We start from the raw sequence: 72,089 nt of genomic DNA, 5'->3' as shown, positions 1-72,089 counted from the left end.
TAAGATCCGAATGAATCACATCAGTACGGACATAACAGGATGCATTAATCACAAGGTCTTACTTTGAAAGCTCTATTGTAGTTTTTGCGTTGGCGAATTTAAACTTAACCGTTTGAGTGCGGGAGAATTTTCTTATGCATATGCTAAAAGTCCGGGATGAAATGCGTAGTATTTTTATTTTTTGGGGGAACCAATGAAAGTGGTTTTAATTAACACTAATTTTTATGTAACAAGTAATTTTGATAAAAAAATATTTTTTTTCACTTATTACAAAAATGATTTGCTACACAAATTCCATGAATTCCTTTTTTACATATAGCGCAAATTAAGTTGGATCGTTTAATTCCATTATCATTTTTATTACTGCATACATCACACGCTCGCAAATTTCGCCCTGGCAATTTTTCTAAAGAAAACGTTTTACTTATTGGTAGTGCTCCTGTGACATTTTTGCTTGCTAACCATTCCTCCTCTATAGTGTCATAAATGTTCGAAGTAAATTGCAGTCTAGTTAATTTCTTGTACGACAATTTTCCGAATATATTATATAAGCGTTTAGCACTATTCTGGCAAAAATGTTAAAAACAACTTTCTTCCAGTATTTGAGAGTTCGCCTTTCATAGAGATATGGATATAACATTTTGTCGGATTCATCAGCTTCGTTCATAAATTTGTTATAATTGTGAATAATAATTGGTTTTTCCTTTACATACTGAATATTTCCTTTCTTCTTTGTAACGGTTATATTTCCCGTTGTGCAATTGGTGGAGATCAATATGACGGGATTTTTTTTAGATTTTTTATCTCGGTAAGAGCACATAAGTACTTTGTTGCTTTTGAAGTACTTGGGATGACCAGATGGTGCAAATGTTGCTTCATTTGGAATTTATTTTCTATTTCTCCGAATGGTGCCACTTAGATAGGTTTTTTTCTGTGACACTGCTTCGGCAAGGTAAATGCTTGTGAAAAAATTATCTATGTATATATGGTATCCTTTATTCATGTAATCTCCTAGTGTTAACAATTTCTCAACCACTACATAACCGAACCGAGACTATTCTTTTTTATTTCATCTTTATCATCGTTTGACTTTGCATCTTGATAACAAAAAAATCCCAAAAAATAATATGGAATAGAATCACACATCATCCAAAACTTCATTCGGTACTTTTCCGTTTTACCGGCGCAAGCGATAAAGTCGCTAATAATGGTGCAACCGATGCCAAACGGAATATTCTCGCTGGTAACCTTTTACGCCTCATTTTCAAAACAAGTCGCAGCTTTTTCTTATCAGATTGATTGTTTCTTTCAATACTGACATATTATTACATAGAATTTTTATCAGATAGTTCAGTTTTATGTCCAAGGCCATTTTCGGTAATTAAGTCAATTAGGATGCAAACACAGCGCTTACCCGAAGCTGAAAATATAGAAAAGGTAAAGTCAAGAGTTAAATTCATCAATTCTAATGAGAACGCATTAGCGAAGTAAAGTACTGCAGTTTTACATAATTTCTGAGTAAGCTATTCGTACGAATTGAAATATTTCTTGCATTTAAACTTGTGTTCCAAATTAAGATTTAGCTTGAAATTAATGTAGATAATTACTGAGAGCATTAGATTTTTGTAGAGAGTAGTTTACTTGAGATGAGATCGCTTGGGGTCACGTGATATGAACCGGCGAATCAGGATGCTGAACCATGAAAGCGTAGTAAATTCTTAAATTAATGTCTTTTTACAAATTTATTGTCTTTATTTATCGGTTTTTATAAAATTTTAAGCGATATTAAAATGTTTATGCCTTTAAAAAAAGAATTCTTAAAACTAACAAATTTTTAAATATTTTTTATGTGTATACTGTATGTTGACGCCAATAAAGTCTGCTTGGCGAGATTTGCGCCGGCGAAACGGAAAAGTACCCTTGATTCCCCATTTGTGATATTTTTTGTTGGGAAGATACTGCTTTATAATAGAGTGACAATGAGTACCAACTAAAGATTCGTCTGTACTCAACTGACAGTGTGGCGTATATTGTTCTCGGAAAATTTTATTTGCGTAGTCCACTAAGCAGTTGAATTTACTACAAGGATTGTAATTTGGATGTTCTTATGGTGCTGAGCTGTTATTGTCGACCAGGTGGAAAAACTTCAATCCCTAGCAAATATTTTGCCAAACCACGGGACGTTTCGCGAACCTGCACTCCAATAGGACTTTATTGATGGTCGTTTTGTAAAGCCCGTTTCTAACAGAACCGCAACAAATGCTTTCATTTCTGTAGTAGTTACTGGCACCCAGGATTTCACGTGTGAATGTCGCTCTAATGTTCTTCTGGAATTCAAAAACTGCTCGGCATAGCGATTCGTCTCTGTCGCCATTGCAGTGAAGAGAGAAATTGAAAAAAGATTATTGAAATATTCAATTGGCTTCGCATCAGGAGGAGGGGTATGCTTTGGTCCAGGTACTTCAGAAAAAGTATTCGATTCGTTCGAAAAAATTGTATCCACGGGTAAAATCTCATCAAAAATATCGTCATCGGAGGTACTTGCAGTTATTTCATCATCATCACTGCTATCACTAATAACTCGTAATCTCTTAAAACGAATAATGATGTCACTTCCACTATCACTTTCAAGGTCATTACTGTACTCTTCATTATCACTTCTCATAACATAGTCACTTTCAAATGAATCAGAACTTGACACAGGTTATTTCGTAATTATCAGTATAACACTCGGTAAAAAAAATGAAAACAATTTGCAATTCCTATAAAACAACTGCTACTGATATCACTACAACTGCTTTCAATAATTGCGTAAAGTATACTAACGGACAGCAGCGTCTTCGCATTCTCGATACAAAACATGAGAAGCGCTATCGCGCTGCGCCGTATTTTTGGCATATGACAAATTCGCCGGACTCAAACGGTTAATAAAGGATTGTTTTTACTTCCGAACTCGTATCTATTGAAGCATTCAAACTTTTTCTAAGCGTCGGTACTAACCAGCTTTGGGACTTCGAGTACCATACCATGTAGGCGGGGCATTTACAAACATACAATATACAAAAATGATCTCAAAAATCTGACAAATATAACATTTTGTCAGATTCATCAGCGTCGTTCATAAATTTGTTATAATTGTGAGTAATAATTGGTTTTTCCTTTACATACTGAATATTTCCTTTCTTCTTTGTAACTGTTATATTTCCCGTTGTGCAAATGGTGGAGATCAATATGACGGGATTTTTTTTAGATTTTTTGTCTCGGTAAGAGCACATCAAATTCTAATATTCAATATTATCATCAAATTCTAATACTTTTCCTAAAATCACCGCTTTACCAGTAAAAGGCAATGCAGTTTTATTTACAAGAGGACCGTAACTATGACAAGAAATTGTTTTTTTTATAGGCCTACCATATATTTATACCACAAGAAGAGAATAAAATACTAATGGTTAATAATTTTATTCCCATTAAGTATTAGATTGGATTATTTTGATATTAAAATCCATTACTTCTTTGAATCAAAGCTTGTATCAATAGGTTCGATTTTCCGCTGAAATTATCCAAACTGGAACCACACATATTGACTTAAAACACAAAGAATAAGTTTGCCCAGTTTTGCATTTACCACGCAGTGTAAGTTTGCTTCTCTTTCGCTAAATATTAATAATTAAAATATATATCTTACATCCTTTATATATATATAAAAGCTAAAATTTAAAATGAAAAGGGAAAAAGAATATAAAATCCTAGGAAAATTTTTTTAAAGATTTTAAATATAAAACATATGTGACTATTAAATTTTAGAAGAAATTAAAATATAAATCGAAATGTTAATAAAATATGTTGACATTTCTTACAAATAATTTAAACTAAATAAAATGTGAATAAATTTAAGCTGATAAAAACTAAATAATCAGTATATGAAAATGCAAAATCATTATTCATTTTAATACTAAAATCGACTCGTAAAGGGCGAATGAATAAAAACATTAAAATTCGAACTAGAATGCTGCTTCATGTTTCATTCCCCTTAGCATCAACAAATTTTGAAATAAAAATAATAATATTAATAATAAGTTATAAAAATATATACATATAGAGTGATAGATATGTGGACGACAATGCAGGCGTTAACTTGGAATACATGACAGCGTAGTTACAAATGAAAATATCATGCACATGAGAAGCACTATAAATTTTAGGAATTAAAAGTCCGAATATCAAGCATGAAACTAAAAGGCTAACTACCTCAAACATCAGAAAAATTTTAGAATTTTAAAACCTCTCCTCCCTTATTGACAAGTAAGCAAAGAAAAGACTTGGCATGTTCCCCAGGTAACACAAGGCGTAGCAAAGACGTCGCAAAGTAATCCGACGTTTTGCGATGAGGTAGTTGTAACTCTTATGACGTTTATTTTTTCTGTAATAATAACTTCGCTCCTAAATTAAACAAGAAATGGTTCTTTTAATCTACCAGAAAGGTTACTTTTCGGATACCCGCTATATGCAGGCCCATGAATAGGCTGGCATTCGTCCAGTAAAACAATGTGTAGACATACCAGTTATTTTTGGATTCTGAGAAACGAGTGCTTCAAATGAAACCTAGAAAAAGCGCGTTTTATGGAGGACGTAAATATTGGATTTTATATTTTTTTCGATTGGATTCTGTAGTTACGAAACAGTTTTAGGCAGCGTTTCTTGTGGTGACATCAAATAACTTTAAATAGATATTACCGGTTTTCATAACACTTGTCTGATTCTGCTTTCTGCAGAATGGAGGATTACCTGAATCTAGATTTTTTTTAATCAGTTGGAGCGAAAAGGTAAAAAAAAAAAAAAAAAAAAAAAAAAAGCGTAATTTAGCGGTGTATGGAAAAAAAATTTGATTGCAAGATCGTATAAATGTCAAAATTGTGAAATTGGTATGAAACTAATTAGGCGAAACAACTGTATAGATGATTTTGAGTGGGTGTGTAGAGTTATTGGAGGCGAATGTCGAATTACAAGGTCTGTTTGAAAGCACTCGTCGTTTGCGAAGAGTAAATTGAGCATGTGCCGTGTTTTGTGAGTTAGCTATTTGCGGCTGCGTAAGTGCGGGAATTATTTCATACAATTAAGTATTGCTAAAAATACGGTGACAGATTGGAAAAGTTTTTGTAGGGAAGTGCACATGGAGATGAAGGAAAATGCGATGTTGGGTGGGACAGCCGTGAGTGTAGAAATTAACGAAAGTAAATTTAGTAAAAAATATCATAGAGCGAAAGGATTCGGAGGGAAATGGGTGTTTGGTTTGCTTGAAAAAGGGACGTATAAATGCGTGTTGAAAGCAGAGGTCCCGAGCCATTGTTGGAAATTATTAAACAGAATGTTCTACTATTATCAATTGTTATTCTGATTGCTGGAAAGCTTACAACTATCTGATTCACTTTTAGGTGCGCAACTGAAAGGATATGCGCACCTAAAAGTGAATCATAGCTTGTGTTTGTAAAGATCCGATGACAGGTGTGCATACCAACAGTAATGGGGGAGCTTGGGTAGCAACTGAAAGAAGTCTCCGTGGTTCTCGAAAGACAACAGAACAATTGGATTCCTGTCTGGCTGAGTATATGTGGAGATTGAAACAGAAGAAATCCAACACGTTCAAGTTAACGGATATATTTCTCAGTGAGATGTCAGCAATATACTCTGCAAAAGGAGAGGACTGAAGGTAAGTTTCATTTATTATTATTGACTTAAGCGAAATATCGGGTGTTTGTCAAATATGGCAATTTCGTTGTTAAGTAATTACTTTATTCTGATAGATTTATTTCCGTTCTGTGTCGTTTTACGGCAAACATTTTCATTACAACTCGAATCAACGGAGTTGGTTATGCGCGAGGTGATGCTAATACGAGCCAGATGTTCTCAGAAATTCCTCCAGAATAACTCTTCTTAGCTTTGTCTTAGAATAATCTAAGTCAACCTCGAGTATAAGCTCACCAGCGGACGAGCTGGTAGTTCGGTCCGAGGTTAGAGTCCAGGCGAACGGGCCTGCTGCATAGGCGTTTCCGTTGTTTCCTCCGTGTGTAACGTGGATACGAGACAGTTTCTCTCTAAGAGACCTCCACGGGACATCCCTCCCTTTCCGTGTAGTTCCTAAGAGCGGAGCACGTAAAAAGGAAAAAAAAACCTCGAGTATTAAGCATAACGCAAAAATATGCGCAAAATTATTGGTCTTTAAACTTTAAAACTGAAATGCGCAAAAATATTTGGTCTTTAAACTCGGAACTTCTTTTAACATGAAAACTTAACGCAATATCAAATTTGTGACCGCATCTATCACGATACATCTATGATGATTTTGAGTAAGCAAAATTTTATCTGAAATGAGAACTGATAAGAAACCAAATTTTACCCTTAAAACAATAATTATTGATATATATTTCTACATTTCCTTTGATAGGTAATTGCGAGATTATCTTAAAATAGGAATGAAATGACCTTGAAATTAAAGATAATAGGAAAGATACTTCACTATATTTTGCTTTTAATGGATCTTAGTTGCTAAAGAGTAGGAATAATTATTACAGTTTTTATTATATTATTGAAATAATTTTGGTGCTAATTATTAAGAATAATTATTATGTGAAAATCATTTTCAAAACCGGTTTTCTTCTTTTAAACTCTAATTCTAGTTTGATCCACTTGCACTCTTGTTATCTAGAGTACTTTGAACTTTGAGGTTAAGCTTTGAACTATTTTCCAAGTGGCTCTATTATGCCATAAAAGCGGCTTGTCTTGCTTAAGGCATAATAAACATGTCCTTAAAAGTTAGCTATTTATATAGGATTATACCCAGATATTTTGTAGAATTTACAACTGGGAACGTTTGGTTTTCAGTTCGCATATTTAGATTAATTAGGTGGTTTATCCTGTACCTCCTAAATAGAATTATATTGTATTTACTTGTATTTAATTTGAATTTCCATAAATGGCATCAGAGAGAGATCCTGTTTAAGCTAATTTGTTAATTTTCTATTGAATGATTTGGATTAAGTGATTTGGTCGTAACAATTGTGTCGTCGGCATCCATTGTAATCTTGCTGCTCATAGGTTCCGGCAAATTATCGATGTGGGTGTTAAAAAGAATAGACCCTTGAAGAACTCAAGCACATATAATTTTTCTACTAAACAGTGCGTCTTTCTCACAATCTTGGAATGTTCGACAACGCAAATATGATTAAAAAAATTTTATCATGATAGGAGGTTGAAGATGGAGAGTTCACATAAGACACCTTTATGAAATATTCGGTCAAAGACTTTCTCAACGTCAAGAACGCAAGCTGCTATATATTGTTTTTAGTGAAAGCCTGCGCAATAGTCCCCACAACGCTGAGAATTTGTAACGTTGTACAGTGACCATGCCTTAAGCAGAATTGATCGGTTTTAATAATACTGTGAGGTACTAGAAATTCATTCAGTCTTTTAAGAAAAATAACCTTTCGATTATTTTCCCAGTGCACGGGAACAAATTGGCAGGCGATAACTGGCCTGGCAGCCTAGAAACTTTCCCAGGTTTTGTATAGGTAACATTCACAACATGCTTCCATTGAGCTGGAAAGTAAGCCAAATGCAGATAAGAATTTATGATGTGGTAATAAGTACTGTTAAATTTCTTGGTGCCTCTTTGATAGCTGTGTTGGTAATCCCACAAAAACTTTAGATTTTTTAATATCTAATTTTTTATTATACAATTTCTTGAGGAGTTGTATTTGAGGTTACTGTAGTAGAACCTGTTTGTAAATATAACATAAGCTTATTATGAATTATATAATTGGGATAATTTTTGTTTAAAACTTAACGATAAAAGTGTTCCACACAGGAAATTGTATCTAGTAAAGATATTGATTCTACATTTTTCACCTAATTTGTACTTAAGATTAGCGTACGAAGAATTTTGCATGGAGCTAGGAATTCACATTTTAAAATTCAATGTCTTATTTTCTAGAATGAGATCAAGACATCATGTGACCAGTTCTTGCAATCACAATATTCAGAACATATAAAGTCTCTAACTACCAATGACAGCAGTCTTTGGCGTAATTCTGCCGGACTATGCACACATAAAGCACTGATTGCGTTCTTTGCTCTCGATGCAGTGCTAGCTCACACAAACACGGAGGAAGTTGAGCTTATTGCTAACAGTATCGAAACCCGATTTAGTAACTTAAAGTTTTGAGGTTAGCAATTATATTGCTTAATATAAGCCTAAAAATGCACGTTGACTGCCCACTTCCTCCAGTCGTATCATCAAAAACGTTCCCTGCAAATTTGTTCTTTTGCATATTAAAGATAATTACTATTTAACTATATGTACACATTAGTAATTAGTATTATTATTTCCATAAAAAGTTTAATTGCTCATTAAATACAATTCTATTTTCAAGAAAGCCAGAAACGTAAATTAATTAAGCCTATTCCAAACCTGGCCAGTGTCATTCGAACGCTCAAAATTACCGACCTAGCAGCTTTCTCTCCTCGTTATCAAAGGTACATTAATTTATATTGCTTGAACACTTGAATGTTTTCCCCCGGAACCAAAATATCAATACTGGTGAAATGTTTGGATTCCGAATTAAAAAGTACTGTACAACTAACTAGCTTCTACGAACTGTGGAGTATATTCATGGAGGCTTCCGTATATATACATAAGATGTAAGGAACATAATTTATTTATTAATATATAACGAAAGAGAAGCCTGCTTATATTATTTGGTGAATGGAAAACTTGGCAAAAGTATTTTTTAAGTCAGGTTTTGCGGTTTAACTTTAGACGAAAAATGTGAAACGGAATTTTTCGACATAAGTTTTGATTCAATGGAGAAAAAATTTTGTAATCAAATATAATGCAAGAAATTGCTGACCACCAGTTTTTTCGTAACTTGTGGTATAAAAAATTGAAAATTATTGTCGTTGGAATATTGTCGAAAAGATTTCATAGTTGCTTTTAATCAAACTGCTTTGTCTTTTTGAAGCAAAGCGGTAGTTATGGAATGTAGACTAGCTCGATATTTGTTTTCTAACTTAGACTTTAGACTGTTTTTAGCTTCGAAATGTATCCGCGTTATATTTCGATTTTTTGATTTTGAACATGAGTGACGATAGTTTCATTAATTTAAAATTGACGCAAGTTATAACAAAAACCTATAACCTAGACACTTCTCCTAACAAGTATTCTTAAAGCAGGACGATTTTTCAATTGACAAACAATAAGCAATTTTAGAGTTTGGAAGCTTTAACAAAAAATAAAGTTAGGACAAATATCGAGTTATGCTTTAATATGGAATTTATATAATGCTAAACGGAATACGAGTTAAATAACAGTAAAGATTATTATTTATTTTCCGCAAATATAAATTGGAATTTCTAATTGAATTTGCTAGGGTGTCGGTGCGGCATGGCGGCACTCTAAATATGTGGTGAGCCGAAAGTCCTCTCGCGTGGTTGGTGGAAGAAGGGTGGGAGACCCTGAATCCCCTACACGGAGTTCTCTCCCTCAAAATTTGAGGGGGATAGAAGTCTAACCTCTCTTCGGAGTAGGCTGTGGCAACCATTGTTCCATGTAATATGGACAAGACAACATCAGCAACAATAGAATTTACTGATATTTAATTGTGACAAATTTCCACATTTCAGTAAGCTAATACCAATTATTATTGAAATGATGATTAATAACGCCAAGAATCGTCGACAAGTTTCAAACTCTCTAGACCAGCATTGAAAATATAGCTAGAAACGTTCATAAGTAATTATACAATATTTACTTGTAAATATTACTTTTAATACCAGTATTTTCGAAACCTTTGTCGATTGAAGGTAATGTATCATATGGCAAAAAATAATAACTTCTCTTTCTGAAACATTTTATTCGCTGAAGAAAGAAAAAGCTGTATTATTGGTGCATTTTATTAAAACGTACGAATTCTTTAAAACATTTGTATGTCTTGAGTATTAGCAGTATTTGGTACATATTACTACTACTTACACTCATCCATTATTGGTTCTAAATTCGGGAAGGATCACTTCGTGAAGAACTTTTGATACTGTGTGGTTCGTATTCATGTTGTACATGAAATAAAAATAAAACACAAAATTAACACCACACAAACATGTATGTATGTATGTTTCTCGCATTATGACAAAACAACGATACTTTGACCCTGGGAATTGCCTTTATTTTATATTTCACATTTTGTAAACTCTAACGAATTTTTGATTAATAAACTCAACGATTTCAAAACGAACAATGACAACACTGTTCGGTTAAAAAAAAAAAAAAAAAAAAAAAAAAAAAAAAAATTTACTCCAGAGCCCGAGACTGCCTATCGGAAATTCTATACATATGCTGTTTTTAAATATGTTTAGCCCAAAGGGGTGTTACCCAAATGCTCTCGGGCGTGACATAGAATCGAAAAGGTTTCAGATTTTTTTATTTATTAATACATCGAGGATGGCTAATTTTTAGTTTAAGGCGAACGATAACTTCTCTTCGAAAAGATATCTATACACAATATTTCTATAACCGCTGGTCCTTGAATAGAATTTCAAATTTTCGGAGTTTTCGTTTCAGTGAGAAATTTGTCGTTGTACGAGGTCGGCGACCGTCGACGTGTAACGCACGATTTTCCGCTCTGCTGAACTTTATCTGTTATAAATGCTATTTTTGCTTTATTCCTTCTCGGAAGTTAGCAAAGGACAATAAAAGATTTGCAGCGACAATAAAAAGGATGGCTGTGACTATTCATTCGACTACCTTGGTTTCAAGAAGGAAACTCCAGGACTTCATCAAACATCGCGATTCTGATAATCGTTTCAAGAAACCACAAAAGATAAACCATGATGCAAATTCTCCTAAACCTCCATCCCAACGTACTAATAAACTCGAAAAAAAAAAAAAAAACCTACTAAACGTTCAAGACTATATTTCCAAATCTTATAGCGGGACAAACACAAAATAATCATAATTTTAACCCAAACTCAGACTTGCCCTTGGACTTTCGAGTTAAAGAAGCAAAATTATGATTAACGGTAACAGACCTACAGTGCCTATAGATGTCAGGAATACCCAATTCTCAGAAGTCATACTTCAAACAAGAAAGGTACTGTAAATGTGGGCTTAATCCCCTGAGCGGCTTGGCTTTTTCAGGAAACGCGATTAAAAATAATCACGTGTTGCTGGTCTTTCGCAAAACCTATTTTGTGTCAAACTATTTGAGCAGCGGGCGACCCCACATGTAAATATAATTAAGGTAACTCTTCCCCTCCGTCGAATTTAGCGAGTGAAATTAGTTTTTCTCCCTATGGATATCATCTCCAAAGAATTGGTTGCTAAGAATGATATTTCTAATCTCGTATTTGGCTACTTATAGTTTGCATACTAACACCTATGTTATATATTATATTACTCGTAGCTTAATCAAGCTATGTGCCGAATACAGAAAGTTAATCAATATGCACCAGTAATTGAAACTGCATAAAATGTTTCAAATTTCCAGTTTTTTTAGGGAATTAAATAGGTTAATCTTATGTTTCTTTGCAGACAGTTTCTAAAATTACTTTTGAATACAAATATTCAAAAGGAATCTGTGAGAATGTTTTCCTTCGTATTCCAATTTTTCGAAAGTAAAGTACTCGCCACTTATTTTAATATTATGTTTATATTTAATTTTCAAATATTATAATTTATTCCGATTTAAACTATTAGATTTAAATAATTCTTTACAGTGTTTCGTAAATTCATTAGTTCTCAGTTATTTGACACTTTAGGATTCAGAAGGGAGGGAGAAAATACCCCATATATTCCCCTTTTAAAGGGCGACTGGGAAATAAGAGACCCAGTAGCCAAGTGTTGGTGGTGAAGAATAATCATCCACCTCATTTTTTCAATTCGGGTGCCAATGTACGGACTTTAGGTTACTTGTGCTGGCGATACATGAAAAATAAGCCGTGCTCTCGCCGGGTCTCGAATTTTGGACGTCTCGATTACGCACCGAGTGTAAAAACCGGGTTCCTTGAATTGGAGAAAATACCTTATACGTTTTAGGAGGAAAATATTGTTTTAGAATGAATATCGCACAATACGTTTCTCCTTAAATGGATTTTTCTGAAAAATATTTTTGTAACATTCATTCTAAAGCAATATTTCTACCATTAAATTTGATATATCAATCACAAGAAAGTTGATTTTAGAAGAATGATATTGAAATTAAACATTATAGAAAACACTGATTTAAACATGATAGAAAATAATGTTATTGTTAAACTGAAACAGAATTTTACCCATGGTTTAATTGGAGTAGGATTTGCGGCGCATATTATCCATAAAACTATAAGAACATCGTTGATGAATTGATATGAAAATGATCATTTTTTAGATTTACTTTAAATCTTATAGTGTTAGAGTAGAAACCTTGAAAAATTTCTGCAACTTCATAGAAACCGATTTTTCATTGACGCCAATATATTCGGAAAGAAGACGGTTAGCATTACTTACCGCCATTGAAGATGTACTTCAAATGTTTTTACTACTGGAGGCTTAATTTCAATCTCAAGCAAAGAATCCAATGATTGTTTTAAAATTCACTGAAAATCCAGTGGCAGAAGCTTGGCTAGCCTATATTTTATTAACATTCAGAGTTCAATATTTCATAAAGTTATTACAACAACTGCAAATCAAACTGCGTCTGTATTGGATGTAATTGTTTCAACGGATGCCCTGAAAGCTTCACTATTGAGCAAGATAAAGGATAACTTTATTCTAATAAATGTTAAAAAAAACTATAGAAAAACTTGAAGAGAATGGAGACAAGTCAGAATACGAAGTTATTGTTTCATTTTATAAGACGCTCTCATATACTTGGAGGAAGAGACAAAAAAAGTGTTTCAGCAGATGGAAATCTACAGCTGGATCCTATTAAATGAAATGCCTTTTGGAGTCAAATTTTTGTTTATTAATAAAATGCTACCATATCATAAATTGTTGGAAATTGATATATATGAGGAATATGTTAACTTTAAGCAATTTATCACGGAATATCAAGGATAAAAAGATATTGGAATGGTCAGTAAATATGATATGCTCTGTTCAGGGTAACTAAATTCATACATTAATGAGAACAGGATTCCTGGTTCAAATGTTTTAAATTTGTCAGTTTTTCTTTTGTCTTCCTGGCACTAATTCTGCAACTGAGCGAGTATTTAGAATTATGAACATTTTAGGGACTAGTAATAAGACACAGCTTAAAGTGGTCACTTTAAAGGCTATGCAAATCATCCAAAAAAATTTCGATGAAATTTGCATGGTCTTTTATAAGAATATCAAGAAAGAGAAATATGTTCTAACAAATATGCATGCTTCAGTAAAATATAACACGACTTCATCAAAATAATTTAGGAGGGTTACAAATTTAATATTTAAATATTGTGCGTTTTGATTTATCCTTTAATAGCCGCTACGCAGCCAGCCTTTGTCTGCCTTTTAAATGTACCAAAAATTTCCTAAAGGGAGCACCAAATATTAAATTTAAAAACTGCACAGAATTTCACTCTGCAGAACAGTTTGTCAAAAAAAGCAAACAACAATAAACAAAGGCAGAAAACCACAAATTTTAATAAAAATGTATTGCATATAAAAAATTTACAATGAAATAAGGAATATCCCTTAAAACAAATATTAATTATCCTATTAAATAAATTAACCAACGTCCCGTTGCCTTCTCTCAACAAACGCCCAGTATCAAAAAAAAATATTAAATTTTAAAATAGCACAGAATTTTCTCCATTATTTTTCTGAGTGGCAACAGTGTTGATATCGGCAAAAGTGTACGCAAAAGTGCTACATCAGAAAATATGGCTGCGTGCCATTGTTGCTGATATAGGGAGAGAGAATTATAGATTTGAAGCGATTTCATCAAAAAACATAAAATTAAAAAAAAAAAATCTTATTAGAATTTTACAAAATTGTTTCGAGATGCATTAGCGTTTGTTTAGAGGCACCCTATGTACCCAATTTCGTAGCCCTGGTATAATAGCTTGCGCGCAGCACAAGCAAAAGACACACACACAGAGAGACAGACAGAGTCTTCATTTTATACAAATATACTTATTAAAAAATTAGACATCACTATTAAAAATTAAAGTAAAAATTAGTTATTTTGAGTTATATACACATATAGACAGTGATCTACACACTACCTCTACCACAATAACAATATTAATAAAATAATTTTATTTGTAAAACAAATTATACATATATACACTCTTTTGCAAAAAAATCGAAGCACCATGAAGGAAGTGGTTGTTTTTGATGAAATTGAATATGCGTATAGCTCACACACAGATAATAAAATGATGTTAGTTGGTCGAATCGCCCCCAGCGGCAATGCATGCTTGAATTTGTCGAGGCAAGACGTGGTAGAGGTTCCTAATGTTATCCTGCGACACATTCTGCCAATCATTCTTCAGGTGTCCCTCCAGATTTGCGATAAGTTATGGTGTCCGATTCTGGCGGCCTACCGTGTCTCAAAAATGCTTAATTGGTGAAAGGTCTAGTGACCTTGCTGGCCAAAAAAGAATATCAACCGCACGGAGACAGTCCGGAGATATGAGAGCTGTATGTGGCCTGGCATTATCTTGTTGGAAAATGACCCCAGGATGACGTGCCATGAAGGGTAATGCAACCGGCCGCAAGATGGTATCAACATATCGTTTATCTGTTAAAGATGTACGGATGATGAGTAAAGATGACCTTCTATCATAAGAAGTAGCGCCGGACACCATCCCACCAAGGGTTATGGCTGTATGCTTTTGTAAAACAAAGCCTGATTTGGACAGCTGGCCCCGTCCTTTCCAGACACGAACACGGTGGTCATCTGCTTCAAGAGTGCAGCCGGGTTCATCGCTGAACACTATACGATGCCAGTCTGATGGCAGCCATATGACCGGCTGCGACATCACTCCAGAAGACTCCGCCGATGTTTTGGGCTCAAAGGCAAACGTCTTGAAGGCCTCAGTGAACGTAACCCCGCCTCAGACAAGCGCCGTGAGATGGTGGGTGGTACCACGGAAGGTCTAGACATGGCTGTAAAGTGCGTTGAATAGTCGACAATGATACCATTAGGATGGTTCGGGCCTGGCGAACAATCATCCTATCTTGCCTCGCATTTCTGCTTCCTTGGCTCCATTTCGTCAGCAATTTCCTTGTAGCAAACATTGCTGTCAACATTTTTGCACAACAGTGCCTGTATGCTGCAAGTGTCAGCTTATTGCTCGGTATGACCATTCAGCTTCACGCAACCGTACAGTGCGACCACGTTTGAACTCATTTAGTTGTCTGTAAGGTGTTCGATATCGTCGTAGTGGCATCTTTAGTTGTTTCTTTACGGAATTACAACGGCAGCAACAAAAAATTTAAATTTTTCGCCTCTGTTACTGGTTTTATACTTTGCGAATTGCGCACTATGATTAGAAATGCGCGCTATGATCGCAGTTCCTGTTTATTTGCCTTTAAACGTTTATCCGTGCAATAATAAAGGGAGCAGTGCTGATTTGGTGCATCACTTTAACGAACAGTGTCACTTGGACTATAATCTGAATTTACAAAAATTTTGATCGTATAATGTTACGCTGATAAAAACTGTTTGTCACCGTGATATAACGCTAATTACTTGTCTATATTGAACAAGAGCCAAAACTTCTATTTCAAATATTGAAGTCTTATGTGCTCCAAATGAAAGACCGATTTTAATTATGCACCTGCCCATATCACAAGCATTTATAAAAGACATATTGTGTCCTAAACGCAGATATTAAATCGTAATTACATATTTAAATACTTGAAGAAAACTGTTATTGTATTGCTCTTAATAGTATATAGTAGGTAAAAAATAACTAACTGTTCAAAACCTGAAGAAATTCATATAACATTAGAGCTCCAACATTATACTATATTAAATATTACATGTTCATATAACATTAAGGATCAAAATTAGAATTTAGGTGTAGTAAATTTGTGTTACTTCGGTCATTTGTTTATTTATATTTCGGCATCCGGAAAATATAGAAGCTTTCTTTCCAATGATTCTGTGTGTTTTAGTCATGCTTATTTTTAACTCATTTTGTAAAAATGTTACATTATCAATATCAGTTAGCCACTGGAAAATAAACTCAATTACATTGGTTAACTCATTTTTATACACACCCGTTTTTAGTAGAATTGCTTAAATTTTCTAACTGTCATTTTGATTTCATAAAGTTGAGTCTTTCTTCAGCAAAGGAGAAATTTTCGGTAAGGGGGGTTATTTTTATTTACCATATGAGACATTACCTCCATTGGATAAAGATTTGGAGAACATATAACATTGAAAGTTCTGTCGAGAGCTAAATTTTGTGTAAATTTTATGCCTGAGTCTGGCTTTAATGATAATTTTAGTGTAGAGCAGCGAGTCTAGACAATCTAGTCTAGAGAATTATTTTGAATCGTATTGAAGATTCTTGGCATAATCAATCATTATTTCAGTTATAATTGACAGTTGGTAAGTAAAATACCAAAATATACCGGCAAAGTAAATATGGAAATTTTAATCAGAAATCTTAATTTATATTTTGGAGAAATGAATGATAATATCTACTGGTATTTAATTGGGCTGTTTGTTAAATCATTCCACTTAGCATTTAACTCTAAATAAATTCCTGAATGAATCGTAACTCAATTTTTTTTTCATTTTTTGAAAAGAAAAATGTCTAGATTAGGACTTTTGAATTTTATTACAATTTCAAATTAACTGAATTATGTTCACTGACGTTACAGATCAAAGTTCCGAAACATATCGCGGACGCATTTAGCAGCCAACATCATTCTAAAGACAAGCTAGCTTCAAAGAATACAATAAAATCTAGTATTTTTCTAAACCACCGCTTTGCCTCAAAGAAGCAACGCAGTTTTATTTAAAAATCACAGCAAGGAACTTGAGACGCTTTGTTTCTGCAGTTGTTTCCCAATATTTATATAACAGGAAGGAATGAAAAAACTGGTGGTCAGCAATTTGGCAATCCTATATGTTATTTATCCCTTTGCGACACGCATATTTAAAATATATTTTAATCTTTAAAGAAATGCCTTAGAATAAGTCAGATGGACTTACTTAAGTGCCTTTAAGGCTTGAAAAAAATTCTGCGCTTTTATTTTTTACGGTGGAAGGTGGGATACCGTTTGTCCCACCATGCAACTAGCACAAGTCTTATAGCATATTGGTGTATAGCAGGAGAAACAAATCATATGTGGAATGAATAAACAAAATAAAGCGTGCATTTTAAAATATTCATAATAAACACACTAAAATGCATTTTGTACTTATTGCATATATGCATGACTTGAAAAATTTTGCAAAATGCACATTTTGCATATATATTTTTAATATTTTTAAATTTTAGGAACAAAAGAAAATATTTTCTTGAATATTATTTTGAGATTTAAATTTGATACTCGTACATATGATATTAAATAAAATATTAAAATTGACACTTCATTCAAAAACATTTATATATGATAAAAATTGAAAAAAAAGTCATTTTTCATGAAACTTTGAAAAACATGTTGTTTCATTCTTTTGTAAGCATAGAGGCACTTCACATGTTTCACACATCCAAAATGTTCGTCGTTCTTCTTTCCATGTGCTGCAATACGCACATCTTCTCCTGCTCGTTCTCTTTGGCGTGTGACTTAAATTTTTTAGTCTCTTTTCTGGTTGTACGAACGGATTTTTAGTTTTTATTTGAACTGGGGATTTCAGTTTTCTTTTCAGCTCTTTCTTGCCTGCAAGTGCCATTAGACCTTCTATAACTGAGAGAAGAAAATCTTTCATTGTTTTTACATCCTGATCGGGTTCGCGAACAAACTTGAATAAATGCGTTTACTATACTCGCATCTAAAAAGTAAAAAAGAAAAATCATGTGCCACCATTTCTTGCTTTTGCGGTCTATTTCATATAGTCCTTTCAGTTGATCAATCAGTCGACATATCCCATATTCTTATTGTATGAAATAATGCTGTTTGGACACTTTTTTTTTGTCTTTCCATCTCGTTCTTTTCTATTAATTTCTTTCATTTCAGTTGCCTTTTCCAAGCAAGACAGGATAGAAACGGATCTTTTATCCTTCCATTTTATGCAATAAATTGAATCATCACTAACTGAAAAGTCTATATATTCTCTTGACATAAATTTGTCTTTTAAATTTTTGGGTAGATACTTCCAATTCATATTTACAGTGCCCACATGCATAGATGGGTCTGTGTCTTTAAAAAGTGAAACAAATTATAACTACTGCCCTTTCTTCTTCAGCAATAACTTCAACCTCAGTTACCTATCTTGGATTTCAATCATCTATCTTGGATTCATCTATCTTGGAATCATCTATCTTGGAATCAACTATCTTGGATTTCAATTTCATCTGAATCAGAACTGACATATGAAGCATTTGAGTCGCAATCGGATGGCAATTCAGCAAAAAGATCCAAAGCTTCCTGAGTTGTTAACTTTTTTCTAGACATTTTAGCACATCAGAGCGTACAACGGATGTAAAAGCACGCGCAATCGCGAAAAAAGTAGATGCAAAAAAGAAAAGAAAAATAATCGTGAGTGCTGCCATCTATTGAGCGGAAATTCAAGTGTGTGGTGAGACAAATTTTAACCCACTTATTTCAACTGCAAAATTACTGTTATAAAATATTGGATACAATTAAGATTTTTGAAAATAAAATACCTTTGAATATTAAAAAGAATCATACATATCATAAATTGTATACCAAAAGTTTTAAAATATTGAAAAATGCGAGGTACATGGATATCACTCTTGTGATCCTATTTTGAATATTTTTTGCTTATAAACTTAAGCCCTGGTATAGTAGTAACATCTACTGAAAAAAAGTGATAACTAAAATAGATTACTTTTAAAAGATTAGAAAATTTCTAACGGAAATTGCTAAGTGAGAAAATAAATATTAATTAGGTGGGACATATATTGACCCACCATGCTGCAAAGGGTTATTAGACTGTGTTCTATTTCATTTTAAATTCCGTTTTCTCTTCGCGATTCAAGCTTGTGTTCAAAAATACGATTTTAGAATTTTTTTCCAATGTGAAAATGCATATCTTGATTAAAACTCAAAGAATAAATTTTTCCAGTTTTCCATTCACCAAATCGTGTAAGCTTGCTTCTCTTTTATTAAATATTAGTAGTTTAAATACATGTCCTGCTATTTATGTACCTATATATAATTTAATGTTAGAGGAAAAGTAGAAAAAGAATATAGTATCCTAAAAAATTAAATGGATTTTAAAAGTAAAACATGACAAAATATTAAATTTTAGGACAAGTAAAATGTAAGTTTAAATGTTAGAATACATCGACATTTTTTATAAATATTTTAAAATAAAATGAGAAATAATTATTTACATTTTAATGCAAATAATTATTTGTATTGTTTTAAACTGACTCATTAAAGCCTAATAATTTAAAACATTAAAATTTGTACAAATATGTTCTTCGGACAGCACGTTCGTTCCACTTGAATTTTTGAGCGCCAAAAAATTCAAAAATAAATATAAAAATAAAATATAATACTTAAATAATAATAACTATATAATAATAATAATAATAATAATAATAATAATAATATAACAATAATATACACACATAGAGAGAACAGAAATAGAGAAATGAATAAATAAACTGATAGATTCACAAAAGAAAATGCAGGCGTTTATCTAAAACAAATGTAAAAGTAAGTGAAGTACAACTACCATGCACATGGACGCAGAATATTTAAAGTTTAAGATTAAAAGTTCGAATATACTCAGCTAAAATGCTAATAGCCTCAAGCAACCGGAAAATTTTAGAATTTAAAATCTCTTCTGTTTTTGGAAAACTAAACAAGTAAGCGACAAAAGCCTTTGAAAAGTCTGTATCCCAGGTAAAACTAAGCGTAGTAAAAACGTCGCAAAACTGGTCGCACACTTTGAATGAGGTAGTCGTGACATCCCCCATTTTCTGTAATGATAATTTCGTTCCTGAACTAAACAATAAATCCTTTCTAATCTACAAAAATAGGTACTTTTTCTGGAACACGAAATACAAGATTCTGTAAATAAATAAAAATTAATTTAATTCACGGTTTTTCGCATTTCACGTTTTCACATGCTTATTTTTCGGATAACTCCTCTATGTGAGGCCGTGGCCGTCATTTGCCCAGTAAAAAGTATACCAGCAATTTTGAGGATCTGAGAAATTCAAATAAACCTTAGAAAAATAGCTTTTTGTGGGGAGGGGGTGTAAATATTAGATTTGTTAAGTTTTTCGATTGGATGCAATAGTTACGGAATAAAAGTCTCAAAGAGTAGGATCGCCTCTCTTGCGGTGACATCAAATAACATTAAATAGGTACTATAGAGCTTTCATAATGATTCATACGGTAGTAACACATGTCCGGAAGAAAATACACCACTTAACACAACAATGGTTTGCAACTAATTCATTAAAAGGAAACTATTTTTAACGTTAGGTACATACATTTTCAAATATTTCTAATGTTAGGTTTATGCATTTAGGTGTCACACGCTTTGAAATGCAAGGAATAACGGTGTACTGCATTCTGAGCACATACTTGATAAATCGACGCAACCACTAATTTGTGATAGCGTTTCTCGTGATGAAAGTACAAGAATTAGTCAAAACAGGTTTCTCTTTCTATCTTCCGCTGATCGCCGGTATTATCGTCCGTTTTGCAAGAATTTTTCCGGTTGTCAAATGTAGTCGACTCTAAGAGGACTTAAAGTAGTTTAACAGAACGTAAGCCCAGGTAGACAATACAGAAGACTACAAAGTTTTTCTGGAAGAACAACCAAAAATGTTCCGCGTTCTCTACACCACTATTTCTAGACGAGCCAAAAAATTGGCTTTTCTGGAATACTACAAAGACCAAAAATACAGTCTAAATTTAACTGAGATGAAAAGTGATAAGTATACTAATTTTATTCCTACAGCGGTGAATGTTCTTATATATTATATGTATACTTATTTTGAAAGACGTAATAGAAAGTAGAGATTGTTTCTCAGTTATAATCATAGAAAAAGAAAAGAGCTATTTCACTACAATATGGTTTTATTCACTCTTAGTTGCTTAGACAAGAAGAGTCATTATGCGATATTCTCTTTCAAAATAAATCTGCTTGATTTGAACTCTAAAATAACTTAAAACTTCCATATAACCACCATTCGCAATCATTTACCTTTTTGTATTGGATTAGCCATCAATTACCTACCAGTTGAAAACGCAGTGACTCTTGTAGCGAGCAATTCTGAAATCGGCAAGCAAAATTAAAAGCCTTACACCTCCAGTGTCTGAAAGTTTTTTTATTGGTACACCCTTAATATTGTTACATTATATTTGCAAATATTGATCTTTATTTTTTATTTTGAGCACTTTTGCAAAGTTGTACTGGTCATGTTCCCGACGACAAAAAACCTCTCTAACATCGGTACTAAGAGAAACAAAAGGTTTCAGTTCTTGAAATTTTGAGTTCAAGTTATGAATCAGCTACGACGTCAGTGTTACGCAAGCCATACGAGACGGATTCACCAACAAATTACACAGGCTAGAAAATTTATTACGATTTTTAGAATAGAGAGGGAGGAATTCAGGATTAGTAGTAATTATATTTTTCATTTACATAATTTTTATCTCATAACTTTTATTTGCAGATTTTGTATTCTTACACATAAAAATTTCTTGCTACTGCTCTAATACTTTTGCTAAATTGTTTTTATGTAGCGAAGCCTATTCTTTGAAGGGCGGATATGTAAGAGTGAGCTCAGAATATTGAGATAGCTCCCGGTTAGATTCGCTCTTTAAATGCGCTTATCTTAGTTTGAAGATAAACTACTGATTGTACTCTGTGATACTGTGAAGAGTTGTACAATTGCTTTTTTTGCAAACTTCCAGAATTTGGAAGTGTTTCTTCTGGTAAAATAAATTTTATTAACCTATCATCGGACATGTGTGTATTCCATCTATTACGAACCCGTATCCATACAACAACATATTATCAGAAGAAAACAATATGTAAACATAGCTGAAGGCTTTTGAGCAATATTATGCTTTAACTAAATTATACGTGGATCGTGATATCAATATGTTCATCAGCTGTGTGTTATATGTTAATTATGTTTGAATTGTGAGTTCAATATATTAATCATGTGTGTGTTATGTGTTAATTATGTTTGAAATGTGAGATTAAATAATACTTCTTGTAAAATATTTTATGAAAGAATTGCAACTTCGAAATAAAATTTAATTTTAACATTTGCAATGTTCAAAATGATTGCAAACAATTTATCTAACTTTACACGCGTTCATCTCTATTACATCAGTGTCACGTCATTTTTATTTTACTATTATGATACCTCGAAATTAATTTTTCAGGATTTACGGATACGTGCTGCTGCTCGAACAGGGAATATTTGTGTACATTCTAATCATTCCCTCTCTCTCTCTACATATGTATATATAATATGTAAATATATAATGACAACATATATATGTAACAAAAACGAAATTTGCCATACTGTTGGTATTGAATGTAGAAAGTTGAATCTGTAAAGAAGAGCAAGACCTTTAATTGTGTGAAATGCTTATCTGTAATGTATAGGAAACTGCCAGCCGAGGCAAATTAAATCTTCATTTTATTTTCAACAAACATTTTGCTGCCCCAGACAGCCTGACATATTTGTGCCTATTTAAATATGTTTGAATTTTTGATAGATTTGCAATAAGAAGAGAGCAGCAGACAGCAAACCAGCTACGCGGAAATGCCGAAAGCGAATGTTCAGAATGAAATTTTAATTTAGACTGAGCTGCGCTATTTCACTGCTACATTGCGAATGATTGTTTTTAGCTCAGTCCACTTTTTATTTACACGATACAATACTTTAAATTATTGCTAAACATCTTCAACGAAGTTGCATAAGTAGAAATGCAATTTATTGATAATAGTTTTGCAGGGAATTTAGAATAAAGGTTAGTCATTATACAGATATTTGATAAAAGCAGATATATTTTTGATATTTTCAAAACATGTTTTGAAAATAAATTTGCAAAAGCATATAGAATCATCAAATTAACTTGCAGTCTCGAAACTCAAATCTCAATTTTCATTAGAAGAGTTACGAAACCGGTAAAACATTATGAGACGATTGTGTTTTGTAACCCATTCAACATGCACACCTATTTAAAAGAACCTCTATGCTCAGCAACTGTTGATTTTTTAAGTGAATGTTGTACTGTGTTTCAATAAAAAAGGGGTATTTAAGATCGAATCGACGGAACTATAGCACATCTGAGAACAAATTTAAGGGAAATTGTTTCCAATATCGGCAAGAACAAATATGAGAAAAATTTTCTATTATAAGAAAATTATTAGTGAATTTTCTGCATAGAAGTGTGACACTTTTACCGGACCCGTTACATTGTTGTAACAATGAAATTAATTATTGGAATTGCTGTATTTATTTCCGTTTGTTGCAATGCACTTATAAATTAAACGTGCCTAGAAGACCCAAGGTGAAGTCATGACTGACCTAAGGTGCAGTCTGTCTCTTTTTAATCTGATTTTCTCGTATCGTTATAATTTCTAATAACAAAATTTTCAATAAAGATGTCGATTGAGTGAAATCAGGAGATTAAAGGAGCACATCTCAAAGTGAAATATGTGTAAGAAAAATAAAAACGCAAGTTTATAATATTGTATTCTATTGCGGAAGAGTTTGTACAAACCGTGCCATCTAATTCTAAGAAAACCGGTTTTAAAATGGAAAAAAATACTAATATTCACCAAAACCAATAATACCAGCTGTGTAACAGTATGCTCATGAAAGCGATGGTAAATACGTACCGTTTTTGTTAAAATAACTTTTTTAAACCTACAAAAGGCTTTCTTGAGTAACATTCCGTTAAAATAGAAATTAAATTACAAAATTTTAAGGCTGAATCCTGAAACATGCTGCACAAATCAAGACGTTCTTTACATGTCTTATACTTGGACACGTCTTTTTATAACGCAATATTGGCTTCGTCTATTTCTAGAAACCAGTTAAAGACCACCATAGTTTTATACTCGAAGAAAATTTAAATTATGTTTTAACTGTGTTATAATATTAGCTTTATGATGTTACTGCGCGAGATGTTGTTACTATAAATTTACATTATTAAAATTTAACAAACAATTAAAAAATTCAATGAATAATCCAACTTTATACTTTTAGCTACTCAAAATGCAAAAAAAGAATTCTTTGCTTCAAAATATTTTTTTGATAACGTATCATGAATAAATTTTCAATAATTTCAAGCAGTATGTCTAATATCACAGGTTCCTCCAATAGGGATGAAATGAGTTTCGCCGCATAGAAAGGTAGGGAATAGCACTGAAAGATTTTATGTAAAATTTATTTATAAATACTTTAGAAATTCATTCAATATTCCTTGTTTGGAAGTTAATAATCTGCGACAAAAACAGGTACTAAATTAATTGGTAAAGTATATTCTTTTATTCCGTATTCCAAAACAAAATTCATTTGTTTGTATTATATTAAATAAAGATTCTTAAAATGAAAAGAAAAACTATGCTCATCAGAAGAAATCCATTTTGACTATATGAAATATTTTATTTAGATTTCTTAAATGTAAAAACTTAGCTACTCTGTCTTCAATTTACTGCTATGAATTTCTATGTCAAATCTTCAGAATATCATTTTGATGTTGCCAAACCAGCGAAACGCACCCTTTCTCCATTCCTGACTCGCCATATTTATTTTTAGCCCAGAAGGGCTATTAGTGTCGAAACGGGATTTTGCGCCGAATCAATATAAAAAGGTGTATCAGTTTTCAAACTGTTCCCATCAAATGACATCACCTTCTATTACATTTTAAAAAATTAAATAATGAAGAATCTGCATAAATGTATGTTTGTTTCTCGCAATATAAAAAACAAAGATACCTAGAGCCATCAAATTTCGTATAACGTAGTCCCCCACTCGAGTATGGGCGCCTGAAGGGCCGAATCCTGAATTCCAAATTTATTTTATTATCTATTTTCTAAACTTCTAGACAAATATTTGATTAAGAAACTGAACGATTTCAAAGCGAGCCGTAGAAACACACTCGCGGAATAAAATATTTTTATCTCCAGCGCGCGACGGAGTTTACCCACATTTGGAAAGATAAGCTGTTTTTAAATATTTTTAGCCCAATCCTCTCGAAACTTGTATGTAAGTGTATAACTGTGAAACCTTTCAGATTTTTTGTTTTTATTTTTTTGTCTACTTTTTCTTAATTTTCTTATTTTGTACTTAAATTTCCCATAATTATGCACTATATCATAGTGTTTAAATTAATTCTTCATTTTAGTCACTTATTTGAAATGAAGCATAAACTTTATTGATAAAACTCGGTATTTTTGCATTACAAAATAATTGAGGCCCAAACATATTCTCAAATCGTATTCCTTAAGGATACTGCTGCGTATTTGCATGGTTTTAGAGATTTGCTGCGCAACTTATAAGTCCAATAAATGGATTTCAGTAAAAAATGAAATTTTCTAATGAAATATTTTTTAATGTCACTGAATTTTTTACTTGAACAGAATGCGTTTGTTTTTTTATTTTGTAACATATTACAATACTTAATATAAAAATATTGCATAGGTTTTGTGCTAAGACTTCCAGAACATAATATGTTGGAAAATCGCCACGTTTGATGTTTAAAGTTCAAAACACGAGAGTGCTGTAAATCTGAAAAGGAATTGATGGCTAATAGCAGCAACCTCACACAAAGCTCAAAGAGATGGGCCAAGAAGACATAAAAGAATGGGCCACCGCGCTGAATCCCACTTATCTCAGAGACATTTAAGATCACATAATACTAGGAGTTCGACTTAAGTTCGATAATAGATAGCAGACTGGCTGCATGTTTGTTTGTTAAGGTTTTCCTCATTTGTAATGTACTAAATACGAATCCGTTTTCCTTAAAATATTCTCCAGGAAATAGCAATGCCGACGTTGATTTTTAGCCATAACTTGCCAACAAATTTTAAGAAAATTGAACACTAGAAATTTCACACACTAAGCCGTTCACAAAAATTGGAAAGTTCAAACGAACCCAGCTGTGATCGTCGATGACAGTGCATGCGCATTCACTGAACTGTACGTAACTGTAATATTCCCACACTCCGCAATGAAACAAGAAAAAGGATCGCTTAACTACGAATAGTGGAAATTTCCAGAAATGAATGTAATCAAAAACTTGAGTATAAGACGCACCCCGTTTTTCAGACCTATTTTTAAAGAAAAAAAAGTGCGTCTTAAACGCCGGCAAATACGTAAAATCATAACGTAACGGAAACTTCCCGATCGCTTTTCACTTAAAAGCTATGTAGAAATAAGTATTACATAAACCATCCAGTATCAGTTCCAGGTATGATGTTAAGCCATGAGTAGCTTGCAAATTTGCTTCCTTTGTTCCGGCTGCCGTGACATATTTTGCTACTACGAGCGATGCAGTGAGTTGAATGATCAGGATGGGTCCGTAGGATTAACTAGGAGATGAAAGCGGCGTGACCATTGGTCACTCTTGACAACCGTGAAATAAAGCTACTGATGTACCAAAAAATAAAGTTTAAAGGATGTTGATTAATAATTTTAACCACACATTATATCATAACGGAAATTTACCTCTTGTATATAATCTAGCTTCCACCAGCGGCCGAGCGGTAAATATAGCTGAATACTGTTCGTGACGAAAGTCGAAGGTGCAGGTGACGCAAGTCGAAGGTAACGTTTATTCAGTTCGAACTTCCGACACTATTGTTTTTGCCATTCAATCAACGTAAATTAATTTACTGATCAAACTGCGATATGAATCAATCAACAGCAAGTGCAAGCAGTTCGGTTAATTTTTATTCCTAATTTCAATTTAAATTTTTATAAGTATTTATGAACCGAATTTTCACTATACACTAATTTAATTTTTTTTGTAATAAAACTGATTTGTTTTTATTTTATAAATATATAATATGGCTTTCATTATTACTTTTTTGCACGGTTTTTGGGGAAAATATTTTTTTCATCTTGCACGATTTTTTAAAGTTGTGGAATATATTCCCAAATTTACTATGTGACTCATATATTTCTTACACGATTTGTTTTGCACGGTTTTCTTAGGAACGTATCTACCGTGTAAAAAAAGTGTTGGGTGTATTTTAATTTCCGAACAAAAAATGAAAGAACAGAATTCTGTTTGAAGTCTTCTTCCATTTTTGTTTTCAGTTTTATTTTTTGATTAACATAAATAGCTCGTATACAGCCTTTTATGTTCAATTAAGTATCTTTTCCTACATAATTTGACGAAAGCAAAATGTGGATTTTGTTGTTGAAATAATATAAAAACAAACAGGAAGAATTTCAAAATTATTTTAATATTCCTCTATATGCATGTGAATGTATAAGTCAGAAATGAAATTAAAATACAAGAAGTACATTCATTTATATTATTTTATTTTATAATGTTATTCCCTTTATTATGCCTCTCGAAATTGTTTCAATAGCGTTTAAAACGGCTGATTTGAGAAGCACAAAAAGCGATATATGCATTTAATATTTTTGTAAGGTAATGATTATAAATACATTAATTATATATGATATATAGATGATTATATAACATAATTTTATTGCTATTAATATTAAAACAGATGATGAAATATTATTTGGCAAAGCATAATATATTCGTCACATAATTATTATTTATACACATAAAGGTGCTCTAATAGGCAGACGATATAACCTTATCAACAGTATCGGGTGCTCCCGCCCTATACTCTGAACTTGCTAAGCCATCCTAAACCATTAACATAGAAATAGTCAATGGCTTAAATTTATTATGTCAGTCAAGGTAGTATAGGATATTTCCAAAAATCACTTCAATTAATGCAATGATTCCACGAAAGACTGCTAAAGACTGTGCGGTAAATACTGCTTTCAGTCTGCCCAATAGTGTAACATGTTAGTTCCGCATATAACATGTTAGTTACTAATATGAATAAAACTATAGGATGCAAGCTCCAAAATGTGGAGATGAGGATTAAAAGGAGGATGGAAAATATCGTATTATGGCAAGAATTGTTAACATATAAATTAGGAACATAGAATTCTAAACTATTATTATATGTATTGATTTTTATTGTAGGTGCAACAAATTAAAATAAGATTTGATTAAAAAATTACCTATAAAACACAATAATTATGTATTTTTGTGAAAACATTCCTGCTAATCTATTTGTCAATTAATCAACTCACATCTAGGTGGAAGAACGCAGGAGTGGGAACTTTGATCTAAACACTACATAAACTTAGATAACTAAATAAGAAATTACATTTAATGTTATTAATACTTTGCGTCATAACACAAAAGGGAAAGGGACATCTTAAAACGTCAAGTGAGTGCTTCACAAAAGTTCATTAAGAAACTGTATAACGGTTTATGACATCATAATTAACTACCCGTATCATGCGAGTACGTATAATTTACGTCAGAAATTTAAAGATTAATAAAAGATATTAAAATTAAATGTATCAATCTGATAATTAATAAGTCTTACAAATGCCGCGCTGCATCTTCATACTTTCATAACTAATTCCTTTACATTACATCCCCTTATACAAGTAATGCATAATATTCGATGATTACCATTTACGAAATAAAGTATTTAGCTCTGATAACTTTAAAATACTTCTATGATAGTTTATAACAAACTTCTAAAGGATGAGAATTTAGGTTACACACTGGAACAACTGGGAAATTTATAGCTTTATTCGCAATCAAAATATGCACTTCCGCTTGAGTTCTCTATTTTGGGTAGTAGGCATTAAATTAAAGGCCACTGCATCTTGTGTGTGTGTGTGTATTTAATTATGGCAAAGCACACGATGGCTATCTGCCTATGGAGACGGATGCCTTCGTGGAGGACTTTCTAAGGGAAACTTGCTCGTATACACGTTACACATGGAGAAAACCACGAAAATGCCCATGCAGCCAGCCCGTTCGCGGGATTCGAACCTCGGACCGAACTACCAGTGTTCAGCGACTTTACCGCTCGGCCGCTGGTGGGCCCACTGCGTCTTGAAACTATCCAATATTAATGTGTATTATGAAAAACAAATTGTCGAATCTTTGTCTACCACTTTCTTCATGCAAGATTGTGATATAGAGATTTTCAATAAGCATTTATTGAGCTACTCGTCCTAATGAAAAGCACGCCTTTTAAAAAAAACTGCTTTGCTACTTTCAGGCAAAAGGGGTGGCTTTGAAATATTTTGTAGATTACTTTTCGCTGCTTTTAGTGTACACCTGCAACATTAAGTTTTAGAGTTTTGAAATATGTGCCATCAATATTTAGAACGTATTATTCTGGTATATGCTATTCTTCCTCCGTCTCATTAGTTGCGACATTTAAAGTGAAATTTTGTGTCAAATTTTGCTACATTTCAAGTAGGTGGAGTCATAAATAGCTTTCGATTCAATACGTAGATCGACAGTAGTAAAATTATACTGTGTACTACAATGAATAGAACACTGTAACTAGATTTTCATTCTCATTCATTTTCATTCAGTTTTTACTTTCCACAGATGTAGCACTTATTGTGGGACAGTGTTTTCGAAGCAAATTAACAGGGTTCGTGCTTTCTTAAAAGCCATGCCCCATTTTGTAAGGACCTTACCGCCAGGATATCCGAAAGATCATGTTTATGTGATTAAGATAAAGCCTCGAAGGCTATCTGCCTAAAGGAAGCCATGCCTTCTTGAAGAACGTTCTAAGGGAAGTGGCTCGTATACACGGGACAGATCATTGAATTCTCAATTCATTAGCTAGAAGATAGTTTTACGTGATTACTGATGGAAGAGTCTTTACAAAATGAGGCGTGCCTTAAGGGTTTAAGACACCCTGGATTTTATAAACTATTTTGGTAGTTTCTTCATATGCTAGAAATGTTTATTGACCGACTATGCTCGTGGTACATAAAATGAGACTCTTTAGTCGCCTTCACCTGCACTCGTTTCGCAAAACCGCTATCATGGAATGCTTTTTTACATTTTTCTGCAACATCGCACATTGCACAAATAAAATATAATGCTTAGAAATGATTTCAAAATTGATAAACTCTGAAGATTTTAGTTCTTACCTCTTCTCTTTCATGGATACTCTTTCTGATGAAACTCTCTATCGCTGATATTGTCTGAACAATTTTCCCCGTCTGCACAATAGTGCATTAATTTATTCGCATTCTATATTTTACAAGTAGAGAAAGCCGCATTTTTTTTTTATAATTGTCATCTTTTAAGGGATCTTTTTATTCCATTGCTTCTAACTATCCATGCCTAAAATTGAGAGCTATGCTTTAGATCACTGTTTAGATACCTTTGTTATAGATTATGTGTTTAGTTAGCTAATTTTAGTAGAATTATAATTTAAATTATTTTACATCCCCGTGCAGTGGAACATGAGACAAAGCTACGCCGGAAAAGTAAAAATGTAGGAACACGCGCGTTTAAGAGTTAACAGATAGGTACAGGGAAGTACGTTCAACTCGAAAACTCTTAAGACGGAATATCGGTTAAGACGAAATAATATTACGGCGCATTCCTATAAATGTTAAACTGAGAAAAATAATTATTGTTCACACTGTCATGTAATAAAATCCTTATCAAGTACTTTTAATCTTCAGTTGTTCACTGAACACGGTACAAGAGATAAGTCTCTAGTTACTCTTAACAGCCAGGTATTCAAAGCGAAACGAGTTGCGAGGAATTACTTCTTATATCTTTGTACCCATTCCTCATGGTAAAATGTTTGTGCATGCTGAATATCATCAGCATTTAGGCAATGAAATATTTAAAATGGGTCAGACCGAACGTCTCTCTTCCCACACTATGGGAGGAACTGGAAATTTTTCACTTTTTACCATGCTGTAGCATCATAGCTATAAGAAGAGAATATTCCATAATTCAACATTGAATTTAAAGCAATTTATTACTGTTTTAGTACGTTAGAGTCAAGTTTTGTATCTCGAGATTTGCATTGTATTACACATTTAATTTATAACTGATTTATAACTCCTTTCAAAGTTCTATTTAATAATGTGGACTAATACCGCAAGATTAAGGGAAATAATTTTTCTAGAAATCTGAAACAATGTAAACAACTAAAAATTTTAGCCATTTGTATTATAGAAAGGTTGTGTTTTTAATTGTTTGGTTGTGACAAGACAAATGCTTAAAGCTGAAATAAGCAAATTCCCCGCATTAATTACGAGGTAATTTAACACATTCTAAATACTTCGAGGGCAATTTTACCTCGAGGGCAATTTTACCTCGAGGGCCTTGGCCCTTTTTAGCAAGAATTAGTATGGTGTTGCCTGGGGAACATCAAAGTCTGAACATTTCACCGCAGGCTGCGTTTCGCGAGCACTTGGATCTTTGAAATTCGGGAGGCGAAACGAATTGGTAAACACATTATCAAGCAGAAGATTAGAATTTCGAATCACATGTATGCCGTAGGTCCGCAGCTGCAGATAAGATAGTGATGGCAGTTTTTTTCCATTAAGTGCAAATTAGCGTTGCATTTTAGTTACTTTGGTCACATTTATTTGGCTTAAAGAGTGGGTATTGGCAAGTAATTATACATCCAATTGACCCACAAAAGATCTAAAGTTACGTTCCACTAAATGTACGCTACTCAGACAGGCAATGACTTACCTTTGACATGCCCTTTCTGCCATAGATAGGAGTATAAATCCAGAAAAAGTGACAAAAGTTAAAGATTGGAGACGGCTGGAAAATGTTCATTAACAGAGAAGTTTCTTGGGACTATGCGCGTAATATAGGAGATTTCTATAGAAGTTTCCTTCCATCGCAAGGAGCTTTCAGAATCTAACAGAAAGCAAGCAAAATTTTTTCTGGAAAATGAAAGTGAGGATGCATTTCACAAACTAAAGAAAGCATTATCTGTGTCAATTATGACGCATCATCATCACGACAAATCATTCTTCACACAGATGCGAGGAACGAGAGAATCGGAGCTACTTTTCCCAAGAAATAAACGGTCAAGAAAATGTCGTACAATACTGGAATAAATGCTGGTCTAAGCCGGATAGGAATTGCCGCGTTAAAGGGAACGATTTGCTCGCCATAATTAAAGCCGTAGAATATTTCCATCATTATCTCTGCGGCTGAAAATTCCTGCTCCGGAACGGATCGTGCATCGTTGACCTGTTTCTTAAATTTCAAGAATCTCGAATCTAATATCCAGGTGGCAAGTAGCCGTGTGCATGTGGAGAGTCCAAGACTATGGCATAAATATCCTTCACCGGAATGGATCATCCCATTGAATCACCGTCGCTTTGTCTAAAAAAACCCTGACAAGAAAACTGCAGGTATTATTCTAGGATCGAAGCGAAATACGAGCTGCTTAATCCGGTTGTACGTCAAGTTACAAAGTTAACATCGTGTGATTCCGCTATCTTCAGCTCGCGAGACTGTCTGTTGGAATTTCTAAAGATATGCTGTTTGTAAATATTTTTTGTTCAAAGGGACATTAGCCGAAATACTCTCGAAAGTTGTATGTGGGCGTAAATGAAAAAAACGTACATTTAGCGTAGTATAAAATCTGAAAACTTTCAGATTTTGTAAACTTTTTTTTTACTTTTATTATAAATTGTTGGTGCTCAAAATGTCAAGCGGAACGAAATGTTAGGACTCCAAAGAACTTTAATGTTTTAAATTATTATCTCTTGACGAGTCGATTTGAAGCATTAAAGTATGAATAATTAATTTGCCTCTTCATAGTTTTAATTTCAAATGTTTAAAAAATTTCATTATTTTCTAAACTTTCAATTTACATTTTAGTTTTTTTTTACAATTTATTAGTCCTACTGTTTAATTTTAAAATTCCTTTTAAACACGTTTCCTTGGATACCGTATTCATTTATCTTCTGACTTTAAATTGTAGCTTATAAGACGTAGGAACTATTAATATTTAGTGAAAGAGTTTGGTGAATGCAAAACTGAAAAAAATTATTCTTTGAGTTTTAAGTAGAGATATGCATTTTCAGGTAAGCTGAAAAATTTTAAATCGAATTTTTTGAAACAAGCTTTGCTTCAGAGAAGTTATGAATTTTAATTCAAATATAATCCAATCTAGTACCAAGTATGTGTGTGTGTGTGTGATTATGGCAAAGCCTCGAGGGCTATCTGCCTAAGGGGAGGGATGCCTTCGTGGAGTACTTTCTAAGGAAAACTGGCTCGTATACACGTTACACATGGGGAAAACCACCAAAACGCCCCTGAAGCTAGCCCGTTCGCGGGATTCGAACCTCGTACCGAACTACCAGTGTTCAGCGACTTTACCGCTCGGCCGCTGGTGGGCCCCAGTACCAAGTATGAATTATTGGGAAATGGCTCACCACCAGTTTTTTCATCCCTTCCAGCGGTATAAATTGTTGAAAATTATTAGAATACAAACAATGTTCTTGTTATATGTTGAAGCATATCTTGAATAAAACCGCGCTGTCTCTTTGAGGCAAAGCGGTGGTTGTTAAGAAATATAAGATCACTGTTTGCCATTGCGTTTTCGATGTGTTGCGGAGTTTAGATCTGTAATGCGACTGAGGGCAGTTCAGTTAATGTTGAAACTTTTACTCAGTTTGATCGGTTTGTCGAAGATAAAGTAACTACAGTGGGCATTTTCAAATGACATTCACAAACATGGAATCGAAGTTACAATACAGCACCGCGCAAATAGTAGTAGTAAAGGTTTTCTAATTAGTGACTGTTGTGCATTTTTCTATTTTAAAGCTGAAGGTCTTTCAACTATGTTTTTAGCACTGAAATAAATTTAGGACCTTATTAAAAGTGGCTATTATTTTAGGTAGCTTGTTGCTGTACATCGCCTATTGTCTTAAAAGTAGTCAATCTTTTATAAACTGTGGGATGAATATTGCACTCGTAAAAATGTGTGAATTAAATATTGCGTCTTCAGAATTTCTTTATTCAACAATAAAATTATGTTGAGCTCAGCCGCGTCTGTTTGGAAGTCCATTAGTCCATCTACGCAATAAAGCCTTCACAGTTCAATGGACAGAACCATCACCAAAGCATTTCAGCTATTCCCAAATTATTTCGAAACGGATATTTTCTCACATATCTATTCCCAAACGGGTATTTTATCTAATATCCGTTTATTAAATTCAAGAACGGGTTCCGCTTCAAATTCAGAAACAAACATTAAAATTATAATATAGACGTTTTTCTTTTTATATTTGAAATGAAATAATTTCCATTATAGTTGAATTGAATTATTTTATTTCTTGTCGATAGCTAAAAACCACGATAAAATAATACCACAGATATTATAGAAACAACGCAATTTAACTTTCAATACATTTATTTCCCATAACGGCACTCTGGCGCTAGGTTTCTTTCTTACAGGTGACAGGTGAATGCAGGGCCCGGACACCCGGACGGCTTAATATGACAAATCGGGTGTCGTCCGGTACCCGCACCTATTTAGAACAACACAACCCTGGCGACTTCCTGAAAGGGCTGCATCGGGAATATATTAATGGAGAATATGTGGTATTGACGTGGCCAAACAAGGGCGTGTGCATATATATATATATGCTTCAATATACAATTAATAAAAAGTTTCATACATAGGTACATTGGTGGTATAGGTACATTGGATACATATGTATATTGGTCTAAGTGGTTAATGAGATAGGCAAACAATAAACACTAAACACATTAAAAGAAATGAAACACTGACGCAACTGGCGCAATAATGCAGAAGATGACAATTAATGAATACACGTAATCGTGTGTCATCCTATATGACTATACATAAACTACTAGAAATGATATGCATAAACACATACAAATGATGGCGATAAATGAAAACACATAATCATACATTATTCTACTGGACTATACACACATCAATAAAAATGATACATACACGTTGACAGAAATGATACACTGAGAATGAAAATTGTGTATCAGTGTGAACAATGACAATTAAAGGTTACACATATTCGTGTATTACCTTACTTGGCTATGCATATATATTAGTACAAATGATACACTTAAACACTTATACATTAATGGAAATGAAATACTGAAAATGGCACTTATACATTATACGATAGATGAAGAATAATGGTAACACGTAATCGTGTATCATCCTAAGTGGCTACACATACAGTAATAGAAATGATACACTTATACATTAATATACATTTATAACATGGTAAATGATGCATTTATACATTAATAGAAATGGTACACTGACAATGATATTTTCACATTAATACGAAAGGTGACAAGTAATGATAATACATAATCATGTATTATCCTACTGCGCTATGCGTACATGAATAGAAATAAGACATTTTATGCACCTGTAAGTTGACAGAAATGTTGCACTGAGTGTAATGCCTGTGCATCATTGCGAGAGATGACAATTAATATTTACACATAATCGCGTATCGTCCTACGTGGCTATAATACATTATTAGAAGTGCTACACTTAAACATTAATACAAGAAACGACACAGTGAAGATGGTACTTGTGGATAAATATAAAAGATGACGATTAATAAAAATACATGGACATAAATTATCCTACATGGCTATGCATACATTATTAGAAATGAAACCTTTAACACCTATACATTAATAAAACTGATACACCGAATTGTGTATTAATGCGAAAAATGACAATTAATGATTATACATACTCGTGTGTTATCCTACATGGCAATATAGACATTAGTAGAAATGATACGCTTAAACACTGATACATTACTACAGAAGATGCACTGAAAAAGGTACTTGTACAGTAAAACGATATACGACGATTAGTCATAACACAAAATCCTCTGTTATTCTACATGGCTTTACATACATAGACAGGGATGGTACATTTAAACGAATGATGTGCGTTGGATACAAAAGTGCGTTGATCTAGATAGTTAAAACTAAAGTAATGGTATGCAACAATTATTGAAGATGCACTGGTGATTAATGAAATATCGAATGGCAATTAATAACATAGGTAAGAATGAGTGACTATTAATGAAGGCACGATACATAAGCACATTGCCATAGGTACTACATTGGATATAAAGGTTGGTTATGTGGAAAGGATAGGGTTGTGGTTATACCCGAATTACACAAGTCCTGGCCTAATGCTTGCAGTCTGTCCATAATACTTTTGAGTTTTTTAAGTACAGCTGGTTGGCGAATAAAGAATCTTTTATAGGCTGAATTTGTGTTGTAAAACGGCATGTGCCACTCTCGTGTTAGTGGGCAGAAGGTGACATAATGGTCCGGGCTACCTGGCTGGCCACACACACAAATGTTGGTGTTTGTTATTCTTCGCTCTAGAAAATATTCGGGCAATGGACCATGACCCGTTATAAATCTGGTGATGTGTGGCTGAGATATCTGTTTGTCAAGGCTGACTTTGTGAGCGAATTCGTAGGTCCTTCTTCCTTGCGGAATAGAATTCCACTCTTCCTTCCATTGCTTGAGTGCGGCGTTTAGAACAGCCTTCTTTACATAGGATTTTGGTAATTTTATTGCCAGTTATTCCGCATCGAGATTGCTCGCGGCTTCTTTGGCTAGTAAATTTGCCTCCTCATCCCCTTGGTGTCCAGCGTGTGCTTTAATCCAGAAGATGAGGATGCGTCCTTCGTACTGGTGCAGGGTTTGCTGAATGCGCCCTATGATGGGCGACCTGTGAAAAGGATTCCGAATTGCATGAATTACTGACAGGCTGTCGGTGTGTATTTGTGCGGTGGAGTAGCTAAATTGACTCGCTGCTAGGATTGCCTGGCGTATGGCTTCGGCTTCCGCCTGAAAGACTGAGTTGCCTGCGCCCAGAAAGCCTTTCCAAGACCTTAAGATGCTTCCATTTCGTTTGATGGTATAGCTACAGCCTGTCGTTTCATTCACCTGGGAGCCATCTGTATAAATCTTAAGGGCATTAGAGTGATCGTTGTTGTCTTCAAGCATCGTTGTATAAGCATGGACATTCTTGCAGAAAAGGGCCGGGTGTACTTCCGCAAATTGTAGATTGCTCTCAAAGTCTTCCGGTGAGAAATGGAGGTTCTGGTATTGAGCAGGTTGCTTAAGGAGAGTGACTTTTGCGATGACCGCTTCCTTTTGGGCTCGTATGTGAAGTGGAATAAGTCCAGCCAGCACTGTGGCTGCTGCAGACGCTGTGGTCCTGTAGGCATTCGTGATGGCCAAAACAAATGGGCGTTGAACGCTGTTCAAAATTTGTTGTTTCCTCGTAGTCATTGGAAGTGCCCATATGGCCGCTCCATAGATAAGTATTTTTTCTAACACTGTGCTGTATATAAGGAAAAGAAACAGCAGAAAAGAGAACAAACTCAACCAATTTCTTTTATATAATTCCCTAGTCTCTTATCTGTAAATTAACAAGGGGGACTCCGAAAGGCGACCTACAGAAAAAGTTGCAAAAGAGTAGTAGTTTCCCTTTACAATGGCAGCTAAAAGGGGGGTGAAAATGCATTTAGATTTCCCGTCTTTTTAAGTGAAACCTTTCCAAACTGCCTCGTCTCTTAAAGGTTAGCAGTCTTTATATATAAGGAGAAAAATTTCTGCCTAACTTGAGTGTTAAGGATGAGTTATATAAAACATAGTTTGGAAGGTTAACCTAATAATTTAAATATTTTATTTATAATGAAATGCTTACAAATTATGTGTCCCGAGAAAGCGTTTTCTTCCGAACAAATGTTAATTACCACTACGGATTGAAGCATTATGAAAGCTCTATTATTTCTATTTAAATTTATTTCATGTCGCCACAAGACAGGCGGTCATGCTCTCTGAAACTTTTATTTCGTAACTACTACATTGAATCCATATAAAAAATTATCTATACAAAATATCCATAAAAGCAAAACTTAACAAATCAAAGTATTTACATCCCCAGTAATTACATTTACATTACAGTATTACGTTACATTACATAGTACTTACATTACAGTATTATATTACATTACATAATATTTACATTGCACAGACAAAAACCGCTTTTCTAAGCTTCATTTTAAGGACTCACTTCTGAGACCCTCAAAATCACTGGTATCTTCACTAGGCGAACAACCGCCATGGGATTGTATAAAGGAGTTATCCGAAAGGTAAGTATCTATTTTGAGAAATCAGGCAAAACTCAAAAACATAAATGTCAAGCAAGTTTAATGGGAAAAACCGTGTATTCAATTTAATTTTTGTATGTACAGACTGTCGTATTTCGTGTAACAGAATAAAGTACCTGTTCTGGTAGATTAAAAATATATTTCTTGCTTAGTTTAGGAACGAAGTTATCATTGCTGAAAATCGGCGATGCAATAGCTAGAACCACCTCATCCAAAGTGGGCGACCATTTTGCGACGTTTTTACTACGCCTTGTTTTGCCTGGGATACATCCTTTACAGACATCCAAGTGTCTTATTTGTTTAATTTTCCAAAGGAGGAAGAGCATTTAAAAATTAAAAATTTCCCGTTAATGGAGGAAGCTAGCTTTTTAGCTGAGTGCTGGATATTCGGAATTTCAATCTTTAAATTTAAATATTCTGCATCCATGTGCACGGTATTTATACTTTCACAATTGTTCGAGATTAACGCTGCATTTACGTTTATGTATCTATCTATTTAGTTATCTACTTCTTTCTCTCTATCTTTTTTCCACTATATACGTATATATTATTTTTATTATTAATAGTAGTAGTATTCTTTTAGTAGTATTATTATATTGCTATTTTTATTATTATACTTTTATTTTAGCATTCATATTTATTTTTGAATTTGTTGGCGCTGAATACGTTAAGTGGAACGAAACGCATGGTCAGAAAAACATATTTGTCGAATTTAAATATTTTAAATTATTCCCACTTGATGAGTCAATCTGAAACCATATAAATAATTATTTGCATAAAAATATAAATAATTCTTTCGCATTTTAGTTAAAATATTTATAAAAAGTTTTAATATATTCTAACGTTTCAAAAATTTAATAGTTCGTTATGCTTTAATTTTTAAATGTATTTAAAACTTTTTTTCTGCGATAGTATATTTTTTTATCTTATTTTACTCTAACTATAAATTATATATATATATAAATGGCAGGATATGTATTTTGATTACTAACACTTTAAAGAGAAGCAAGTTTACAGGGTAAGGTGAATAGAAAATTGGAAAATTTTATTCTTTGGGTATTTAAGTAAGGATATGCATTTTCACTTTTCGATGAAAATTATAAAATCGAATTCTTCAAAACAAGCTTTGATTCGCAAAGAGAAAATGGAATTTAAAATGACATGTCACCCCGTCTAACAGATAACATAAAACATTACCAAATTGTTGACCAGCAGTTTTTTTCATCCCGTTTGGTGGTATAAATATTTGAAAACAATTAGGCCCATAAAATTGTTTATCTATAAAACTTTGTTTAAATAAACTGCGTTGCGTCTGTGAGGCAAAGCGGTGGTTTAGAAAAATATAGTGCAATGGTTTTTCTTAGCAGGGTTTTATTTAGGGTGGTCTTGTCCCTTGAATCTGCACGCGATATGTGTCGAAACTTTAATTTGTAATATCAGTGAGATAATTCAGGTAATTTAAAATTCCCGGAAATTCCTAATTTATACTTTTTTTTTTACAAAAAACGAATTAAGCTGGATTTAAGACTGAGTTACGATTCATTCAGCAATTTATTAAAGCTAAATGCTAAATGGAATGATTTATCAAACAGCCCACTTAAGTACCAACAGATAAAATTATTATTCATTTTTCCCGAATATAAATTGGGATTTCCGATAAAAATTTGTATATTTGCCATGCCAACAAATTTCGGCATTTTAATTAACAATTCCCAATCGTTATTGAAAGGATGATTGTTAAAGCCAAGAATCTTCAATAAGATTCAAAATCCCTAGACTAGCTGGCAAATAAAGTTAGAAACAAAAGCAATGCATAATTTATCACTCAGAATTTATCTTGCAGCATATCTTTCGGTATCAAGAATTTCTAGACCTTTATCCAATGAACGTAATGTCGCACATGATAAATAAAAATAACCCCACTTATCGAAAACATCTCATTTGCTGAAGAAAGACTCAGCTTTAATATTAATTTCTTAAAGTTGATGAAACGTTCAGTAACAAGATTTAAATAACTCTGCTAAAAACGCGTGTGTAAAAAAAATTAGTTGACCAACGTATTTCACTTTACTTAATAGTGACAAATTAATATTGTTAATTCAACATTTTTACAAAATGAGTTAAAAAAAGCATAACTAAAAAAAAACAGAACCATTGTAAAAAAAAAGCTTCTATATTTTCGGGATCCCAGTATTAATACACAAAGTAATACTAATTTAATACATCAAAGTGCTAATTTGGATCTATGATATTATATGAAATATTAACTTCTTCTGTTTTTCGACCGTTGATTTATTTTTTACCTATAAAATGTTTTAAACAGCAATACATTAAACATTCTTCTCATTAATTCTTCTCATTAATAATTCATTAATGTTCTTCGATTATTTCAGAAATTATGAATTAATATCCACGTTTAGGAGATAACATTGGTTTTTTAAAGGCTGTTGATGTGGACACTCGCATAATTAGAATAGGTCTTTCAGTTGGAGCGTTCAGGAAGGTTCAGTATTTGAGTTCGAAGCTTTAGCTCCTGTTTACTGTGCAGAAGTAATTAGTTTTATATCCCGGTGGTAGCTGCTCAATAATATACTATCAACTCTGAAATTAATTTTAATCGCAGATTAAACTGTACGTTAAATTGCTGCATCAAATCAGCACCGCTACCTGTATTATTGCACGAACAAAATGTGCACTAGTACTTCTAGGGAAAACGACAGTTGAAAATTCCTCTCCTTTACACTCTGCAAACGATTATAGAGTAAGTACAGAAGACATTACTCAGGGTGTTAACTGGCTACAATACCTCATATTAGCAAAATTTCTATTAAGAAAGTAGCTTAAAGTTTTACAGAAACTAAATTTACGCTATTTTGTTTCGAAAAGAGATTAACATGTCAAATTATTGTTAAATCTCTTTTTACTTCTAAGCCCCATCCTCATCGCACTGTGTTTCATGCACCATGTATTGAATATATAGCGTAATTAGAAGGGAAAAATTCTGTAGCTTTATAAGAGATGTCAAAAATCTATTATACTTCGGATGCTTATAAACTTGAAAATAATGGGTAGAGCCGCCTCTTATCTCCTTCGTTAGAGATCTGGTATTCAGTTTGGCATTTCGACTCTCTAGCTTAGAAATGAATTTACCATGAATATCTTCACGAGTTTGAATTTATTCTTAAATACACATGTATGTATACATGTATGTACACGTACATGCGTGTGTGTGTACACAAACATTAAAAAAATGGCAAAAAAATTTAAAAATTGGCTCTCGTGTATTATAACAAGATTTCGATAGTAAATACACGTCCGTGCAGTCAGACCGTGAGCCTGATTTCGAACCTAGGTTGAAAGTATCAGCGTTTAGAGATTTAAAGTCTCGGTCACTGGTGGTCCTGAAACACTGTCAAAAACTAACATTTTATAGTAAGAAAAAAAAACACCTATATTAAAAGCTAGTTGTTTGAATCCATAGCAAATTTACGCAGCCAGCGAATACGTTTTCCAATCCGTTTATTAGCATTATTACGACATTAATTTTTATGGCAAGAATTCGCAGATATTTTAATATGTCAGTAATTTTGAGCCCGGTTTCACAGTAGTTTGATTGCCACTAAATTAATTGCCTCTGAAAATCTACAAACTGTGATACAAATCTTATAAGATTTGATGATACAGATTTAATTATTTATATGACTTGGCATTAGAATAGTTGTTAGAATATTTTATTTTCTTAATTATATTTTACATTTACAAGATTTTGTATGAAGATGATTGAAGTCTGTGGGAAGTTCCGTCATTAAGTCAGTGTGCACATCGATTACAGACTTGTGGTTTAAAAATTTGTGTTTCAAAAGAAAACCGTAAAACAAAATGCAGATGGATTTTTTAACAATCTGAATCAATGTTTCGTAGCTTATTAAATATATATTATAAGGTACACGCAAATTATGTCAGTATTGTAGAGATTAATATAAAAACAATAAAATTGAGACTTGGTCATCCAGGAAATCTTGCAAATGCTTCGCTTCTGTTTCTAAACAAATACATGATATTCTTGTTCATTGCTATCCATCCATCCATCCATATATTATGTACAGCTCAGAAATTTTTGTAATCTCGCGATGCATCCAGCTCAATTATACAGTTGCCGCGAGTGTGCATAACATAATAATATCCAGACCGGTGGCAAACGATATCTAAAATATAGAGAAAATGGATGCGATGTGCGTCAAGCACCCATCTGTATTTATCACTTTTAACTGTAAGAGTAAACCTCTCATAACACATTACTAACTTTTAAAAAAATGTATGCAGCGTGTTGCGATTGTACTGTCAAATACTTATTATTTAGACATTCAATATATTTAATATATTCAATATATTTAGACATTCAAATTAAAAAAAAATTCAAATTTCTATATGAAATGCATCTGTCACGGAAACAGTTTTCGATTTGATGACGCTATGGATTCTCAAAATCATGTATGTAACATTCTACTTTTGGTAAAATTGTAACTAATTTCTTACATACTAGTCTTTTCGAATATTCCTGCACTATATGTAGTTTAAAATCACGGTAACAACTATGTTACGTTTAAATCAGTTTTAACCATCTTTTTAAAGGAAACAGCTTTGCTTATAATAGACAGAGCGGTGGATATGTAGCAAATAGTTATTTCTTCGTCTTTTTTGCTATTTTTGCTCGTCGCTGTGATGTGGAGGTGATCGGTGATACCTGAAGCGGATATATTTAGATCGTACAGAAATGTCTTTGGCGAGAAATCGCTGTAATCCCGCCATATATCTAGCTCAGTGATATATTTGCCACAAGGGCGCATAACATTATAATGAATAGACCGGTGGCAAACGGGTTGTAAAATGGATGATTATGCGTCCAGCAGTTATCAGCATTATTTACTGATGATAACTAATTATAAGAGTAAACCTTTCATAACACTTTACTAACTTTTAAAAAATGAATACAGCGTATAACGATTGCACTGCCAATTACTTCGGGAATTTAGACCTTCAAATTACAAAAAAATCAAATTTCTATGTGAAATGCATCTGCTATGGAAACAGTTCCATGAATTTCTAAAATTATGTTTACTTTTGAAGATTATACTTATTATGAAACAAATATTACTAATTTCTTACCTGCTGGTTTTTCGTATACTCCTGTGCTATATGTACTTTAGGGATGGTTTTGGAAAGTCCAGTCAATTGGGTCCATATTTTTAAACCAAATTTTTAGTCCAAAGGGATTTGAATCCCGAAGGACTATTAGTTTCGTTTTGGCATTTTGCGTCGGACTCATAAATGTCGGTTCACTTTTCAAACTGTTGCCACAAAATGTTAGAGTCCTGCATTATATTTGAAGAAATTAAATAATGAAAAATATGCATAAATGTATGTATATTTCTCGTATTGTGATAAAACAACAGTACATAGAGTCATCGAATTTTGAATAACGTAATCCTCCAACGAATATGAGCATGTGGAAGACCAAATTTGAAATTTGAAATTTGTTTTATGATCGATTTCCTATTTTTTAAAACTTTGACGAATTTTTCATTAACAAACTCAAGGATTTCAAAGCGAGCAATGGCAACGTTGTGCAGAAAAAACATTTTTATCTCCAGCGCGTGAGTCTCTGTATCGGAAATTCTAAAGATAGGCTCGTTTTAAAACTATTTTGCGATATTGCTGTTGCACTGGATCTTATGGTTTAAGTGCGAGGAACATGATATTTAATAAAGAAAGGTAACACACAAAATGTTAAAAAACGCCCCTTTGGACGTAATTTAAAATCTGAAACATTTCAGATTTTTTTTTTTTTTCTTTTCTTTTTTTTTTTTTTGCTTATAATAGGCAGAGTGGTGGATTTCTAGAAAAATTTTTTTCCTGCACTCTTTGCTATTTTAAACTAATTCTACTCACTCTTGTTATGTTCAGGTAATTGGTGAATATATAGTTAGAGCAAATATATAATTCTAGCTAAATAGATTTTAGGGGCACTAAATGTTCAATCCACAAATCATCATCAAAAGAGGAGTTCCGCAAACAAAAGTGCCTTTGCTTTGAAATCGCACAAACCAATCGCTAATTTCCACGGTCAGGGACTATTTCAATATTGCATTGCGTTCCTCATTACACCCTTTGCTTTCGAGCAGCCTGCCGACGTTTCTCCACCAGCTCAGCACTTTACTTCAGTTACAATGTTTCGATTTCTTTTGAAACAATATTGCTAATAGCAAGCTTGTAGGCGGAGGCGACTCACGTAAAGTTCGGATGATATCGCTCATGTTATTCTCCTGGATAACATGATTCAACGTTATCTATTATTATCCTGGATTCAACGTTATCTACATTTTTACCACCGCCTCCTATTTACTGACGTCTTCACGAAATGCTACTCCACTGCTGCGTATGATATGTCTCAAATTTCTTGCATACATGATCGCGCTTCGAGCGCTTTAGTAACGAAGTTTCATCACAAGGCTCATTGTGTACAAAATTGATAGAACAGGAAGCCGCTAAAAAAATTGAATTCGCGAAACCTTGGGAATTCTCCTGTACATATAGTACATCACCATCTCCATCCATTCGAATGACGGATGTGTCGGGAGGAGAGACAGCTGCGCCACCATAATTAATATACGCATGGGCATAAGGAAAAAATATCTGTTATTCTCACTCTGATACCTGGCTCCGTGAGCTTACTTTTCTTATTCTTATATATCGGCAAATTTTCCCTTTTTTGCTTTAAAAGGGATTGAATTATGTGGTTTTTATATTTCGGTTGAGGTTTTTTATGACTTATGTTAATCTGCATGTAATAGTTGTAGAATTTCCAACAATTTAACAATAGCGAGTTTAGACTAATGAACCGCCATTCTTTTACATTTGAAAATCAGTATAAAAGTGAATTATGTCAGTTTCTCCATTTTCAATGACCTTTTTGCCCAGTGGGACCAAGAATAAACTTGCTGTTTTGTGCACCGAGATACCTGCCTTTTTGCCTGGCCAAATTGCTTGTTTTTGCGTAAAACATCGTAATTTTAATTGTAAGTGTTGATGTTTAATTGTATTTTGATATTTTATGTTTTTCTGTGTTTTACAACGTTTAATGAAGATGTTTAACAGGTAATATTTAAATAATTTAGCTATTTAAATATTTAAAAGTTTTTATGTATTTTTGCTTTGCCGCGAGATGAGAACTGAATTAATTGAATGAGAAATATATCTCTGATGAAATTCGAGAAAGTTTAAATAAAATGCACAAAAAAAATTATAACTTAATAGGCCATACAAGAAAGTCGTATGATGTCCACATCAGATTTTTCTGAAAGACAGTCGTGCACGCTGGAGATAAAAATGTTTTATTTCGAACAGTGTTTCCAATTTTTGCTTTTAAATGGTTCATTTTGTTAATAAAAAATTCATTAAATTGGAATAAAGTATTTAATAAATACAAAGAAAATTCAGAATGCAAATTTCGATCTTCGCGTTGCCTTACTCTCGTAGTATCAAAATTTCGGTGGCTCTAGGTACTGTCGATTTTCCACACTGCAAGAAACTTTCATACAGATATACAGATTCTTCATTATTTAATTTCTTTAAGAGTAATACTCGGAGATAACATCTGGTGGTAACAATTCGAAAAGTAAATCCGAGGCAAAACTGACACTTGCAAAAATTATGTTTCGAGACTATCTCTGGTGCTAACAATACCATGTATACGATGACACTTCTTCTATCTCTTGAGAAGTATAAAATGCATGCAGAGCGTCAGTATGATAAACTCCACGACACGTGCTCTATTGATTATTTCGCATCAAATGCAATAGATATGGGATTCAATCTCTTGTGACAACGACACGCTATTGTTGGCTGCTGTAGACTGTTTAACAGTTCTGCGTGTATTAGCTTGGAGAGAGTGTCTCATGCAAAAGTATTTCATTGAATTCGTTGTCATACCATTTTCCGAAACTAATGATACAGCAATCTTGATTTTTAATATGAGATATTTTACGTATCATCACGGTTTGTAAAATTTACTGATTTATTTGCTACAGTTTTGCAAAAATTATTAATACAGAATATCTGTTACAGATAATGACTCTTTGATTTCCTGGTTACTTGGGAATATATGTGTATGTCGATTTCTGTTCTATGTATGTATCCGATACGTTATGCTGTTTCCTGTTAAAGGACACCATTGCGAAATCCCGTTGCTTGCTAGTTCATGGAAACTGAACGTTTTTTAAAGACTATCACGTACAATACATGCTAACATCGCTTTAATCATAAAATTCAACTCGACAGTAATATCGCAAAATAATTTTAAAATGGCCAAAGCTTTACAATTTCGTATACACAGACTCCCGCGCTGAGTATAATTTTTTTTTATTTCGTACAGTGTTGCCATTGCTCACTTTGAAATCAACAATAATCATTAGCGTTACAAAATATGAAATTGATCAAAAAATAAATTTCAAATTCCAAGTTTGGGCTTCCAGATGACCCCATTCGGTAGAAGATTAAGTTATTCAAAATTTGATGGCTCTAGGTACCGTTGTTTTATTCCATTGGGAGAAACATACATACATTTATGGAGATTTTTCATGACTTAATTTCTTAAACTTTAACACAGAGCGATAATATTTGGTGACAACAATGTGAAAGGGAAATCGACATTTATAGTGAAACAACACAAAATGCCAAAACGAAATAGTCCTTCGGAGTAAATTGCCCGTTTTGGACTAAAAATAAAAAGTCTTCTGCAACTTTAATCGGCAACTTTAACTTTCCATGTCAACTTTAATCGTTTTCTTTTTCTTGATCGCGCTGCCACAATAGAAATGTACAACTAAAAGTGTCACAAACGGTATATTTTTACGAAAATGAGTTGTCTTGAATGAATGAAGCTTATGAAGGTTGGACTGTCAAATACTTCAGAAATTGTACTCTTAAAATTTAAAAAAAAAAATCAAATTCCTTAATGAAATTCGTCTGACGTAGAAAAAGGTTTTCATCGGATGAAGTCACCGATATCTAAAATTACATTCACAGTCTGGAATTTAAGTATAATGTTAATAATTATAGAACGAATTTGTTACTCACTAGTTTGATCATATACTCACGTGCTTTATGTATCTTAAAATTAGAAGTAATAACAGTTATAGGCATATTCCTCTTCTTTTTTTTAATCAAACTGCTTTGTTTATTTTAGGCAGAGCTGTGCCTTTGGAATAAGTTGTGTTAATCTTCTGTTTAGTGCTTAATCTTCCTCTTAAGTTGTTTGTTCAGTTTATTTCTAGCCGCAAGAGCATTCAGGGAGGTGATTCAGAAATCTGATTTTGAACGTATGTGATGATGATTGAGAGGTGATTGATTATTTTTTTATCAGATGTTTTTTACTGGAAAGTAAAATATTCTGCAAGAAATGCCAATAATTAAGTATAAAAGCAATTGAGATTTTTAGGCAGGATTTTTTTGGCATACAAGTAAATAAAATGATTGCACAAATAAATAATACCATTTCGACGTTTCATATAAAAAATTTTGGTTGAGTCCTAATAATAATTCAGAGTTGCTCTTTGAGTGTAATGTTGGTTTATACTTTTATAAACTTTGTTCCGCACAAATGTTTCCACAAATTGTTACAACATTCAAGCGTTTCACCCCCTTAGTCATATTCACGTTCAATCAGCTCGAGAACTCACTAAAGGACGTCTCTCTACAACGCCTGCAGTTGTATAATCTAAAGTTACTGGCAAGTAATAACTAAACAGCAGAAACTCAGTATAATCACATATGTGTCAATGTATCAGTTATCTCTCAATTCATCTGAGCTGATAAAGCGCAAGAGACCACCAATAAAGTGCTATATTCACATTGAATTTTCCCATTTTTAGCTATTGTCTGTTTTCTCCTTTCTGTTCACTTTTTGAATATCTGGTGTGGAAAGAAACGATGTTGATAGCACGTGCTTCGAAACTTATAATCCTTGATCCTTTAGTATTTAATTAGGAAAATTCTCAACGCAAGACCCAATGTGGAAGTATTTCAGGTTCCTGGGAAGTATTGTTTTGTGCAATAGAATTACATCTGCATCAAGGTAAAAAACCGATTCTATAATCGCTCTGTCAAAGTTTTCATGTGAACGTTGATTGCAGTTGAACTTCAACTAGTTGCAAAAGAACGAAACTTCCAGATTTATTTTGCGATGGTGTGAAAACAGTATTTATGTGTTGTGAAATTACGTGGACCGATGAGCGGTTGAGCAATATGTTCCTGAACACTGGTACTTCAACCTAAGCTCGATTCTAGGCAGAGGGGCTGATTGCATGGACGTTTTCATGATATGTCCTTTGTTTAAGGAATATACTGACTACTTTCCCTTAAATCTCCCTCCAAGATGGCATACCTCTTAGGCAAACAGCCTACGCGTGCTTTGCCATAATCAAATAATACACTTATTATATTACATAAATGACCTTGCCAGTGGATATATTGAATAGACAGGTAAAAGATAAAGATAAAGGAATGGATAAAAACTTTATTTACAGCCCTAGTATATAAATGAAATCTAGTAACAGAACCTAGTAATTAAAATGTTTTCGTCAAAGGACTTAAAAGTTAAATGCAAATAATATATATTTGTTTACTGGTGTAATACACTGCTGATCGAAAGTGCACACTGAATGCAAACTCCGAACTTAAAAGTCCTTGAATTTTATTCGTCGAAAATCAACTGTGATTGCAGAAACTTTTGGGTTCGTGGGAAATGTATAGAAAATAATTATGAAATAACTGTTAGTAGGATAGGCAATACCTGCCGAAGAAAGACGATTTGACAGTAACATGAATAGACGTAAATCCTGAATAATTTTATAAATAGCTGAATAGATTTCTTGTTATCGTTTACACCCAGATAGGTTGCAATATTTTATATACATGCAAATGCGTCACTTGCCTATATGTCTATTCGATACACCATACAGTTTGTTATGAGATTTCCGAACTAATTATTATCATATGTTGAACGAATGTCTCCTGTACCACGTTTCTGGATCACTTACAAAGCGCTTAATTACTTCTTATGGGTAAATCCAAAGATTAACTATTAGGCTGCCTATAACCACTTTTGGATTAATTTATAATGAATTTGTGTGCAAATGGATTTGTGCTATAAAAAGTATTTCATGTTTCTGCCATCGGTCTGTTTTTTACCTTGATAGTATGTTAAACATTTTAAAACATTTACATATTATTATTTTTTTTTTCTGGTGTGTGTTTTGTGGTTTGACTGTCTTATGGGCCGCACAGCGTAATTAATGCAAGTAGAAAGTTAATTGCTGTGCTAAACTTTACTGTTATATATATAACTGTATCTATTATTGTTATTATTCATAACTGTAATGTATAATAGTAGAGTAGCAATGTAGACTAAAGGATGTTTGAGTATATCTCGTGATCATCATTGACCACGTATCTAACTTATAAAAATGATACATTTAGAATGAGCGGACTATTGCACAGGGCAACTTTGTTCGTTCCTTGAACTAAAGACCTGAGGCACGTGACATAGTAGAATTCTAGAAGTGAGGATCTCGAGAGGAAAAATTGGAGGCAAGGAGGATAGAAGAAAAAAGAGTCACAACCACGCTGGGCGGAGAAAAGCAAGAGATCATGAAGACAATCTCTGCAATGTCGTGACATCTGTCGAGCTGGTGCGCTCATATCGCAGAGCGTAATTATTCATGCATCACATGATATATTCCCGAGATGGGAGACCGCAAGCACCGGCCACTCACTTAGATAAAACCTGTATTATTTTATTTTCTACCTAATATTTTGCATTATGTCAATATTGCATAAAATTCTTCGAACATTGCAAATTCACAAAACTAAAACTTTACTTACGTCCTAAATTTTCTTAGCGCCATCGCCTTAGGGCATACGGCGCATATAGGGCATTTCTATAAATGTATAACTAAGTACTTAAGTATTAATAAACTGATATGCATTATTAAAATTTATTAATAAAATACTTGTTAAGTGCTTTTAATCTGTAACTGTGCATTGAATAACTGAATAAGTGATAAGTCACTCTTCAGAGTTAGGTAAAGCGAAACGAGTTGCGAGGTATCACTTTTTATATCTTTCTACCCATTCCTCACCCTAAAGAGATTTGCATGCTGAGATCGTCAGCATTCAGTTGACGAAATATTTACAATGGACAAAGCAAACTCCCAACTTTCCTCCGCAATGCGAGTGATTGAAAGAATTTCGTTGTCCATCATACTACCGCGCATAACTACAGGGGATGAATATTTCGTAGTTTTTCAAAATTTAAATTAATTTCTTGCTACTTTTTAGAACCTTTGAGGCAAGTTTTCTGTTTCGAGGTTTGCATTGCACAACGCATTTAATTTAAAACTCTATTAGTACCCCTTCCAAGCTCCATATGATAATGCATTATTCTGCGAAACTAAGGAAATTATTTTTTTTAAATCTGAAGTAGCAAACGCAAATAAAGAAAATTAGCCGGTTAGTGGTTATCATGTCAGAGAAAGGACTTTGTCTCGGTGTCCTTTTTATTCTTCAGTATTGACAGAACAAGTGCTTGGAGTAAAGATGAAATAAACAAACTCACCGTGTTAGCAAAAAAAAAAAAAAAAAAAATAATAATAATAATAGTTGAACACACGTTGATTACTGCATACGAAAGTTTTCCTAGAAGACTTTGTCCCCATTTGAGAAGACTGTACAATGTTGCTTCGGTAGCATCAGCTTCGGAATATTTCACCAAGGGCTACATTACGTGTGCACTCCTATCATAAAGGTTATGGTTGAAATATAAATTTAAAAATTTGTTATTAATATTAAATTTTAAATTAAGCAAAGCACATACTTTGCCTCAAATGTTGAATGTTGTTCCTAAAGAAAAGGATCCCTCGTCCTTACTACCCTCGAAATTCACTGCGCATTATTCACAGCTATTTCCCCCTCCAAAATGCTGTTTTTTACTTCCTTGAATGAAGTAAAAAGAAAGTATTGTAATCGCGAAAAGTTTCAGGCAGCATATTTCAACGAAAATATCCATTTTGACCGCTATCGAATGCAATTTAAAGATGTTTTTGCGTGATATCTGTACGTTAGGACAGAATAAGACTCTTTTTCTCCAAAAAAAATTATAAAACTGCTTCAAAATGAATTCTGAAGAGAATTTTTCGTCGCGTCTGTACGAACGTATGTACGTACGTACGTATGTATCTCGCATAACTCAAAAACTAGTAGCCTCAGAGCGTTGAAATTTTGTATATAGGACTGCTATAACATGTAGATGTGCACCTTATATTTTGGTTGCCATCGGCCGCGCCAAACGTATATAAATATATTTATATAAATATCCACTCTGATACCCGGCTCAGTGATCTCAGTTTCTTTACTTTCATATCTTTGTAAATTGTACATTTTTTGCTTTAAAAATGATTGAATTATGTTGTTTTTTTATCTTGCGGTTAAGGTTTTTATGCCTTTAGTAAATCTGTATGCAATATTTTTAGAATTATCAACAATTTTAAAGTTGTTTAAGTGCCGCTAAGCCTAATAATGTTTTTGATGGTGGCCATTGCTTGTTTACATTTGAAACAGCAGTGAAGTGGATTTGTTGCCAATCTAGAGAAAGTATAAGAATAACAAAGGTAACGCCTTCTTTTATTATTGCGAATTAAATTCATGCTTAATCCTTTCTGGAATTTTTTCGAGGAAATAAGCGTTTGATATTTACTTCGTAAATTTTAATACAGATATTTTGAGTTTTTATGTATTTTTGCCTTGTCGCGAAGTGAGAACTGAATTAATTGAATGAGAAATACTCAGTCGTCTGTGAAAAACTGTTTTCTTTTTGTTTTGTTTGCTTAATTTCTTTTAGACATCGTTCTAGCTTTATTACAGTATTTGAATAGAACATGTGGCAACGATTAGATAATTCTTTAACTGATATAAATTTTGTGCATTCTGAGTTATAATATGAACGAAATATAATACTGTTAAGTGAACATAGTGCCAGAGTGTCGCTATGGTAAACAAATAGAGTGAACTTTAAAGAATGCATTTATTCTATTGTGGTTTATGCGTTGTCGGCGAAGTAAATTTAATTCAATCCAATACGTTTAAATGAAATGCAAGAAAAAATGCGTATAATTTAATATTCCGTACAAGGAAGTCATGTGGTGTACACATCAGATTTTTTTCAATACATTTTTAACAATGGCGAGGCTAAAACGCCCTGGATAACTGATTAATATCTGATTGTGTTTACCTTTTAGTTCATTACAGATGGTTAATATTGATGATAAATGTACAAACTGACCGATAGAGTTCCTTATTAGGTTTTTTCTTGATTCACACACAACAAGATATAAATTTCCTCACAAGTTACCTTTTGTTTAGTTTAAAGCATTTATTTCCAAGATTTTGTTTTATTTCGAAGTTTTGCATATACACTATTGCATAAGTTTAAACGGCTCGAAAACGTATTTGTCTTTAGAATATTTCCGTTAAATAGGGAATATTTCCGTCTAATCTGAGAGTTACAAGGTGTATTATATAATACATAGTTTCGAAGGTTAACCTAATGTTGCAAACATTTTGTTTGTAAAACATTGGTTACAAAGACTGTTTTTGTTCGGAATGATTCGTTTTCTTCCAAGCATGTGCAAATTACGACTACGGAATTAAGCGTAACAAAAACCGGTAATATCTATTTAAAGTTATTTGATGTTACCACAAGAAATGCTTTCGAATCTGTTTCGTAACTACAGAATCCAATCGAAAAACATATAAAATCCAATATTTACGTCTCCCATAAAAAGCGTTTTTTCTAGTCTTGATTTGAAAAACTCGCTTCTATAGATCCCAAATATCAGCGGTGTGTTCACACATTATTTTACCGGGCCGATGCCAAACCCCATTCCGGGAATGGGCGTGCATAGAGCGGTATCCGAAAAATATTTTTTTGTTTTGGTATATTAAAAGAACCATTTCTTGTTTAATTTATCATTACAAAAAATAGACGTTATAAAAGTTACCACCACCTCAACGCAAGAACGTTGGATTACTTTGCGACGTCTTTACTACGCCTTGTGTTACTTGAGAAACATACTTTAAGCAGTCTCTGCTTTGCTTACTTATCCACAGAGAGAAGAGGTTGTGAAATTCTAAAATTTTGCTGTTGTTGGAGGTAATTAGCTTTTTAGTTTAATACTTGATATTCGGACTTGAATTCCTAAGATTTATAGCGCTTCCATGAGCATAATATTTTCAGTTGTAACTGCTCTTGCATGTATTCGAGGTTAACGTCTGCATTGTTGTCTGTATAAACTATCTATCTATATTTTTATTTTTATGATTTAATATTAATAACATTGTATTAATTTAAAATTTTTTGGTGCTCAAAAAAAAGTGGAACGAAACGTGAGTCAGTACTCTATTTTAGTTCGAATTTTAATGTTTTAAAACATTCGCCCTTTGAGAGTCTATTTGAAGCATTAAAAATAAATAATTAATTTGAATTTTCCTTACAGTGCTTATTTAGGGTTTATTAGTTTAAAATTATTCATTTTTTATGTAGTTAAAAATATTTGTAAGAAATGTCAACGTATTTTAAGATTTCAGTTCATATATTACTTCGTTATAAAATTTAATAGTTACATGTATTTTATATTTAAATTCTTTTTAAATTTTTCCTAGGATTTTGTATTCTTTTTTCCATCTAATTTTAAATTTAATATTATATATATATATAAAAGATGTAAGATATTTTAATTATTAATGTAACGAAAGAGAAGCAAACTTGCATTGTGTGGTAAATGCCAAACTGGACAAACTTATTCTTTGTGCTTTTTTTTGTGTGTGATTATGGCAAAGCCTCGAGGGCTATCTGCCTAAGAGGAGGGATGCCTTCGTGGAGGACTTTCTAAGGGAAACTGGCTCGTATACACGTTACACATGGGGAAAACCACGAAAACGCCCATGCAGCCAGCCCGTTCGCGGGATTCGAACCTCGGACCGAACTACCAGTGTTCAGCGACTTTACCGCTCGGCCGCTGGTGGGCCTATTCTTTGTGTTTTAAGTCAATATATGCGCTTCCGGTTTGGATGATTTCAGCGGGAAATCGAATTCATCGAAGCAAGCTTTGACTCAAAGAAGGATTTTAAAATCAAAATAATCCAATCTCATACTTAGGGGGATTGGATTGGATTATTCAGTTATGGCAAAGCACACGAGGGCTATCTGCCTAGAGAGAGGGATGCCTTCGTGGAGGACTTTCTAAAGGAAACTGGCTCGTATACACGTTACACATGGGGAAAACCCCGAAAACGCCCATGAAGCCAGCCCGTTCGCGGGATTAGAACCTCGGACTGAACTACTAGTGTTCAGCGTCTTTACCGCTCGGCCGCTGGTGGGCTCATACTTAATGGGATAATTGGTCAATTACTGACCACCACTATTTTATTCCTCTCTTGTGGTACAAAAATTTGGAAAATCTTGGAAATACTAACTTTCTAAAATTTTGTCGTCTTTCTTTTCAATAAAACTGCATTGTCTTTTAGAGACAAAGCGGTGGTTTTAAAACGTGGACTTGAATTATTTACTGAAACATTTAAAGTACATTTAAACTTATCAAACATTCCATTTTTTTGAAGCGGTTTTAAATGTATAGTTGTTAAGCTAATGCTTTAATATAGGAAATATTTCGCCCGGTGAGAAAAAAAAATGCACGCGAATTCATATAGTATATATAACAGTTAACGCACAATATATAGGAATAGCTGCTACGCACCATTACGCGGAAGGGAAAATAACATAAGTAACATTATCGTACTACTTTACAGCTTTCTTAGCTTTTAAAACTGTATTTTTTAATCCTTTATTTAAAAATTCTACTTAATGTTGAATTCTTATTTATTCAAACTTTTATTCGGACTTTCACTGTTTTTACTAAAACTAACAACATATATTATAGTTTCAGGGAGTGGAGCTCCGTTTTGGTCTGTGTCAGTTGAATGGCCATCATTAAGAAAAATAAAAATAGTTTGGACAGTTCAAGACGAAATTATATGGATTGGCCGCCACCAATCAAGGAAAAAGTGAAACTTAAGTGGAAGATCAATACCAATGTGTAAAAGGAATTTTGCATGAGTAAAAAAATGTTAAGAAGGTGAAATGTCATTTGAGCATTTTTGCTTTTCTCTACGAAAAGTTGAACAGCAAATTGTGTTGATGCAGTTGTTTGGATGTGTGAGAAATAAATAGAAAACATGTATGTCTTGAATATGATTTTGATCTGTTCATATGTTACCGTTAATGCATTATACGCGGACATTCCGTTGAATACCTAGGACCTTTATAGAATGTCTGGCGATTTTAGGCAAGTATGGAATTTGAGAATTATTTCGTACTTTACCTAGGCATTTTATACTACACCTACACATTCTACAGAAAGGCAAATTATCTTTAGGTAAAGGAGGGAAAAACGTTATGATAAGGATAGTATTTCAAAGATTTTCTTTCCTTAAAAAATACAAAAATTATTTAAAAATGAAAAATGAAACGCTTTCATTAGAAAACATTTTCAAAATACGTAAAAAATAGTCAGAGGATCTTGGCACACAATAATAAATTTGTCTTCTCTATCTTACGGATTCTGGGAATTATTGAGATCTACCTGAAAACGGAAATTAAATTCAGAAAAATTTAAAGGTTTCACAGCAGTACCATTTTTAATATGTTTTTGGTTTTTCTCACAGAACTCACAAAGGCATATGTCAATATCATTACATGTCACGTGTTTGTATTTGGTCGAAATTTCTTTCATCAGTCTGTCAGTCCTCCGTGTCCAATAGATAAATGAATTTCATGAATTAAGAGAAATAACTGATTGCCCGGAAGGTAATACTGTGTAGTACTGGCGCCTTCTTTAACAGGATAAATTAAATGAGTTAAATTTTGTTTTCCCAAAACATCACGTCATAGCTATCCAAAAACCAGAAGTCCCGTCTTCCTCTCTTAGTAGTCAGTTTGGCGTTTTTTTTCTGCATCACTTATTAACTTCTGATAAGAAATTTCGGTTCGATTTTTGTATAAATGTAAGTTTCAGATCTTCGAAACGAAACAGATGTGTATTTCATACTTTGCCGGTTTGTTATTTGGTATTCTATAGAACGCCTATGCAATGTGATACGTACGTATATTATATAAAAAGGAGAAAGTCGTGAGCCGTGGGACCAGCGGATATATTTCTGGGAGTGGAATCAGTGGTCTCGTTTGGCAGCAAAGTTTCCACTGTTGGAGTAGCAAGTAATTATTTTAATGAGTGATCTAATAAATTGATGCAATGATGCAATTATTCAATGCAGGAATGTTTAACTTGATGAGATTACAGATGAGTCCCCGGTGCAATATCGTACCAAAATCTTTCTTAAACAGATGAAACCAACTGTAATGTAATATACGACATGTAGTAAAGGGTGATTTGTACTGTGAAAATGTCTGAATCCAAACTCTTCTTCAGGTATGCAATGGCTCTGAGGAATAATCTGATTGATATGATAAAGAATATTTTTTTCCGCAGTTTTTGACAGGTGACTAGAAAGGCTAATAGGACGGAGATGGTATGTTTTAATTATAGAATTTTGGATAAGATTTCAATACATCGAAGTCGCTCGGACCTAACAATTCACAACAACATATAAGAGTCGGTGTTCTGTCCGATCTTGTATAGTTTTCACCCGGTCACCGAGATATTTCTAGTACATTGTGCTTCTCGAAGTTACTGGAAGGCATATGAGAGTCGAATTACGGTTACAGCTAATATAGTGATCAGTTGCATTATTTATTCAGTTACTATGTTACGGTAATACAAGGACCGGACCAAAATGTCGCTACGTTTGCCGACTTTTGGCGATTTCTTTCTAACTTTGCGACAAACCCAACGCGCCAAAACCATTACCAGCTTGGCGGTAGCTCGCCAATTTAGCGAGACAGCAAATTACTCAATGTTAAATAGATTTGCAACTGTATTTTCATTTTTCCGTCAGAACATCCTAGATTTTCATGTCATATTTCTTCCTCTAGATTTTCATGTTATATTGCACAGTATAATAGAAAAAACACAGCAACTCCACATACAGCTGCATTAAAGCTTCTACACTCTTTTGCAAAAAAATAGAAGCACCAAGATGGACTTTTGCGATCGTGACGAAATTTGGTATTTTGGTATGCATAAACATCTTGATCGAACATGCAAATGATCAAAAATTCAAGAAAATTAACATGAATTGAGATCATAGAGGCCATTTCTAGTGCGCAATTCGAAAGTATAAAATCAGTAACAGAGGCGGAAAATTTATCTGCATTGCATTAATTCGGAGCTGAGATTCTGAGCGTGAAGGTGTGTAGTCCCCTCGCTCTGTGCTACGTTCTGATTGGATTTCTCTTCAGTACCAGCTTTAGCGCGTTGAAGGTTAGGTCTTCAGTGAACGACGTGTTGTAAAACGGCCTTAGTGCATTTGTACTAATTTAATTTTATTTTTCACGACTTAGATACTTTACAAGTGTGAACCAAGATGGCTTTTCTTCTACAAATGGTTAATGAATTCACCAGGCCCGAAGAACTCAGGAAAACTTCTACCCCGAGCAATGATAAAGCGCTTACGCTAAAGTTCCTGACCAAGCTTATGTTCTTCATGATGGATGACGGGACTGCCTTTCAATTCATGTGTCTAAGCTTCAATCTTCAGGATTTCCCGAAGCTGCATTCAGAGGAACAAGGAGCGGAAGATATGGAGTTCCATTAAGTTAGAAATAAAAGGCCACTCAGCCCCAACAATGGCGATACGGAATCTAAAGCCGAATTTCAGAACAACAGGTATACTGTTCTCAGCTACGAAAGCGACGACAACGAGGAACCGGACGCTGGATCCTCTTCAGTGATTTCTCAACCTAATAAAAAGCAGAAGAAAAAACAACTCAAGCATAAGCTTTAGGAAACCGCTAAAAAGGTAATTTCATTTGGAGTTCAAGCCACGTGTAATTTACAGGAAAGCATCTCTGCACCCAAGCCGGTAAGGCGGAGAACGCCACTACCGTGCAGGCCAATCAGGAGAGCCCCAGAGAAGTCACCGTTCAAACGACAGAATGACGTTACAGATGGATTTCAATATCCGCAACGTAAAACTAAAAGCCCGCCTATTACGGTGAAAGATGCTGATATTACATGGAAGCAGCTAATTAATCTGTTAGACAACCATAAATGCCCGTATTATAATGCAAGCATGAAGGGGGTTTATCAGTTTGACATAAAAGTCTCCACGACTGATTCCCACAAACAAATTACTGCTCTCTTCAACAGAAAAGAAATAAAATACTACACGCATGTCTTACCAGAGGAGAAAAAGATTAGAGTGCTAGTAAGAAGCATACCTTCCTACACTCAGCCGGTTGACGTAGGAGAAGCTCTTACTGACCTTGGATATCAAGTTGAGTACGTACAACTCACACGACGCCGAGGCCCTGACATAATTGAAATGCCTTTGTACTTGGTCTTTCTCCCTCTTAACGACAAAAGCAGGACAATTCATCATCTTGAATATTTAACGCATGTCAGAGTGGGTGTTGAGACATACAAAGGAAGAGAAGGTTCTACGCAGTGCTATCTCTGCCAGGGCTTTTATCATGCACAAGGTACATTCAGAATCCCGCCTGGCTGTATGAAATGCGGTGCCGACCATGAATCCAGGGACTGCACATAACCCAGAGACGCACCATCCTCTTGCGCAAATTGTGGACTAGATCACGTCGCTTAGATTTAAGAAAGGCACTGCAAGCTATTGAGCTTGCAGTGCCTTTCTTAAATCTAAGCAACAAAATAACAGACTTTACTCAGAGCGGGATATAACTAACAGCTCCCAAATACAAAGTTCCAGAAATTCCGCGGAAATTTCGGAACTTAACCCCTTGAGTACGGATTTATTTGAGAAAATATTTGCATGTGGAACGGATATAATTTTTGGTTGCGATTCATCAATAGCTACTTCACTATCAGGAGTATTAAGTATGGACGCAGTCCGACCCCCCTGTCATTCTTAATGATTGACTCTATGGTCATAGGACTACGCCCAATTCAAGACCACAAACGAAGACTCCAGCGGCCCAAGCTCCCAAACGACACCCCATGTTCCGAGAGACCACGGCCCAAAGCCCCGAGTAACAAAAAAGTTAAAATAAAGCAAAGAAAGGAAATCAAGAAAAACAGGCAGATCTTTACAGCAGTATAAACATCATAATGCATAAACAGAATAAACATCAAAAAGACAGTAACATAACTTATTTAGATCTGCCTCAAAGACGACACAAAAGGAAAGAGAAGAAGAACAAAAAATAACTAACAAAATAAAATACATGTTAGAAACAAAATAAAATATAAGGAAATGAACAATACCACATATAAGACATAAAATCGAAAAAACACCACCAGGAATATTGCTCTAAAACAATCAATTAATCTCAACACCCACCGCTTGCCTCTCACTATTTATAATTTTCATGATCTCCTTGCAACCCCTTACAAAATCATTATAATTTTCAAAAGGATCATCACCAATGATATATTTATTAACAATGTGTGAAGTAAGTATACAGCTGCTGAGGAAGTGCTGAGCATCGCCCAGCGTGTTACATGTCGTACACAAGCCATTTGTCTGTAATTAAATCTCGAGAGATAGGCAGGGAAACGACCATGCCCCATTAAGAATTGATTAGCGTCTATATTGTTAATTGAAAATAATAGTTTATGTTTTATAAGATCCAAATTTTTAAGATAATAATTTCTTTTTCCGAGTTCATACATTTATTATACCATTTATTATAATAATATCTTTTTATTAGGTTACAAATAATTCTAGCAGAACTAGGGAGACTGGCGTTCCCCAGCCCATCTCCCGATGCAGCTTCCTTGGCGAGGACGTCAGCCCTCTCATTTCCAAAAATCCCCGCGTGTGCTTTGACCCAACCAAAGATGATATTGTATTTAGGTTTCAACATACAAAATAAATCTTTAATGGAATATACCAAATCATTAGTACTATTAAAGGATTTTAAAGCCTTCAAGGAGGACATAGAATCTGAGAAAATAAATATATTACAAAAATCCAAATTACAATTTTTTAACCATTTTAAAGCATAGAATAATGCAATGAGCTCAGCCTGAAACACGGAGTTAAAGCTCTCGAGAGTATATTTCTCTAGATGAATCTCCGTTCCATAGTATAAACAGTGAAGGCCGAGCCCACGCCACCATCCATGCTCGAACCGTCTGTATAAATCTCACATTCTCTAACTTCTGATGAGAAATAAATATATGGAATAATAATAGGTTCTGAAGGATGTAAAAAATGATAATTAAATTTATGAAAAGCAGTAGAAAAAACCGGAATATCATTATAAATAATAACATCATTTGTTCCTAATTTCAAGCCCGTTTTATCATAGAAATATTTATAATATATAGAGAGGGGTGGGATCCCCGCCAAGGCGCAAAGCACCTCCTCAGAAACGGTACGTAAACATCTTGTGATGGTTACCAGCCATCCGCGCTGAACAGAATCCATTTTATTTCTCAAGCGGACCAGCTCCCCGGCATTGGAGCCCCAAGCCGAGATTCCCTACATGGCAATTGGAATGAAAACATTAAAATAGAGTGATTTTATAATATCGTTTCTAAAATATAAAACGTCACCAGAAAATTTATTACGATAAAATTTAACGATAAAATCGCATTTTTTATGTACATTATTAAAATGATGGATGAAATTTAATTTGGAGTCAATCAAGACACCCAAGTAATTAATGGAATCCGAAGGTTTTAAAACATTATCATATAATCTTAATTTAGGAGGTCGGACGGCATGGCCACCTTTTGGAAAGAACAAAAAATTGGTTTTCTCAATATTGATAGTCATTTTTTCGTTGGTACACCAAATGTTCAAAACCCGCACAAAACAGTTAAATTTTCTTTCCAGCTTTTCCAGCGAATCGGCATTAATCAAAAGTAACAAATCATCAGCATATGCCACAACATCTATCCCCTCCCCAAATTCATTGCTTATCAAATCATGCATAATAAGGCTCCAGAACAGAGGAACACTGTTGGACCCTTGAGGACAACCCCTAAAGACCGATTTCTGAATAGATATTTTCCCAGACCTTGATTTGAACACAATTGATCTGTTGTGAAAATAATTGAAAATAATTGCAAACAAATTATAAGGAATCTTTAGTTGTAACAAATGATGTAATAACGAAGGCCAAAACACGGCATCGAAGGCCCCAGAGACATCGAACGAGACAACTACAACATGTTTTGATTTTCGAAATAACTGTATAAATTCTATGACTTTGAATAAAGCTCCCTCAGAAGATTTCTGAGGGATGAAACCAAATTGTTTTTCTAGAAAAAGAATCGTTTTTAAACATAAAGTGAAAAATTCTATTCGAAATCAATTTATCGAGAACTTTTCCAAAAGTTTTTAACATACAAATAGGGCGAAATTTACCAGGATTCTTTTTAGGAATGAGAACTAACCGACCCACTTTCCAGGTCGTCGGAAAAAGACCAAAACTTAAACATTTATTATATAGAATACAAAAAAACTTAGGATATGATTGAAATAAAATTTTAATGAACGTTGCAGAAATCCCATCGAGTCCTGGAGCACTTCGAGCCCGAAGACTTCCAATTGTTGAGCAAATTTCATTGAATGTAAAATCAGGATCAGTAAAAGGAGATAAATCAAAATCTGAGAGATCGCCCAACTCAGCGTCCTCTGGATCTCCCAAGCAGATATTATCAGTAAGAATTTTAGAATAGTGTTCATGTAAGTCAATATCATTATACGTCTGAGCACTATTGGTATCAATTTGTTTTTTTGCTTGTCTGAATGGATAATCATAATAATTTTTGGCATTTAAAAATAAACTTACCTTAAATTGACGTTTAGTTTTCTTAATTAATTTTCGATATTGTGCCAAACTCTTTTTATACGCTATTTTCCTTTTAAGACGGATATCATCCGATATGGAACATACCTGAGATGAGGACCTCAAGGCTCGCACCTTCCTACGAAAGGCGGCCAAAGAGTCATTCCACCAAATGTTTTTCATAAGACCCATTTTACATAATAATTTACTTTTCATTTCAAAAATCAAAAAGTCCTCAATAAATTGTATTAGGGCATCAAGAATATCTCGTTCCCGTGCTTCAATTAAGTATAAAGAAAAATGTTGAATTTTCAATTTAATAGATCGACAAAATCTCTGTAATTTATACACGTTATTAGTAAAAGAAACACAAATATCTTCATCACAATTTTGAGAATTTAAATTAACTAAAACATATCTATGGTCGGAATGACTTTCCTCTTTATCCAGAATATTAATGTCAACTTCTCGACAGCCGATCGAGGAAGACGCAAGAAAGAGATCGGTCCACCCGACCCCGACCGAGGAAACAAAAGTAGGAATAGAAAAAGAATCATTCAAAATAACAAGATCATTAGCATTTATAAAATCATTTACATAAGGACCCCTAGCATCAATAGAATCTGCTCTCCAGTTAAAATGTCGAGAATTAAAGTCACCAAAAATAAGATACCTGTTAAACTTAGAGAATACCTGTTCTAAATTATAAAGATGCATATTTAAATCCTCGGACGGAGAGAAGTACACCGATATCAAGCCAAGAGGTCCATCATCACAAAACACCCGAATAGCCACGATGCAGTCAGAAACAAAAACTGTTATATAATCAATAGTCTTATTGAGTATGTAAATAGCACTGCGTCCATTAATTTGATGAATAACACCCCAATGTCCAGGGACATGAGCGGGAGATCCTCTTACACTATATGGCTCTTGTATAGTAATGAAATCAATATTCTTGGACAAAACCTGCCCAATCGCGGTCAGCTGGCAAGAAGCGGCAACGCAATGGTTCAAGTTTGAATTTAAAATTAACATAATAATAAAATGAATTGAACACAAATCAAGAATATAATAAAATAGAAATAAAAATAAAAATAAGATACAATGAAATAATTAAAAATACAAACAACAAAACTTATAATCAAAGGGAGCCAGTCATCAAAAACAATTTATAATCATCAAGAGCATGTTCAAATAATCATAAAACAAAAGAGACAGTCCTCAAGTATTGAACGATGATCATCAGGTGTCAAAATCTGTATGTGTTTTAATATAATCAATTTGTTTCCCGTAAACAAAACAAGAATGCGAATCAGCTGAGTGATCACAGTTTAATTGTTCACCGAATTCATTGCAATAGTGTACACAGTTGGCACATCTCAGAAATCCCGATGTACAGACCTTCGTAGAATGCTCTTCAGAACAAATTCCACAGCAATCACGATTAGGAAAATTTTTTACGGAGTGGCCATACATCTGACACTTGAAGCAACGTAGAGGGCGTAGGAACAATTTCAGAGGAAATGTCCGCCATCCGATAGTTATGTGACCATCTTCAACGATATACGCTTGACACTTGGCCGAAATAGATTACACCCGATGTCCCAAATTTGGATTGGATTTGTGTTTCATAGAAAATAATGGTTTAACGCATTCGCCCTTAGAGCAATCACAATAACGTTTTAAAGCCATACCGACCTGTTCGGATGAAACAGAATTTGGAATATTGAATATGATAATCTTTTGTCGGATGAATCTTTGTTTCCGTGCCCGAAGAACACCCTTAAAGACTGGATCACGTTTAACAGCATCAACAAGAGCATGAGCATCATCACTCGAGCGCATCTTAAAGATGACAGATCCATTGCGGCGTTGGAAAGATTTGCGAGGAGAGGCAGAAACTTTCCCCTGAAGATTCTGATTCAGAGTGTCAAAGACATCAACATCACGATTCAAGGGAGAAACAATAACTTCATTTCTACCTCGCTCAGTATCATTGATCTGATCCGCAGGATCTACATATTGAGTGTTTGAGATAACTCGCTCCTTTATGCTTAAAATATCATCGTGTACCAGTCGAAATTGGTTGTTCATATCAGTCTTAAGATCGTCAATACGCTGGAATACCTCCGTAAAGTCAGTATTATGGCCAGATTCAATAACTTTTAAACACTGATTTTTTGCCAAATCATTAATTAAGACCATTTTTTCAGTCAATACGTCGACGAAGCGAAGACCAATTTTCTTAGACCTCATAGTTGTAATGATATTGAGAGTCTCTTTAACAATAACCATTATGGAACAACCAACCTCGTTATTAGACATAAACACATTTGAGCCCGAACCTATTGAATCATCTGACATGGACCGATGACCATCATTCAATTTGACATTTAAATTCTGAGTAGTTAAACTCTGAGTATTTGAACCTTGCAAATTCGAATTCTGAGTATTTAAAGTACAAAAATCCAAACTCTGAGTATCTAGACTCTGTAAATTTGAATCCAAACTCTGGGGATTTACACTCTGAGAATTCAAACTCTGTACGCCCAAACTCTGAGCATTACAATTATCTTTACTCTCATCCACAACAAGTGGAGATGGAGCCAAACCTTTATCAACCTCAGACATAGTACAAAATCAAGAAAACTGTCACAAACTTAGAAAAAATATTTAAAAAAAGAAAGAGAGAATTCCAATGCGAACTCTCCCAAACTTCAAAAATTTCTTTTCTTAAAAAAATAAAGGACTACCACACCCCTCTGCCAAGGAGGTGATTAACAAAATCAAGGCAACTACAAGGGAAAAGTGTACCAACTGGAATTTACAATACCTGTTACCTGCTCTCACATGAGAGACTTTACAATACCTTTTTTACCTACTCCTCTCAAGGAGATTTACAATACCTTAAATTGATGTTTACAATACCTCAATACCTACTCCACAGAGGAGGTTTACATTACCTTTTTACTTACTCCAAACAGGAGATTTACAATACCTTTTTACCTACTCCGAGAGGAGTTTTACAATACCGTATTACCAAAGCCCCACATGGAACTGCACACATAAATAAACCTTAAACTAACCCCCAACCTCACAGAGGTCATACAGGGGAATTATACTTAGATATTTTACTTAAATATTTTAACTTAAATGCTTTAACAAACTTACCAGTTATACAAACTCTTAACTCACTCTTGATGACCGGCTCTTACAAAGAAAACCTATCACATAGAAACGCGAGTACCTGCAAACAAAGAGTAGATGTCTAATTTTTAAAAACCCTAAATTAAGCTGAAAAAGAGAACGCGAAATTTAAACATACATTTATTACACCTTTTAATTATACTTATAATTTACTCCAAAATATACCTTTAATTATACTCTTAATTATATCTTTAATTATACCCCTAAGTAAATCCTAATTATACTCTTGAGTACAGCCCTAATTATACCCTTAATTAAACCTTTAAGATGCTCTAAATGATATAGAAATGTTGTTTGCATACCCTAACAATAAGACACAGAGACAATAGACATTACATTACAAAACATACAAAGACATTACAAATATACAAAAAGTGCGTGTCCAGTACAGGGTAGTATCAGATCTTGTTTCTTGTGGGTGAAGATCCTCAGGAATTTTCTTGGACTTGCTATAGATGACCCAGCAGGAGAAGGAACCAGAAGCCGATCTTTGCTCCAATCTTCACTCCGGAGTTCCAGTATGCTATAGGCGGTTGAACCTGTAAAGAAAGGTTGGAACAAAGGCATACAAAAGCAAGGAGGACCTTGAACCATCAAGCAGGTATCAGCTCGTCAAGCAAAAAGACTACCTCTCGATGGTGGACACGCCACCCACTACCGCCCAAAAAACGAAAACTAACATCGGCTCAAACGCACACCTTAATAATAAGTATCACACAAGTAGTTGACGGTGTGGCAAATCATCACTATCAGGAGTATAAAGGTAACAAAATTTGTTATTAGGTAATCCGCTATATTTCTAATCTTTCTTATTCTGTCATCTTTATTTTCCTTCTCATTATCCTTAAAATGTAGAAAGCTTGAAATATCAAAAAAACCTATCGCGTGCCACAGTGCTGGCAAAAATTGGAGTACTTATTGCATATCTTTTTGACTAATACATATGCATTTTTGGCTTCTTCATTTGCGACATCAAGATGCATAATGCAATATAAGTCTTCATTTCATCAGAACTAACAGGAAACCACCTTTGGTTTCTTTTTTTTTTTTTTTTGGTTTTTTTGTTACACAACCGTTTTTTTTCTATCCCTTGTCTGGCATATCTATTCGTCTCTTCTACTGTAGTGTCCCAAAAATCTTCATTATCATCATCACATTTCAAAACATCTAAAGGCGTAGGATTACCACCTAGTCTACGCAGGCAAGGATTAATTTCAGATATTTCAAAAAAAACTTTTTATATCGGCTGCATTTTCTTCTTCTTCCCAAATCCTTTCCTCTAATACTGGTCACGAGAAGATTCACTCTCACTGCTCGATAGACATCTTGTGCGTCTTCGAAACCTTGGTTTTATATTACAATTGTCATCATTTTCTGGTTCACGAGAAGATATACTATCACTGCTCCATAGACGTCTTGTGCGTCTTCGAAACCTTGATATTATATTACAATTGTCATCAATTTCTAGTTCAATATCGTCTTCATCACCTTCGCTTTATATTTCATTGTAATTGTCAATTTCAGGATCACTAAACAATTCTTCTTTAGATTTCTCAAAGTCACTTTCGCTATCACTATCATAAAATACATTCCTTGTTTTTGACATAATGGGGCAGTGTATCGCAAATAATGTTCACCAAAATACTGTAATTGCCTCTTCTATTATGACTGATACAAGCTACAATGAAATGAACAGAATTTTGCCTAACCTCAAATAACGTTTTAGACACATCATCCGCTCCTGGGGAAAACAGGTGAATGACGTCTCTCAGACGTCAAATGTACCCAAAGGGTTAATCAAACACTAACGGAAGCCAAAGAGGTGACTAAGCTCACCACGGCTCTAAATATGCTTAAAAATCTTCGTATGACAAACTGTATTTCCTTTAAATGCGATAGATGGCGACACCGGGGCGGTGGCGCTATCATTTGCGTGAAAATGTCGTATGAGGCCTATTTGATTAAAACAGACAACTCTAATGCGTTTGAAATGGTGAAGGTTCAAGTAAAGCTTCCAAGCCTTGGAAAAATTAGCTTTTGTGCAATATGTAACCCTCCAGACAATCAATTGACAGACAATATCCTTGATGAACTGCTTCTCAGCCAAGAACCCTGTATAATCGGGGGTGACTGGAACTCGAAACATGTGGACTGGGGCTGTCACAGTACAAACAAAAATGGCAGGGTAATTCATAACTATGTGTATAATCACACTGTTTATTTATTTTTCCCTGAAGAAGCCACCTACTGCCCGAGCATTCCAGGCCGGCGTCACGATATTCTGCACTTCTTTCTCTCAACGGATAACATCCCTATTTTCTCTTGAGGTACTTACTGATCTAACATCAGATCACGTTCCTGTTATAACTAGAATAGGTGGTGCTCCCAAGACTAATCCAACTCTAAAGAAAATAGTGGACTCGAACCTATTTCACAATATCGCTAGTAGATCGAAATTAAGTTTAGGCTCTCTTAAGACTAAACCAGACATCGAAGATGCAGTAAAAAGTTTTACTAATAAACTTCAGGAATTCCTGCAAAATGCAACTGCAGAAGTAGCGAACAATTACCTGGACGGCACACTTCCTGCACGTATCACAGAAGTTATTTCTCAACGGAACAGACTTCGCAAAGAGTACAGTAAAGACTGAAATTTGGCTATTAAAATGAACATAAATAGACTCACAAGGCAGATTAAAGTTCTCATCAGTGAACATCGAAATGAAATATGGAGTTATAAAGTAGACAACTTAAATCTGAATGTCGGTTCCTTCTGGAACTTCGATCGGAACCTGAAAAAAGTATATCACCACTCTCAGCCAATCAAAAAACACACGGTTTTGCATACACCGATCAGGAAAAAGCTGACACTTTCGCAAAGCATCTGAGCGAGTAGTTCACTCCGAATGCAATTCCGAATAATAATGACTCTGATATTGACATTTTTGTTGAAGAATGGCTTGAGATGAGCAATCCGAACAACACGATTAAGCTCACTACTCCTTTAGAAATAAAAGATATCACCAAGCACACCAACTCAAAAAAGGCGCCTGAAAGTGATAAAATTACGAACAGAATGGTGAAGAACCTGCCCCACCGTCTAATTACTAAGCTGACTAGCATCTACAATGCTTGTTTGACGCATTCATATTTTCCAACCCTGTGGAAGCATGCAAGCATTTTTCTGATACAAAAGCCAGGCAAGCATCCCGATGAAGCAGCCACTTACAGACCAATTAGCCTCCTGTCGACACTGGGAAAGATTCTTGAATCATTTACAATAGAATTAAACCTTTTCTCAATATAATGGCGGATGAACAACATGACTTTCGTAGAGGACTTTCCACTTCTCATCAGTTAGTCAGAATCACAGAATATATTGGAGCGGCTTTACATAACAAAAATAGTGTAGCTATTCTCATGCTAGACGGGGCAAAAGCATTTGACCGCGTCTGGCATAGAGGACTTATTTTTAAATAGTGCAGCTATTTATAGCTCATTAATTTGAATTTTCCTCCGGAAATTATTCTCATCCTCAGCTCATTTTTGAACTCCCGAACTTTTTCAGTGCGGCAAGGAGATTCTAGTTCAAACCCACATCAAATTTACGCTGGCTGCGATTTAATACAACACTCACCTGGAACCTCCATATATCAACTGCTGTAGACAAAGCAACTGGTATCGCTCGCATACTAAACCCGATCATCAATGTATCCTCAAAACTTGATCTCGCACGGAAAAAGCATATAAATACATCAATTCTTCGATCTGTACTCACGTATGCTTCACTGGCGTACCGCATCTAAGGTTGATTTCCAAAAATTCCAAACATTTCAAAATATCTTCCTTCGAAAAATCACGGGAGCGTCCTGGTTCATCCGTAACGAGGATTTACACAAAGATCTTAAAATCGAAAATACCGAAACGAACATCGGACAGCTTAAAAATAACTTTTTCAACAAAGCAATCAACGGCTCAGTTCATTTTGCCGACAAATTTAAGTATGAACTCTTAGAATATGATTTCAAAACTCCGCCCATATGCTACCCATCTATTCATATTTGATATCTGATTCCTGTGCAGTGGCAATTCAAACAAGGTGTCATACGCGGGGAATCCCCGGTAAGGTGGCACGTGAGGTGCTGCGCTGAGAACAGCCTGGTTAACAGTATCACGAGAGGTTTTAAACCATACCCCCCCCCCCCGTAATTTGAAATCATTAGAAAACGTGCACCGGAGGTGTTAAATCAAACTGCTCTGCGTGTTTTAGTCAGAGCGGTGGCTTAAATTTCTGCTATTTTGTTTTATGTATAGTGTTGTTAACCGCAAAATCCTTTAAGAATTTAATTCGGAAATTCGATTTAAAACGTTTATGTTAAAAATTCAACATTTGACGTGAAATTGAAATAAATTTTAAAGAAACTCTATAACCTATATCTAGGGGATGCGTTCACTGATGTTCCATTCAGGATCGCTTTCCTAAAGACCCACAGGAAAAATGCTAAACTTTCAAATGTTAAAACGTATTGTAAGTCTAACGTGGTAAGTATTAATATTGTTTTTTAGCAAAATTCTTACATTTTATCTTCACGAAAATCCGTCCTATTTCTTTCTGTGATTCGATCCGGATCCAACTACCAGTGTTCAGCAATTTTAAACCTCTGATGCCGGCGGGTTGGCCTCTAAAAGTCAATATAACCAAATATTTAATTTTCTGCTTGCTCCAATACACGAAAGCTGCATATTTACCCTAAAAATAATCGAACGGAGAGATTTCCTATCAGAAGCCTGCTTTGAATACAGGCATTCAGCAACTACAGCATTTTTTTTTGCTTATTACGTGCTCCGCTCTTAGGCACTACACGGAAAGGGAGGGATGCTCCGTGGAGGTTTTTCAAGTATAGCAATGAGTCGTTTTTCTGTTTGATGCTTTAAGCAAAGTCTAAACTTTCAGCCACTAAGGCTTAAACTAGGGGAAAATGATATATTTTGGGCTACACAAATAATTTCGAATATAAGTGGCAGCTCTCGAGCTTACAAATAAGCAGATCAGATAGTTACGTAGGTTTCATTTAAAGTTTTCCGGTTTTTTTAGGTTTGACTGCTGAAACAAATTTTGAGCTTAACCTCTAGGAATATATGCGTTTTAATGCGGTATTTCTAGTTTTCTTAATGTGTGTTATATATCAGAAAGCGCTTATACTATATCGCAGATACAGAAAATGTAAATGAATCTCTCATTTGCTTGATTGATTCCGCGAGCCGTCACTGCGTTAGATTAATGATGGCTGATGACGAAAAATAGCTTTAAAATATATTTTAAATAGCATTTTGAAGTTATGATTTTTAACTTTAGTGATAGCGAAAGTGAATTGTTTTCGCATTTTACTTGACATTTTATACATAAAATTTCATTGTAAATTTTGGTTGTAATTACAGCAAATCGTAAAGTTAAGATACTATTCGACCTTAAATTTGAGAAACTAATACGTTAATGTCTGGTTTTGAGTGAAGTGGTTGGAAGTCTCAGGAAGTTCTCAAGTCGTTTATCCTAGGTTCTTGTTCTAATTTTACTCTTAGTTTGGTTCCCTATTGGAAATATTTGCTCACAAATATACATATTGTCAAACAGTGATGAAAAAGAATAAAGCGTGACTATGCAGTGAGGCATATTTATCTCTTCCTTAAAGCATTTGTTTAATTCCAGCTGAAACCTTGCGTTGAAAAATTAAAACTAATTTTGAGTTTTGGAAGCGGATAAAAGAATTTCACATTTAGGAAGTTTGCGACAGCTATTTATATGTTTCACTAACACTGAAATTTTTATGTGGACAATTCTTTGCTTATCCAGCACTTATGCTCATATCAGAAAGTCATAAAAAATTAAACTTACTGTGGCACAGCTCAAAAGTATTCTATTCGCCACTGCTTCAATAAAAGGTACTTCCTGCTTAATTCAACTTAGTGAAAAAGTTAGATAGTGGCTATGCTATTCGCGAACTACATAAGAGTTTATCTGTAGGGTAGACCAATCAGGTATTTAAATTGCATTCAACTTTATGTTTATAAATACTCAAAATAAAACTACAGGATAAAATTAGCCGTATCCTTGTCATACTACTTTAATTACAACAATTCTTTTAAAGGTTCTTTTAAAGCTTTCATATGACTTGGAATCCAATCGTTATTAGAATATTTATTTTCATAATTATGTTTTACATTTATTTCTATTAATTAATGATGGAAGTTTCAGATTTTTTCGAGATTAAATCAGTGAGGACATTGATTACAGACATGGTGATTACAAAGTCAAACTTGTAGAGTATAATATGAAAAGGTTATGATTGTGACTTGGTCTCAGCGAATCTCACAAATACTTCGTTTCGTTTCCTTACCATATATATGATATTTCCGTTCATTGCTATTGATC

The sequence above is a fragment of the Stegodyphus dumicola genome, chromosome 2 (genome assembly GCF_044657685.1).
Source record: "Stegodyphus dumicola isolate Sdum_Otavi_A_Nest chromosome 2, ASM4465768v1".
NCBI classification, from domain to species: domain Eukaryota; kingdom Metazoa; phylum Arthropoda; class Arachnida; order Araneae; family Eresidae; genus Stegodyphus; species Stegodyphus dumicola.
Note: the sequence above shows the minus strand (reverse complement) of the source record.